This window comes from Cryptomeria japonica, chromosome 2 (assembly GCF_030272615.1).
Source record: "Cryptomeria japonica chromosome 2, Sugi_1.0, whole genome shotgun sequence".
In the NCBI taxonomy this organism is placed as follows: Eukaryota; Viridiplantae; Streptophyta; class Pinopsida; order Cupressales; family Cupressaceae; genus Cryptomeria; species Cryptomeria japonica.
In genome coordinates, this window is record NC_081406.1 from 507747927 (window position 1) to 507820015 (window position 72089).

A 72089-nucleotide genomic window follows, 5' to 3' on the forward strand; every position below is an offset into this window, starting at 1 on the left:
ATCAGATCTGCCGATGGATCAAAGATCTAGAGAGTAAATTTTTTTTATCAAAGCAGTCGACTGAAGCAGCTTCAGGAAAAACAGGTGGCCCTGTCAGCTTCACTGCCTATTCGAGCTCCCCGGATCTCCTCTTCTCCCCTACCTCCAACTTCTTCTTGTGAAGTTATTTCTTTTTGTTATTATTGTTGTCTGACTGGACTAACTTTTCTTAGAAAGGGGATACTGTAGACCGGGGGAACATATAATATTTGGTTTGGAAGCCAATGTCATCATGTTAATACTTGTCTGAATTAAGTAGTGGTGTGATGAGTTGAGGTTCAGTGGTTAGCAATTGTCATAATCCATGACTATAAATCTTGTAAGGGTCATCATTTTTCCACAGCCCGTGATAGTATTTGAGATTGCTTCTGGATATAACTTATAGCAATTTTTTTAGCATCATGATTTCAAATCACACTCTGATCCATCATCAGATAAGGAAAATTTTAGGTAGGTTGCAGCACTTGGCTCCTTAAAAAGATGGAGAAGTGAGAGATCGGAAACAGAAAATAAGCCAGGGAAGGCACACTAAATTTTGCGTCCTCCCTTTACTGAACAATTGTATAAGACACCACCTATATAATAAGTTCTGTTATGAGATATTCATTGTGTTCAATCTTACTTTTGTTATCATCTATATCGCTGCAATCTGGTTAGTAGCAAACAAAAGCCTATTGGTCAAGAATAACAATTTTATATAATAGAAAAAATCACTAAACCATGTTTCCATACACAACGGGAAATTAAATTCAATAAGCTAGGTTATTTCATAAAAGAATGAAGCATATATCATCGAATGATGTAAGAAATATTAATCATGCACTAAAAATAAATAGAGTAGAAAAAAAATCCCATAACTTCATGACAAAGGAGTAGAAAGAAAAATATTGTGAGACTAAAATGATTTCTTATTAAAAACAGAAAAAGACCTAACCGAACCTTATCAACTTTGAAGCAGCTCAAGTATGAATGATGATTACTCAATAAATTATGTAGTGAGTTTGGTCAGACCACACTTTGCTCATCAGCTACAGAACCGTTCAGGGAAAAAAGACCTCAAAGCTAATAATGAACAGAAACAGATTTGTGAAAAAGATTCCATCTAAAAAATTCTATATTGCAAATGTAAAATGCTAAGTTACCAGATTCTTCTACAAAATCCCTGGGTCCCAGTTCGATTCTCTCCAAATTCTGGTTTGCACAAAATTCTCTGAAATTTCTTCCAGGGTTCATATTTTGCCCTGTGGGTTCGCTGAGAAGGATCCGGGGAGAATTTTGCCGAATTTCAAGCGAATTTTTATTCCAGCGGCAGAACCCGGGCCGAATTTGGGTGATTTGACACATTTTTTAAATTTTTTTGAAGTTTTCTTTTTGCCTATTTTGGTCAACTCGACCCTCCAACCCTAAAATATGCTGAGATTGCTAGTGATCATGAGGCTGCTCTGCCAGTGGCACTGTTTGTGCTTCCAATTTGCCACAGGAGGAAGATGATGATATATTTGATGACTTTTGATGATATTTGATCAGTGATGGCTGATTGTTAATGTTGACATTATTATTTTTGAACTTAAACATCGATATGGTGGTGTATTTTGGCATTTTGCTATGTTATTTGCCATTTGGACTAAAACATTAATATATATGGTGGTGTATTTTACTATGTTACTTTACTATTAGTCTATCAGCATAGTTGACACTTGACAGTGGTGTATTATGAATTTATTTGCTGCTGCATATATGTATATATTTTTTATTTTTTATTTTTATATGTTTTTGTATGGACGAACCCAAAGCGAACCCGAACCCACCCAAAAAAAAATTGAACGAATTTGCGAACCCGAATCTCAAACTAGAATCTGAATCCGAACCGGGACTGGCAACTTAGGTAAAATGTGCTAAATCTTAGCCGTGGAAAATTGTTGCAGATTTCTGAAAATACAACATGCCAGATGAACTTGGAGAACAATTTCCCATTTACATTCGTAAGGTCCTTAGTTAGAAGGAAAGAACTATGAGACCCACCAATGAACCAGCACCCAACATTATATTTAAATCCTTCAATAAAAAAAGGAAAGGATTTAGAAAATCAATGAAAACCATGACCTGATCCACTTAATGAAGAGTACAAATTTCCTGATCTGCTTCATTAAGACTACAGATTCTTTGGAACAAAAAGAACATTGAAGAAGTTTTGTATTCATAGCCCTTCAAAGTAACGCAGATGATCATCAATTGTTTCAGCATTTCGTATCTTTTTTACTGATCCATCATCTTCAACCTGCAAAAGCATAAAAATCTCTAACAACAAATATTTGATACTGTTCAATCAAATCTCATGCCCAATATATCTATCAATAAATTAATTTACCCAATATTCAGCTGGACGCATTTTTAAGTTGTAAGTCGATGCCATGCTCATGCAATAAGCACCTGCATCATGGACCACCAGTCCTGCTCCCTGAAATTGCAGGTAAAATGCAACATGATGTTGTTCTTTTGAAAAAACATCATTTAATTATTGCTCCAACACCACAAATATAACCTATGAAGACTACCTCTAAGTCAAGTAAATAGTTTTTATCATGCAATACTGCCATGTGAAGGGACACTTCACTCTTGAACAATCAAGCGAAAGTGACCATATATGCCTTAATTATTAATTATTCAGATAATTATTAGATAAACACCTCAATTCCTGTGTATGTTTATGAACGTTATTGTCTTTCATTACCAACCTTGGATGGTGTTGGCAGTTCTCTGTCCTTGCCTAAAAAGTCTGCAGATTCGCAAACAGGTCCAACAATATCAAAAGTTGAAATTTCGGCATTTTGTGAAGGTGGAGAAATTAGCTCGATATGCTGTCACAGAGAAGCATACCAGTTAAAGATATAAACCATCCTCAAAACCACACTGCTTCAATTACAAAACATGTGGGTGAAAGTGCTTCCAAAAGATAATGATGCATTTAATATTTACACCTTTTACATTAGTCAAACTACCTAAACTGGAGATACCCATTTCACTTTAACTATGTTAAAATCAAAAATCCAAACTTTGTTCACCGGTAAGCTAGTCCACGACTCATGTACTAACTTGGTAAGCTCCATAAAGGCTGGGACGAATAAGCTCTGCCATGCTACCATCAACCACAATGAAATTTTTGTTACCATTTGTTTTGACTCCAATTACTCGATTGACAAGAGCACAGGAGTTTGCAACAAGAGATCTTCCAGGCTCAATGATGAGAGTAAGATTTCCAGATACCACTAACTCTCTTACCTATACAAAGAGCAAGTAGCATGAAAAGTTTTCTTTGAAAATATTTACACATAGAGTCTCCACATAACTGTGATATAGCTATGAATTAAAACTCACACAGCCAAGACGATTTAGAAGTTTGGACAATTCAAATGAAGGGCAACTTAGAGCCAATAATGGGAACCTTAAGAAGCTTACAGTATCAATAAGATCCATAGGGGTAGGAAGCACTGCACCAGTATGATAATAATCAATACCCAAACCTCCTCCAATATTTAGGTACTTAATCTCAAAACCTTGACTTCGTATTTCATCAATAAATTGAATCATTAGAATTGCAGCATCCCTAAATATGTCCACCTGGAAAACCAAATTAATCTTGAGGACAGAATAATGCGAGCTTCCTTACCAAACAATTAGATTGGAAAAGTATATAAACAAAGAGCTTTATGCAACTAAATAATTGACATTGAGACATAAAATACAAAGAAGAGAATTTCTTTGTATATATAAGGTTTTCAAAGCACTGAAAAATATCATCCCAACATAGCCAGAGCATCATGTAACAAGCCATTGCTTTAGACTTGGACTACATACAAATGAGATAACCCATGAAAATTGGAGTGACGATACTTGATTGGTCTATTTGATTTACAGAAAGTACTGTTGCAGAAGTCAACGATGTCGTTCTTAGTAAACATTAAGGTTTCAACTTATTTACTCTAACTAGAACTAGAACAGATTGTTTAATAATTTTGAGACAATTACCACCAGAAAATATTGACATCTCCTAATTTTTCAAAATACAAGAGGCAATTGTACAAAAGCTTCTAATTTAGAAAACTATTGTAATGCTTTCAATTCGAGTGTTCTCTTATTCTTGGCACTTACAATACTAAATATTCATACTCACAGTTAAATTCAGTCCTAAAGCATCATCCTAATTTGATTCTGAAAGCATTCTTCTCTATTAAATGTGTGTTAAAACAATATTTGGCACCGCATTTCTTTTATGGGGTCCCCCAATGTGACCCCACTGGTTCATAGCTCCACTCAAAAGCAATTACCAACCAAAAAAAAATTGGCCAAGATTGAAAGGCAATAAAAAGTAGAACATTCCATGAGATTTGAAATCAAGCATCAACAAATCTTGAATAGTGATTGCTCAAAAACTGTGGCTACAACCTGAACTTCTCAAGCCTTTATGGCTCCCCATAACATAGACATGAAAGACGAGCAACAAAGCTGCTTGAACCTAATTCCCATTCACTCATTGCTCATTTAAATTGACACACATAAATTTCAACGGAATAAATAAAAATCTTCCATCCCTTTGCTTCATCTCTTTTCTACACTTTTGCGCCTTCAAAATCTCACTAATGTTCAACAGATATACAACCAGACAACAAACTGAATGTAAACACATTCATAAAAATTATGTCTAAGAAAATCTTTAGTTCTGCATCACAAGTCAAAACAAATCACAACATTGAGACAAATATGAAACATTGAAATGTAATCTTAAATATGCAAAGGCTGATTTTGTTTGTCACAGATATATATCTCATCTATTTGATACAGAAAACCAGAATATCTAGATTTATAATTTAAAAAACATCTCTGTTAACTTTGGAATTGAGAGTGTGGCCCAATTACCCAGGAACAAAAAAATTGTACAGAAACATGTTTATCAGCCAACTACCTTTGTTATTGTTGATCCAAGATGGCAATGTGCACCAACCAAATTCAGCTCGTTTGAGTGTGCCTTCAAAGCATCCAAAAACCATTGTAGTTTTTCATTCCTGATGCCAAACTTTGAGTTTTTGTTTCCAGTCGCAACATAGGGATGAACCTACAATGCAAGAAGTATCCAGTTTAGCTTCCAATGCATAATCTATAACATACTTTGCTTAGAGAGATAATGGCTAACCTGAGGGTCCACATCTGGATTAATGCGAAGCAGTACTTGGGCCTTCTTCCCAGCAATCCTTGCTGCCTCTACGATATTCTCCAGATCAAATTCACTGTCTACATTCACTAAGGCTCCTTCCTGTACAGCATAAACAATGTCCTCCAAAAGCTTCCCATTTCCATTGAATACACACCTGATTGCACAAAAGCCAAAAGGATAACAGATTAAAACAGAAAAACTTTCAGAGTCTTCTCAGATTGACTGACCTATTAGTTCTTCTTGACATAGATCAAACTGCCAGCTAAGTACCAGACAATGACAACAAACAGTCACATCTATTAGCACATCAAAGCGTCAATATATATGAAAATTGCACCAGGACAGCCCATATTTTCAGAAAAGCTAAGAGAAAATCTAGCATTAAAATCAGAACTAAAAACAGAGACTGTAAACAATAGAGAAAACAATTGCAATGTCAAGTTACTCCAAGATGCAACATAAGATGGATTTAAGACTCTGAGGCAGAGAGCCAAGACATACTGTCCCCAAGTACTGTCAAGAAAGTAGTTTTTGCATAGAAAAAATGTTATTGCGTGCCAGTATATGCAAGCAGCAAAAATTATTAGGTGACATTTCAGGTACCATTGACAGATGTTACCTGGGTCCAGGGTATGCTGTCATTTCCCCTTTTTTTTCTTTATGCCTTTGTTTCACTAAAAAAAATGCATTAAAAGGGACACCTAATCATCACTAATGCAACCCACTTATATTATTTATCCTAAGGCGAAAACTGATCCTCTCTCAAAAACCCACAAGCACACAACAAAATTATTTCCTTTGCCAAAGCACAAAAAAAAAGACTGAGAAGCAAATTTCAGCAACAGACAAACAACATTTAGCTTGGATAAGAACATCAACAGTCAACAAAAACTACCAATATTCCAAATCGTAATTAAAATAGGGATCAAGTTTGAGCAATTAAACAATCCTCAATAACAATGAAAGATTGGACAGTTATCAATTGTCAGAATTAATTTTGTTAAATTTTTCAAAATTCCCACAGCAACCGCTTCCATCACAAGTATTAAATCTTACTTGTGAAGACTTTTTGTAAGTTGGCTGTTGTGAATTGATAAAAATGATCAAAGTTTCAATGCTAAACAGCAATCAAGTGAAAGCTTTGCTTAATCCCATTGAGGTCAACATTTGAGTGATTTAGAGATAATATCTGATTTCTAGTCTTGTCCTGTAAATTTGTTTCTAAACTTCATTTTCCTAACTCAGTCATAGCTTGGTGGTGTTTGTGAGTTACCATAATAAGTACATAAAAATATATATAGTTTCATACTTTTTTCTCCTTAGTGACACTTGCCATCCATGTGTCTTAGATTTTCTGCTTCTAGAGTTCTTTTCTACCGAGGTGCTATCATAGGTCACTCGTGGAAATTTATATAATTCCTTTCCTTGTTTCTCCTCTCTGTTGTGACAATTTCACACATCGCCCCATTCGAATGGGGACCCCCTCTTTTTTGCCTTAGTTTTTGCTTTCTCTTTGCTTGTTTTTCTCTCTGCTTTTAGGGTTTTGAGTGAGTGAGTGGTCTGCCTGGGCTGGCTGGATTAGGGCTAAACCTTGGAAGCTCGTTGTAGGGTTTCTTTCAAGCTAAGTCTAGTCTTGTTTAGGGAGGTTGTTAGTCGTCTACCTGAAGCCTCAAGATTGCCAGAATGAAGCATGCCTTTCAGGAGAGTCAAGATCGGTTAGGAACAGGGAGAATAGGTCGCAGGTCAGGTCTAGATAGAAAGAGAGTTTTTCTTGTCAGAGTCCTGCTTGTTTCCCTGTCTGAGTCAGTTGAGCAGAGTCAGTGAAAAAAAGGAGTAGGTTTGATCAAGTTTGATGGAGGATGAAGCAAATTAAGGTAAGACTTGGCTTGAAAGGGAAATTTCGCCCTGACCCTTCCAGAGGGTCCAGGGCGAAAATCATTGTAAAGCTCTTTTTCTCCTCATTTTTGACTAAGTGATACTTTCTAAGGCATGTTTGGAGGTGAATTGATATGTTTTGCCCGGAGATGGAATTAATGGATTTTTGAAGAACAAGATGATGCCTGAGAGAGGATTTTCGCTCCTGACCCTTCGAGAGGGTCCAGAGCGAATTTCATCCTAAAAACTCTTTCTTGCCTTAGATGGAATTGCAAACTTGTTCCTAGCTTGGAAAAGGACCTAACTTTGCCTTGTGAAGTAGTTTGAAACATGAAAAATGAGCAATTTGGCCTAGAATGGAGATTTCGCCCCTGACGCTTCCAGAGGGTCCAGGGCGAAAATCTTATTAGAGCTTATTTTTCACTAACTTTGGTTAAATTGTGATGTGCAGGGTCTCTTGGAATGAAGATTGGACACCATTTGATACCTTTGAAGATTTGGAAGCGTTGAGAAATGAAGAATTTTGGCCAAGAAGGGTAATTTCGCTCCTGACCCTTCCAGAGGGTCCAGGGCGAAAATTTTCAAATCCTTCTATTTTTCTTGCAAAAATCTAGTCAATCTTGGCATAGATGAAAGAGGAGTAGTGTCTTTTTCTTGAGAGGTGAAATCAACTTGAAATGATGATTGAATTGAGCCTAAATTGAGGAATTCGCTCTTGACCCTTCCAAAGGGTCCAGAGCGAAAATCTCTATAGGAGGCATTTCTTGCTTGGTTTGGTTGAATTGAAGTGTCAAAGGCATGATGAAAGGAAGAATGAGCATGTTGGAACCCTTGGGCATGTTTAGAAGTGATGAAAATGAAGGATTTTAGCCAAGAAGGTGAATTTCGCTCCTGACCCTTCCAAAGGGTCCAAAGCGAAATTCCTTGCAAGCCTATTCTTTTAACCTTATCCATTGGGTGAAGGATGTTGTTTAGTTACCTCTTGAGGTGATTTTGAGTTGGAAAAAGGAAGAATCAAGCCCAAATCATGATTTTCACTCCTGACCCTTTCAAAGGGTCCAGAGCGAAAATCCTCCTAGACCTCATTTCCTTCCCTACTTGACCAAATTGTGATGCCCAAAGCATGTTGAAAAGAGGAATGGACATGATCTTGCTTTGAGAAGTGTTTGATAGCATTGAGGGATGGAGGTTTTAGCCAAGAAAGGCAATTTCGCTCCTGACCCTTTGCATGTTGAAAAGAGGAATGGACATGATCTTGCTTTGAGAAGTGTTTGATAGCATTGAGGGATGGAGGTTTTAGCCAAGAAAGGCAATTTCGCTCCTGACCCTTCCAAAGGGTCCAGAGCGAAATTCCTTGTAAACCCATTTTCAACCTTTCTTGGACATGAAAACCTTGTTCCTAGGGCAATAAAAGATGAAATCCCACTAAGCAAAGAAGTTTTAAGGTGAAAAAATGAAGATTTTTGGTCAAGATTGCAAAAATCGCTCCTGACCCTTCCAGAGGGTCCAGAGCGAATTTCCTCAAAATCACCTTTTGCTATCAAATTTTGCTAAGCCAAGTATGGGATAAGGTCAAGCATGGAAAGAATTACCCCTAGGAGTGAAATGAGGTTGCAAGAAATTATCAAAAAGTGAAGGAATTGAGCCAAATGGTGAATTTCGCTCCTGACCCTTCCAAAGGGTCCAGAGCGAAATTCCTAAAAGCACCTATTTCCTTGCAAGGTCAAAGCAACTTTTTAGTTTTTATGGCTTGAATGGGTGTGAGGAAGAGTGTTTTGCATTTTGAAGCTAATTGAAATTGTCAAGAAGAAGCAATCAAGCCTAGAACATGATTTTCGCTCCTGACCCTTCCAGAGGGTCCAAAGCGAAAATCCTAAAACCTATCTTTTCTTCCAAAGATTGGACTAGACCAAGCTTAGACATGGGTTTGAGAAGACTTTTGAATTGCCTTGAAGTGGAATTGGATTGCTAAGGATGAAAATTTTGAATCCAAGAGGGAAATTCGCTCTTGACCCTTCCAAAGGGTCCAGAGCGAAATTTCCAAATTCTCTCTTTTTCTTGCAAATTTAAGACAAGATTTTGCTATTCATGACTTGGATGGGAGTGAGGCGTGATGTTCCATGCCTTGGAAATGATTCGAAGATGAATGGATGAAGGAATTGCCCTAAAACCTAAAAATTGCTCCTGACCCTTCCAAAGGGTCCAAAGCGAAAAATCCAAAACCAGTGCATTCCTTTCAAGTTTGTGCTAAGACAAGGCTAAACCAAGCTAGAAAAGGCCTTTGAGACCACTTGTGAGTAGGTGTTTGTTTCAAAATTTGATGACTCTAGGTCAAAGAAGGAAAATCGCTCCTGACCCTTCCAAAGGGTCCAGGGCGAAAATCCTTCAAACACCTATTTTGCCTTGCAATAACAAACCAAGAATGTGTGAAGTGAATGAAGAGAATCATTGCCTAACCTTGTGAGGTGGATTGGAGTTAAAATGATGGAGGAGTAAGCCTAAGCAAGAAAAATCGCTCCTGACCCTTCCAGAGGGTCCAGGGCGAAAAACACTAAAGACACCTTTTCCTCCAAAATTCAAGTGAAACTAAGCCTGAACTACAGTAAAAGATGCCATTTGGAATGCCTTGGTGAGGTTTTGGACTTACAAAAATGAGAATTTTGAGCTCAGGAGAGAATTTCGCTCCTGACCCTTCCAAAGGGTCCAGAGCGAAATTCCCAAAAGGTGGCATTTCCTTCAAAACATTGATGAGCTAAACCAGTGATGGAGATAAGTGAACTCTGGAGATTGCCTTGGAGGAGTTTAATGATCAAACTAAACTGAATTTTGGCCTAAAATGTAAAAATCGCTCTTGACCCTTCCAGAGGGTCCAAGGCGAAATTTACATTTTCACCTAATTACTCATGAGAAATGATAAAAAATTGAAATGCAAGACCTTGATTAGGCCAAAACAAACATAAGCTTGCCTTCCGGGAGATTTTGGAGTGAAGGGAATGAGGTATTCAAGTCTTAAATTGAAAAATCGCTCCTGACCCTTCCAGAGGGTCCAGGGTGAAATCATCAAAAAACCTATCATTCAACCTTGATTGATTAAGTCTAAGACAAATTGCAAAATTGTGAAGACAAAGTCATGGAAATTTGCAAAAATGTAGGTTGAGAAAATTTCAATTTGATCAAGTGAACAAGCCTGGATGGGTTCAAACAGGTCTTGAAGTGAACCTAGACCTTCATCACTATTGAATATTTCAAAGCCTAAGGAGAAAGGAAGCTCCATTAAGCCTCAATCAAACCTCCATATTCCCAAATTTTCACCAAATTTGCTAAAATTAAGACATTTGGGGAGGTTAAATTAAGTTTGCATAATTTGAGGCCTTTGTAATTGAATTGATTAATTTTCAAGCCTTAAAATAAATGTAAAAATCCACCCTTAAAGCTTTGAAATTAATTCAAAAAATGAAAAAATTAAGTTGAGCGCTCAATATTTGTTATTTTGCCTTTATTTGCCAAGTCGGCCATCCTTCAAAAAGGGGGTTTTATTTCATTTTATTTCCTTTTTGTCAAGTCGGCCTCAACAAGAATTAGGGTGAGCGCCCTATATAAGGAAGGAGTATTGTTTCAAAATTCAAATCATTCATTCATTCCTTCTTATGCGAATTTGAGGAGCACATTAGAGGAGCGAAATCTAGCAGATTGGAGGCGAATTTCTTACTAAATTGGAAGCTAAATTCCAGAATTTGCTAAGCCTTTGGAGGCTAGTGAAGGCGACGTTCTTTTGAAGGCTAATTGAGGTGTAGTTCATCCAAAGAAGGCCAGAAATTCAATTTTTTGTCCAGCAAAATCTGATCTTCTTTCTTCCATTTTCCAAGGTTCATAGTTAAGCATTCAAGGAGAAGGTATGAAGAATCCTTTTGAAGTTTCTATTCAAGACTTATTTTGATTTCATAGCAATCCTTTGAAAATCTAAGTCTTGTGCAATCTGATTTTCATTCATAATTTGAAAATTCATAATTCTTGAGTTATCATGTCATTTTCAAATTAATGTTTTGAACTATTCCCTTGAAAGGTCTTAAGTTCTATACTTTAAGGTATGATGCTTAAAGACTAATTTTAAATTTTTGTGTAGGCATCAAATGACGACCCCTAAAGCCGGAGGATCTACTAGCCGGCAGGCTCTCATCAAGGAAGATCAGAGAAGCGACAAATTGGAGACCAGGATCATGTCCAAGTGGAGTAATATCGGAGACACCAACTTAGGAAACTTCAATGTGAAGAAGTTTCGAGAGGTCCCCTACATTGGCAAGCCATCACCTATTGCAAGGAGGATAATCGAGAGTGGCATCATCAAGGCGGCAGGTTTCCCTCCCATAGTCAAGTGTCATGAGTTGATGATCGAGTGTGCCCGCTACTATGACTCACAATCAAGGACGATCGTAACTAAAGACGGGAACATCTTAGCCTACCTTTCAGAGGAAGCTATAAGCGAAGCTCTTCATCTTCCGAACCATAAAGACATGATCTACAAAAGCTTAGAAGGAGCAAGGTCGATCTATGAAGATGATCCTAAGTCTTGTTTGAACTTCATCAATAAGAATTGGTTGCTCAAAAGTTGGCCTCGCCTAAACAAGATTCCCAATACACCATATAGGATTGACTTCCAGGAGGAATACAGAGACTTGATAACTTTGCTCAATCGAGTTACAGGTGCTTCTCAAGCCGCCTTCTTCGAAAAGTGGATGTTCTTCTTCATACAAGTGATAGTCCAAGGAAAAGGAATGCTTCATTGGGCCAGAATCATTAGCAATTGTCTGGATGTGCAGTTGAGAAGGCTAAGACCCACCAAATCATTCCACATGAGCTCATATGTTATATATGCCTTGATCAGGAGTTTCGAATATGCAGGGTTACCTCACAAAGGAGTGATTGGAAGAGGACCTAGAGAGATAAGAGTTTGTGATTCTTATGTTCATCTGCATCATCTGCCTAGAAGTGACTACAAGTTAGTCAATGACACCTTCACGATGAACATTACTAGGATATTGCAAGGAGGAATTCACAATCGACTGTCTCTGGATGCACAAGAGCTTGTGAAGAAGTATGGCACATGGTTCATCCAGTTTCAAAAGTTCACATACATCAGAGTTCATAGGTGTCCTTCACCACCTTACATGTTGCCAAGATATCCAACAGACAAGATAGTACTACTTGAGGTGACTAGACAGTTGGCAGCTTATGCGAAGGCATCCAGACACAAGCATGGAAATGGGATTCCCGTGCCCATCATACTAGGGAACTCAGTTGAGGTGTGTCCTAATACTCAAGCCGTGGAAGATGCAGAGAAGGAATTATCTTTATACTCATTCACATCCTTTGCCTCGCAAGAGAATTTTGACCCTCATGGTTATATGGAGGAGACAGTCGGTAGGAAGTACAAGCATGAGTTTCAAGTGGAGGACTTTTGGATGAATCTCCCAGGTGATTTAGAGGTTAAAAGAAAGATGCATTCCAGGCTACCCTTAGATCTCATCAGGAAATGCAAAGTTTATAGGGTAGCCGATCAAGCCCAGGATAATGGTAGATACCTCCAGTCATCCTATGAGAAAGAGGACAAAGAAGTGAAGATAGATTGGAATGAACCCGAGGTTTTAGACTTGAGGGCTTTGATGGCTCCCGTTTTATCCTGCACTCGCAGATGGATGGATGTACAGCATCAAAAGTTGAAGGAGCAGAATGTATCAATGACATTTACTTTGGAGGCAAGACCAGAAGAAGGAGAAGCAAGTGTGAGTGAGAATACTTCTCATTCCAAAGGCTCAAAAAGGAAAGATGGACTTGAGAAGAAAGAACCTTCCAAGAAGAAGCAGAAAACAAACCCTGATCACCCACCAAGCACATCTTCTAGGCATGAAAAGGAGGCGAGTCAAGGGGAAGATCAGAGGCAAATAGTATATGAAGTTGATGAGTCTATGGAATCCATGGTACAGAATGATAAACAAGAGAAAGGACAGACACCTCAGCATTCATCAAGTCAATCTCCCCAAGTTGATGCTAATGAGCAACACGAAGAAAAGAATGATGATGAAGCAACATCTCCTTTCCGGGAAGATAGGCCACTACCTAAAGAAATACAAGTGAGGGAAACAAGATCTGCCATTCCTGATTGGCTGAAAGAGAGACTGACAAGGGTAGTTGTGGTTGAAGAGGAAGAAGATGTGTTTGACTTGGACAGCCTTATAGGAAATTCTCATGAGGTAATGGAGAAGAAGAAGGCCACAAAGATGTCTAAGGTGATTAGAGATGAGACAGGATCCAGAAAAGTGCAGGTAGCTACACCAGTGGTAGACAAATATGAGGATGAGATTCTTGCAGAAGAGTATGACTTAGAAACATTTGAGCTTAGTTCACTTACCTCTGAACAAGCGATGGAAGAAGCAACTGATTCATTTGAAGCACTTAAAGACAAACTCAAAGAAGAAATGGAAAAGAATAAGAAGCTTGAAAGGGAGGTCAGTGCTTGGAGGAACTATTTTAGTCACCTTAATCAGCCCTTGAGACGTCAGGATCCAGCAGTATCTCCTTTACAAGCACTCCCTCTTGAATCAGTAGGTGAGGCAGAAAGGGTGAAGAGCTTGGTTCAACTTATGAGTTCTTGGATTGATAAATCCCACACAGGAGCCGTTGAATTTGCAACAAGAATGATGAAGACAGTTCATCGAGCTATCCAGGTCCTTGAGATTATCCATAATCTAATGATAACTGTAGCTGCATTCACTCACACTAGAGATGTTATCATTCCTGTCTTACAAGTGATAAGACAAACACCAAGACGGATTCTGGCACAAGAAAAGATAATGGATGGAGGAACCCATAACCTCCTACAGTGGTTAGCTCTGCTCCAGATGAAAGAGGTCCTTTTTGAAGACATCAACACCAGATGCAGTCGAGTTGAAGGTATCATTCATCCAATTCAAGATAAGGTGTTTGAGGTGTTGTGTACCATTCTTGACAGGCAGATCGAGATTGAGACAGATGTGGGCATCCAAGAGTTGGAGGAGAGAGTCAAGGTCATCTTTTGCAAAGAGGAGAACATCATCACAGATAAGCAACGAGATCAGATGTACACTACTATGTTCCTGATTGAGAAGACCAAAGAACTTGAACCTGGATGGGAGTAAACTCCTCACTGCTTTTGATCAAGTCCTTCACTTGGAAGAACAAATGAAGAATCTTCCTGAGATTCCCATTGCTGAGATTGAGGGAATTGTGTCCAAATTCATTGAATATGCTAAGAAAGAGCATAGGAAAGGGAACAAAATTCTAGATGAAAAGTTGTTATAGGATGATGTGGCAGCTTAATTCCTATTGGTCCATGTCTCCTCGATATTTGTGCCAATTCTTTATTGGCTATGGATTAGTGATGTTTATCTAAATGGGGACTTTTTTGTAACAAACCCTAATTAGGGTTTAGGTGTCAAAATCTCAGCCGTCGATCTTCTTTTGATCCGGGCCATTCATTGTATTTGAGGATGCTATATATACCCTCACTCATTTCATTTTGAGGAGAGAGAAAAGTTAGAGAAGAGAGAGAGCTTAAAGAGAAGAAAGTTAGAAAGTTATTGTTGTAGCAAGATTGAGTAGTGAAGAAAGAATTTTGAACAATTGTTGTCCATTTGGCTATGAGATCAATAAAATATTGAAGTTATGGTGTTTTATTGTAATACTTGTGGTTATCTTCATGATTGTTTATCTTCTTGAAACACTCTCAGTCGAAATAGCATTTAGATTTTAAGTTTGAAAGACGAAGTGTTGTGCTTGATCTTTGATAAGATTCATATTCCAAACCACTAGCTTCTTACCGATTGTAAGGACGCCTTGTATGGTCAACTGGAAACCTTGAGATTGATTAAGAATTCAATCATTCTTGGAAGTATTGATATGTATCTCTATGATAGTATCTATATCCTTGATGATTTGAAAGAACTATTGAATCCCCTTAGAAGATCGCATCACTTCCAATAAAGTTGTAATTTCTTGGCGAAACTGAAATTGGTAGAATCTCATCAAGTCTAGTCTTCATTAAGTCATTCTTAGGATCAGTTCAAGTATTCCTTCTTTAAAACCCTTATCTTTTGACATTTTTTGAAAATCTGATAGTGTTAGGAAAATCCTGTTCCTGCCTTTGGAAAGAAAGTAACGTGGACAAGCTTTCCCTAAAAGTACGTAAGGCCCCTTGAAGAAACAGCATACACAACGACCACTGGTGCTTATCCACACGTAGAGATCCTACAACAAAGAACCTTGAAGTCATCCCGATTGATCCTTTTCGCGACATCTTCAACATTCGGAGATTTTATTCAAGAGAGGATAAGATACCTCTGGGTATTTTATTCTGTGTTTGGTCGTGTACAAAAAAACACATCAACAGAATTGGCGATTCTGTTGCTAGAAGGAGGGCCACTTTCTTATGCAAAGTTTGATTATCAAAAGGAACAGTACTATCCAGAAAATTCAAAAAAAAATATATTTTTTCAACATGAACATGTATCACGATGGTGTTGCCACATGAAGGATTGAATGAGGTAGTGCAACCTAATTTGGAAATAGGCAACATTCAAGAGGACATTGTTTCAGGATTGAACGACCTAGCGTGGAACTTAAAGGAAGTGAAGCTGAGTATAACAGAGTTAGAATCATTTTGGAACAAGAAACAGACAGAGCTGAAGAACGCCAAAGAGTCGCCACCAGAGAACTTCGCAATCAAAGGAACCTGCAATAATCTCCACAAGACAGATCTTCACGCTAGATCGTATTGGTTCTTTCTCGCCTGAAAAACAACAAAGAACCTTGAAGTCATCCCGATTGATCCTTTTCGCGACATCTTCAGCATACGGAGACTTTATTCAAGAGAGGATAAGATACCTCTAGGTATTTCATTCTGTGTTTGGTCGTGTACAAAAAAACACATCAACACTCTCATATAACTCCTATTTCTAAGATGCACATTTCTAAATTCTCTCACACTATATTTGTAAGTAAATATTTCCTCGGTGGGTTTGGGGTAAGTTTCTTGTATCATTTTTCTTACTTGTGAAAGATTTGTATGATATTTGTATCTTCATTAATGGAAAGAATCTTTGAGTGTGAACTCTTGTTAGAAAATTGTGTATGCAACAAGGGCTGCTCTAAATTCACATGTTGAAAAATAATTCATTTATTCTGCTGAATAAAATTGCTTGATTCACAAATACAAACAGAATTTCCCCTTGAATTACAAACTGAAATAAGAACAACAGTTCTTGCAGAGTTTTCACCAGAACAATAACTAATAATAAAAAAATTAAAATTAAAATAATCTCCTAAATAAAGTCACCACTGTTGCACTATGTCCAAAGGATGGATGGAAAGTGTTGATGTGTTTTTTATGCACATGCCAACACAGAATAAAATACCAAGGTATCTTATCCTCTCTTGAACAAAGTTTCCCTGAATGCTGAAGGTTTCGCCTAAGGATCAATCAAGGCAACTCCAAGGTTTTGGTATGTAGGGTCTCTACGTGTGGATAAGCTCAATTTGGTCTGATGTGATTATGCTGGAATCACAAGAGGACTTACGTTTGAATGCCTGAGCGTTTGATTTGTTGGAACTCAAGTCCTCTCTACTCACCGGGATAATAAAGAAATATCAAAAGATACAGGGTTTGGAGAATCTAATCTAAGACCTAGAATGCAAGAAGATAGATGAATGACTAGGTGGAGTCCTATTGGGTTGGGCCTCACCATCAGGTTGAACAACCCGACACCAACTCAGTGCAATCTTCTAAGGGATGCTTCGAATATATTCAAATCGTTACACCATCAGACACTGATCACCATTCAAGTTAATGCATGAACAATAGACGCATAACAATTCGAGATTAAACTCATTCAATGCCAGTTGACCACGCAGGGCGCACTTACAGTCAGCAAGAGGCTAGTGGTTTGGACTAGGCGGATTCCACGCAAGTGCATTCAGTAACTTCCTTCATTCAATCTAATTATTTACCATCTAAAATGAAGATTCAACAAGAAACCATGCATATTGCAAAGAAACAACACACTTCACCATAACTTCAATGAAAATGGAGTTCATTTACAATCAAGGCAACAATTTCTTGCCTTCTCTTCCTAATCTACTCTAACTTCTATTCTATTCACTATTAATCATTAGCTATTCTAACCTCTATGAACTAACTATTAACTATTAACTATTAACCCTTACAAATGAAGAGCCAAAGCTTTATATAGAGAGCTCTTTACATTTCAATGGCTTTGATTGATTTACAATCAATGGCTAGGATTACAAGATGGAAACCCTAATTAGGGTTTGTTACAACAAACTTCTCTTAGCCAATGAGAAAATTACATTTAATGCTTGCAAACCAATAGGAAACAGGGGTAGGTACATCGAAGGTTGTGCCATCACTGGCGAGTCAGGTACATTGAATCTGGACATGTTGATGTGGACCTATCTGACTGGAGGAATAATGACTAGGATGCCACCTTGTCTGGTACTTGCTCGTATCTTTTTTGATACTCAATTTGATGATGTTGAGAAGCTAACTTTGATTAACTCTTCTGAAACTATCTGCTCCTTCAACGTACCCTTGCACTAACTTTGGTTGATCATCTTCCGTCCTTGATGTACTTGATGAATGATGTACCTCTCCTTGACTCTCCTGTGTTTGATGAAGCCTCCTCTTGATTTTGCATAATGGTGATAGGAAGTCATGGTCAAGTCACCTTCTCTAGTAGCTCATCTTGCCTTGAAATTTTTATAAGATTTTCTTTTTGACATCCTGTGGTTTCTCCATGTGGTAGAATGAGGTCTTTGAGGATGGTTAACTCAATTGCTTGCAACTCCTTGAACACTTGAAGTCCTTCAACTTAGTAGCACCTTGAGTCCTCTCTCACGCATTAGAAGTGTCCTTGATGATGATGAAACTTGAAGAGGTCGCCCTTGTCCTGGCCTGATCTTCCTCCATCTTGATTTTGTTGATATGCAAAACAAACAAAAATTGTGTCAAACACTTATGATATATTCATCCTAACATGGTATTTCTCACTTCAAAACTTTAACAAGAAAGCATTAAGATTAATTTCACTCTGGATCCTTTCCAAGGACAGGACCTATAATGAGATTTTTGCTCAGGACCCTTTGGAAGGGTCAGGAGCGAATTTCTTCCTTTAGGTTGAATTTTTCCTTCTTTTCACTTCAATTTGCATTGATTTTCACCTTTCAATCCCTCTCTCATGAAGACATCACATACTTGACCCTCAAAATGGCCTAAAAGAAGGACTTCGCTTTGGACCTTGGGCAAGGTACAGGCCTCAAGAAAAAATTTGCTCTGGACCCTTTGGAAGGGTCAGGAGCGAAATTTGCATTTTACTTAATCTTCCTTCAGAGAACTTCATCTTGTTATCATTGTTTAAAATTTCGGGTGATTTCTCTTTTCAATCCTTTGAATTTTGGGCTTTCATGGCTTCTTTCTGCCTCTGAGGGTTATTTGTCTAAGGGTTTAGGGTTTTTGCAATTCACCTTTTCCATCTTGAAATCCCTGCGTTCTATTTTCTTGTTACTTTTTCCACTTAAGTGGAAGGGTTGGTTATCGTTAGAGAGGGGTCCCTTTTAAAGCCTTTGCCTTGGCGGGTCGTAACATTTTTGAATTAGTGCCTTTTTCTCAAGTCTTATTTCGTTTTATTAACGTGTCGGGTTTCGTAATGTTCATGCAAGTTTCGGTGGATCCAACAATAGGTGCTATTTCGCGATGAGAAGATGCGCGAAGTTAACCTTTCACGAAGCAGCGAAAGGATGGTGGGCCCAGCAGGTAAGCGGATCCTTTGGTTAAAGGTCGAACATCTTCGACATGATCTAGCGATTGGCGTTGTTTCGCAATGAAAAGCTGCCAGAAGTTTATCCTTTGCGAAGCAGCGAAAAGGCAGTGGGCCCGGCAGGAAGGGTGGCTTGTAAGGTAAAGAACGTGCATCTTGAAGAAGATCTGATGCCGCACGTTGTTTCGCAACCCGAAGTAAAACGAAGTTTACTCTTTGGGAAACAGCGAAACGGAGTTGGCTCTAACGTGGCGGTTTAGGTGGCGATACAATTCGAGGCACGATTGAGAAAGAAAGTGTTTTGTCAAGGGGACAAAGTGTTTTGTCAAGGGGACACGTGGCTCCAACTGGATTTCGGGATCGGTCCGTTTGAAAAGGTGGCGGTGTGGGTAAAATTCATGGTACGGTGAAACACATGGCAGTTCGGATGTGGCGACTGGCAGATTGCTCGGACAAATAAGTGATAGCCACGTGGAAGATACTTAAAGGAGGTTTGCAGATGGGTGGATTTGCGAAGAGGGCCCACTTTGAAGGCTCAAGAGACTAAAGGTCGATCAACTTGACGTTGATTGGATGCCTCGCGCTATTTCGCATGGTGTAGATGCGAGATCTTTACCTTTCGCGAAGCAGCGAGGAACCACTAGCGATGGCGGTCACGGTTGGTTGAAAAGACAAGCAATCACGGTGAGGGATAACGGTCGAGCAATTAGTTGATGATCCGACGGTCCGCGTTGTTTCGCAATGAAAAGCTGCGAGATGTTTACCTTTCGCGAAGCAACGAAAGAGTGGTGGGGCCCATTTTTAAAAGGGGATGACGCAGGTAAGGTAAAGAACATGCACATCTTGCATGATCCTACGGTTGTCGTTGTTTCGCGATGCAAATATGCGTGAAGTTTACTCTTCGCGAAGCAGCGAAAAGGCAAAACACTTAGAAAATTTTTGTGATCCTTTGGAGCCATTTTTTAATTCAATTATGAATTAATTGCTGAAGCATGTGGTTTAATTGTTTCTAATCCATGCTCAGTTGTCGTAATACTTCACATCAGTTGAGACTTCGGCATCAATTCGAAGAATCTTGCAAAGGAACCAGTGCACAGAGCGAAGTTTTTCAAGCGACAAGTAAGTTTCTCCAAATTTCTTAACAGTTATAGTTGAATTGGTATCACCGGGTGTTTGATTTCTTGAGAACTTTGTCTAAGATTTAGCTGAAATAATTGTAATTCTGAGATGGCACCAAGAAGAGATTTCACGGGGAAAGTTAATTACCGGGAGATGCCAGTTCAGTTGTGGAGCACAATTTTGTCTTGGGACAGAGAAGATGCAAGTTACCTAAAGTTCGATAGATGTTTTGCATCTAGGCTTGGGATCCTTTTGTGCCCACAGAACCCTAGAATTCCTAAAGCTCTCCTTGAATTCCTTAGGCCTAAGGAATTTGCTAGAGATGTAAAGATTGTGCATAATTGGGGTGACATATATCTGTACCCTGTCTCCACTGTGTTCAGAGTGTTCGGTTTCAGAGGAACTCCATATTTGCTCCCCTATCAAGTCCCATTGAAGATAGGAATTGCAAAGGTCCTAAGGCAAATTGGAGGTTTGCAAGAAGCAGAATTAACAAATAGGGAGAAAGGAACAATTTTCCCAACTGTCACCATAGCACATCAGTTTGTAATCACCAAGGGTGGTTGGACACATTTTGATGATTTCTTTCGGCCATACAGGTTGTCTACTGCAGTGGCAAGATTTGCTGACCCTGAAGATTTCTTTAATGGTATGTTTAAGAAGAGAGCCGTATGCAGAGGTAAGGCACACCAATTCCATTTCCCTGAGGATTTAATAAGGAACGAGTTCAATCTTGCTGAGCAAGAAGTTAGGAAAGAAAAATGGCTAGCTTTCAAGAAGATTTTGGATTTCATTCATTATTTTGACAGTAGTTATGATCCCCTGGTTAGTTTTAATCCTTTTTAGGAAAAGATTAAATTTTTGATAGATTACTTTGAGGATCTAATGCAAACCCTGAAGGAAAAGAAAGAGGTTGTGATGAAAGCCAATCCTGAAAAGGCCAAATTGGCTTCAGCAAACCCTTCCTTATCCAAGGTGATCTCCCCAGGAAAATACACAGTGCAGAAAAGGTCAAAGTAAAATGTACTAGTGCCAATAAGGGAAGAGCCTTCTACTTCAAAAGGTAAAAGGGCATTAGAAGATATAGTTGAGATTCAAGATTCTCCTAAAAGGCAAAGGGCAGGAAAAGAGGTACAAACAAATGAGCCTTTCTACTCTCCATCTCAATCCCCAATCCATGTAGGGGATGAACATGTAGTAGCAGGAACAACTGCTGCAATTAGGAAGCCTTGGGGAAATTGCCCTTACTTATGAGGAGTTGCAAGAAGGAATGCCTGAGGAGCCGGCAAGTGCCCAAATGGACCTAACTGCAGAGGACTTCATAGGAAAAGAACTGGACCCTGTCATTAAGCAGGCCAGTGAAGAATTTTTGGCAGATGATAGCTTCATCAAAACAAGGTCCTTCTTGCAGTTTGTCTGGAGGAGAAATATAGGCCAGTTCAAGGCAAGATGTGAGAAAAGAAAAAATGAGAATCCTCACAAAGATGCATCTACAGTTGAAGCAGACATAAAGCAAGAAATGTTGATAGAATTTGGGAACATCACCCCAAAACAAGGGAGGAAAATGATTGCAGAAACAGGAGTTTTGATTCTCCTTGAATGGGATATAGCAGATGCGTTAGTACTTGAGGCCGTGAGGAAGGAGACAAAACCTCTGGAGGGAATAACTTACAGCAATGATCATGTTGCTTTAGTTATGTGGTCACTAAAGAGGGAAGAGAATAAAAAGAGGAAAGACACCTCAAAATCAAGCTATCTCGGAGGCATGATTGCGAAGAGGGTAAAAGACACAGGGGTAGTGGAGGCTGCTGGCGCAATCTTGGAATCAGCAAAATTCAACATGGCCGTGGCTGAGAAAGAGGCAAAAGAAAAGGCAGATCTCCAGGTCAAGCTGGAGGCAATCCCAAAAGCCTATAATGGAGCCCAAGCTGAAATAGCTCAAAGGGATAGTGTGATTGCCAAATTGAAGAATCAAATAGCAAGGCAGTATCATCAAGGTGAGTCTTCTACCTTGATGATTGCCTCTTCTCCAGCCAAACCTCCCTCTGCCAGTCCCATCATTGAGCTTCCCTTGTCCCCTGTAAACCCCGGTTTCCAATCCACTGAATCTATTCAAGATGAAATGGAGAAATTGAAGCAGGCTCAAGCTGTATTTGCTAATAAATATGAGGAAAAGATTAGGGGCACAATTTTGAAGTTTGCTGACACGGTAGGAGCTTCTATTGTATACATATATATGAAAAGAGTTGTAAGCATGTTGACTGATTTGAAGGAAGACAAGGCTACTCTGGAGCCAATTTTAAATAAGTGGATGGCAAGGGAAGCAGATTTGGAACTTATGTGTTCATCCTATGAAGAGGCAGAGGCTGATGCCAATATTAAATCCACATGTGAGTTGGTTAAAGGTATGTCTAGGTTAGCAGAAGGAAGAGCTGGTTTAGAGAGAAAGGCCAACCTGTAGAGAAAAGAATATGCTAACCAAAAGTTTGAACTATTTCCTGGAGGTTTTGTTAGTTCAAGTCAGTTGAAAGATGAAAAAGTATGGCTTGATGAGCTAGGACATAAATTGTCTCAACGGATAAATGAAGTCATCAATTCAGATGACACATCTTTATTTATTCGAACAATTGAAGAAATTGAAAAGATGAAGTCACACTATGGTTTTTTGGAGGCTGAAGTCAAGCAGTTAAGAAGCACCTGGAAAAGATTGAATAAATTGAAGAAGAAAATTATTAGTTACTCTTGGCCCAATGATGACGTGTTTCAGGGATGGAGAGACAAATATGTGGTGCAAGAAGCAGAGGATCAAGAATAATCAACTGATGTTGCAGCGTTGTAACAACCTTCAGGAAGTTAGGGATGAAGGTTATTTGTAACTTCTTTCAAAAGGGAATTATGGTAGTAACAAACTGTTCTTAGGAAAGTCCGAAGCTTGTTTGCATCCATATCATTATAAATGGATACCAGGACTATTGAAAGAATCATCACAAGAATTTGTAAAGAAATTCTGCCGAAATATATCTAAGGTTTTCTAGTTCTTTCAGAAATCACCTTAAGTTATGTAAGATTTTCAATATGAATATTAATATATAGATCAAAGCATTCTGAGCCTAAATCTTTGTTGTCTTCTGGTGTGCATTCATTGATTTACTGGTTTCTTTTAAATAATCTAGGGTTATTTGATTGAATAGGGTTTGCAAGGCAATCTTCCAGACATGTTTTAAGTTTTTCTCTCAAGGAGGGGAATTAAATATACGTGAGACCTTTCTGTTAGTAAACCAATTGTTTTCTGCTTGAATTTGATGACTGGGTTTAGAATAAAGAAAAGGCTTATATATATGTCAGGCATATATTAGGTTGATAAAGCCGAAGCAATGAAATGTATGTGAATGCTCACATTTGGAATTCTTGTTTAGTTTGGGCGACTCTGTAGCCTAGAATAGGCACTGATATCATTTATGGAGTTCTTCTATCTTCCTTGGGGTCAAGACTAAAAATGAATACATGTTTTCTCTTTAGTTTTCAGTATTATTGAGGTGATGAGGTTCACAGGTTTCTAACACTGGTTTACTGTGGATCTTATATTAAAATTGTGAAAGTATTCACGAAAGGTATACCCACCTAAGCTTATGACAAGCTTGAAGTGTAGAAGGTTTTGTATAAACCTTGTTATATGTTATTCTGGATTTTGATTTTCTTGTCATTCTCTCCACATGCAACAGAGACTTTAAATTTTATTACAGAGGGGATAGGGAAATCAAAATCTTGGTCTCAAACATGGAGCAAAATAGAGGTTTAAGGAATTTCGCTTTGGACCCTTTGGAAGGGTCAAGAGCGAAATTTGCATGCTTGGCTCAAATTCATCACTGCCTTCACCTCAATTCACTTCTTAAGGCAAGAATATATTGATCCCCCCTCAACCATGTCCTAGGAACAAAAACTTTGATTTGAACAAGGAGGAAATATGTGTTTTTAGGAGAATTCGCTCTGAACCCTTTGGAAGGGTCAGGAGCGAAATTCTTCCTAGGCCCAATTTCTTCATCCATTCATCCTTTCTTTGTCTTGAATTTAACTTACTACACCTCCTCCCATCCTCATCAAGTCAATTTGCTATCAAAACAAGGTTCATTTAGTACATTAGGCAAAAATGGAGAGTCTTTCTAGAAATTTCGCTTTGGACCCTTTGAGAGGGTCAAGAGCTTAGACAAATTTCACTTTGGACCCTTTGCAAGGGTCAGGAGTGAAATTTGCATTTTGACACCATTCATCTTCTTTTCAAATTTCCTTCCATCATCCTCAAGTGAATTCGCCCTCAATTTAGCCTAAAACAAGATCTTTTGGGTGCATTAGATGAAATAAGGAGTCCTCCTACGGATTTCGCTCTGGACCCTTTGGAAGGGTCAGGAGCTTAAAAAAACTTCGCTCTGGACCCTTTGGAAGGGTCAGGAGCAAAATTTGCACTCTTGGTCAACTCCCTAACTCATCCAAGGTCCAATGGCATTCTTCTAGGTTCCAAATCACTTTAAGTTGTTAATCTAGCCTTAATCACACAATAGGAACTAAGGGTTCGATCCAAACAAGGAGCAAATAGGTGTTTTAAGAAAATTCGTTCTTGTCCCTTTGGAAGGGTCAGGAGCGAAATTGGTGTTTTTGCCCAAATTCTCCATTTCCTCATGTTCCTAGTGTTTTTATCTTCTTCAAAGACGCCATGGGAGCAAGGTTTGTGATGCAAATTAGGACCAAGAAAGGAGATATAAGGAAATTCGATCTGGACCCTTTGGAAGGGTCAGGAGCGATTTGAGGAATTAGTCTTAGGTATCATCCAAACACTCAAACCTCTCCCTCGTTCATGTTGTTCTCACCTCAAGACATGCTAACAAACCACTTTAAGGAAGTACCTAGCTCAAAATGTTGGATTACAAGTACATCTTAACAATTTCGCTTAGGTACCTTTGGAAGGACAGGACCTATCTTTTTGCACAAATTCTCCTCATTTCCTTCAACTTTGTTCTTAGACTTGGCCTTTGGGTCCTTCCTTCATCTTAATCAAGTCCATTAGCCTTCAAGGTGATGTCAACTCAATGATTTTGATGACAAATTAGGCCTTTCTAAGGATTTCGCTCTGGACCCTTTAGTAGGGTCAAGAGCGAAATTGTGTTTTAGGCTCAATTTTTTGACCTTTTCTCCAAACTTCCATGTCTACGTTTGTCCAAGGCATCTCCAAGGGTGAACTCAAGCTTATTTCCCCCAAACCCATGCCTTAGGATGAAGGTTTTGTTCAAAATAGGAATCAAAAGGGAGCTAAGGAAGATTTCACTTTGGACCCTTTGAGAGGGTCAGGAGCGAAATTTGCTTTTTGGCTCAAATTCCTCATCACTTGCTTGACTAAATGCCCTATGTCTTAAAGGCAAGGCCACCCTTGGATTTTCACTTAGACTCATGGCAAGGTACAAAGATCCCTCTATTCCCAATCAAGACTTGACAAGCTCCCAGGCCTAACCAAGAGGAAACTTTTAAGAGAGACCATGACCTGGACCACCTACTGACCAATTTGAACCTAAGCATACCATCCTATCCTAATGAGCCCCCTGGCGACCCTTCAATGCAAAGACTAATAGCCAAGAACCTAAAAGACCAAGAAAACTAACCCCAGAAAGCAAAAAAGTAGGGGTCCCCATTTGCAATGGGGCGATGAGTGAATACGTCACAACAGAAAAGAACAGCAAGGCATTGCCAAATTTCCCATTTCTTTCATGAGGACAGCGTTTCTAAAATCAATTAATGTCTTCAGGAAAACTTAGACCACCAAATACATGTGTATTTTGTAAGTTCCAGCCAACATGTTTGTGGCAAATGTGGGCAGTGGTGCAAGTAGGAATCAACAATGTAGCAAAATATGTTGCTACAAGAACACTATAATGGATAGACATCCTAGCATTTTTGTACTCCTTGCTTGGCCCATTGCACTGTCTAACCTGGAACATATTTGAAAATTGGAATGAGTCAAAGCAATTAGTAAGTAGGGCATAATAACTGCAAATACATCTACAATTATACTTGAATCCTCTCTTAAGTGACAAACTTCACAAAGGAGCAGGTCCAACCTGGCATAACCCATTTTGCCACTACATTCATCACATTGCTTTAAAAAAGGGATTTTGTAAGTAATAAGCCGAGTAGACCTACCAAGAGATCAAAGGTTTCTTCAAAAAGGGTCTCCCTTGGAATATTACTAGAGATTAAATTTGCTCTCCAAGAGATGTGTGCTCTGGAGACTCTTGTAAAAACATATCCCAATTTTGATTTTTCTACAACACACCAACTTGAAAGGAATTTTTATCTTTGTTATCTCTTTCCCACTTATTGTCTTCTTGCATGGGGATAAGATGCACATCTTGCTAAACCTATTTGCCACAACAAATAAATAGTCCTCACATTCTTCCATGTTGGTAACTCAACCACAAAATCCATGGACACCCTTCCCCATGGTCTAATAGACGCCAAAAGAGGTGTATACATTCCTCCTTTTCACATCTCGGATTCACAAGTGCAGCAGCAGCACTTGCATTGTCTAATAAATTTTGCTACTTCTACTTGCATCGAAGGCAAAAATATACATACTTTTGCAAATGAGCCACAATTTTGCCAGGACCAAATGAACCACCACTTTGGAGGTATATGCATCCCATAAGTAGAAGATGTGCCTTTGGCACACATAGTTTGCCCGGCCTACAAAGTAACCCTTACTTGAGGTAGAAGTCCTCACCTTCTTTTCCATCTCCTTTCTCTCAAAATTGTTTGTACTCGTCCCAAAAACTCTAGTCTTTCCCATACCCCTCTTCATAGACTTCTGCAGCAAATGGCTCCAACTGCATGACCATAGCTAAAGCTGATATGAGCTTTGCAATGGATGGTCTAAATAACATGCAGGCCACTACATTTAAAGTTTCCTTCTTACATTTGATCACCAAACCAAACTGTTGGAAGAAATCTACCCATTTGTAATGTCCTTCCTTCTGCAACTTATTTTGAGCCTACAAATACTATAAAGATTTGTGGTCCATGTGAACAACTTTTCCCTTGCCAACTACATAGTGTCTCCATTTCTTGAATGCCTAGACTAAAGCATATAGCTCCTTCTACCTCACTGCTTAAGTAAAGACCTTTGAATGGTAGCATCCCTGTCTCCAATAGAATACTCACAAGCATTTGTCTCAACCTCAAAGGGCAGCTACAAATTAGGTGGGGTTAGCGCTAGAGCATTGCAAATGTTATCCCTCAATGTTTCAATAGCCTTATCATGTACATCATTCCAACAAAATTAGTTACCTAATGCTGCAATTGAATGTAGAGGGGCAGCTATGGAAGAGAAAGTTGGAAAGAACTTATGCATATATTGTGTAACATAAAAATTATTTCACAACTTGTGTAATGCAGTAAACTTGCCATAATGTGGGAAGCAAGTTGTTCCCTTTTCTATCCTTGTCCACATTGCCATATCAGTTTCAAAAGAAAACAAGTAAACCATAGGTATCACTTGTCTTTTCTTACCTTTGCACAATATGTTTGATTGGGTTATATTGATGAAGAGAAGAGGTAGAGTGGAGATCTATACATTCTTAATGTTGTTGTTTGTAACTAGTTCAAAAATTAATTATAAAGCAAAAATCAAATTGCCCAAGGCAACATTTGATTTTTGCTAACTAGGGTTGGGCCCGCCCTTACTTGTTTCCACACCCAAAGGTAGCGTGGGCATTCAAACTAACACTGGCGCCAAATTCAATATAGGGCCGACCCTATATAATATAAGGTGGAAGCATTCAAATATATATACATTGGCGTGGAAATCAAATTTGAAGTTGGCACCAATTACTTATTGGGCCGACCCAATAAGTCAGCAAGCACCATATATATATGGTGTCATTTGTAGTGCATAATATAAGTTTTTCAAGCAAGCAATTCAGCTCCAAAAGATTGATGCGAACTCTACCTTTGCCCTATGGTGCGAAATTCTCCAGTCGTACAATGCGAACCTTCTCAGCTATTATGTGCAATCAGTATATGAAGAATCTAAGCCAACTTGGTGTGAACTATCCCTGCTGTTAGGAGCAATCCGTGCCTGAAGAATCTGATCCATTGTATGTGAAGAACTGATGCTATATAGACTAAAGGCGAATCCCATTCATGGGCATAATCCTAGATGCAAATACCTCCATTAAAGAGTGCAGACTTCATCATCAAAAGGTGCAGACCTGTGTACTTCATATTGATATTGAAGACAGGTTATCAAAGCTCTGAGACATCATATCAGACCTGGAGCATATCTAAAGAAGAAGGATGTTTTGGTGCAGTCTTGGTCAAGCTTGTGTGCTGACCTAGTAATCAGATTAGAACAAACAGATTGCTGTTTATTCATCATCATTAGCATTAAAGGGATAAGTATTGTAATCTATCCAATTGGTGACAATCAGATCTGAGGATCATTCTTTGCTGGGTTTTTCCTCCAAGAGGGAGGTTTCCCAAGGTAACTCGTGTTTTGTGTTATATTGTTTATGCATTTCATTTAGACTATGTTTGTTTAATTGTTCAGCTAACCTTCATGTTAATATCAAAGATACAATTCTGATTTTTGTTCTTACTGTTAATCTGAGACCTAAAATCCAACATGGTATCAGAGCTAAGGTCATACTAACATTCAGATTTCAGTAAAGTTTTTTTTGTTTTTCAGATTCAGATGATAGCAGGGTTGAAGAGAGACTTGATGGGGCACTCAACTTTGCCTCTCGAAAGGTTCGTACTATTTTCACCCTTAAGGAGAATATTTTACTAAAGGTTGGGAATCAAGTTGAAGAGTAAGGGAATTGGCAAGTCCACATCATGGGTATGCAGGATTCAAGAGATGCCTTCAAGAAAGGCTCACTTCTCTTGAACATTTGCTTTGATGTACTTTGCTATTATGACCCTAGTTGGGGTCCTATCTAAAGATAAGGTCATTCTAACTTATTTTCTTTCACATTAAGAGTATTATTGAGGGTTTGCATATGTAATTTTCCTTGTGATAAGTATTCTTGTCCAAACCCTAGATTGATATATTTTTCATGATCCTTAACCCCTGATGTGATATGATCGAATATTGACAATGGTTAAAGTCTTTTAAATGATAGACTTATTTTGCTTCTAGATATGCAACATCTATTATTGGACCTAGGTGTTGCTGGACATAAATTGCAAATCTTCTCTTGTTCCATTATTGTTGTCTTGTGCTCCTAATGTCATAGAAAGGCTTCTTTCGATTGGCCTTGATCATTTCTTCACCTTGGCAAGGTATGTCAATTATTGTTGAATAGTACTTCTCTAGACAATGATTTATCTATACATGAGAGCAACATATCATTGTTAATTAGTTATGATGATGTGTTGATAGTTGAAGTTAGTCTATGTGCAGTAAAATAACATATGCAGTAAAAGATGAATGATTCAATACAATAGTGGTTTCTTCTTCTTTATTCATATGCTTGTGATTTTGAGATGCCTCAGGTTGAGGTAAGCATTTCACTTGATAGTTTTGGGCCTCTTCCATCCTAGCTGAATATAATTAGGTTCTTGCCCGGCTAAGTATGAAGACCTTGTTCTACTTGATATTATATGTACATGATCAACCATATTGTGATTAATCTATAAGACTCTTTTAGGTTTGGCTATTCGGATATTGACTAAGTTATATATTAGCCTCATCCATCTCTCAGGGTCAAAGGTGAAGGTTATTTAATTAAAAAAAAAAAATTCCTTGGTAAGGTTGATTCTGACAGTTTATGACTCGAGTTGTAATTGATCTCTTCTAAGTTCAAGTTATATTCTTTAGGAAAATTAAAATTCCACTCGTGATATCAATACAATCAGGATGAAACTCATAACTACATTTTTGTAGTAATATTAGTATCTCTTAATCCATGAATCTTTGTATGTGTTTGATACTTCACAGGTTGCTATGCCTCTTTGCTAAGATAAAGGTGGCCTCTCAGTCTTCAGAGGTTCTTAGGGTTAAGAATGTTGGAGGATTGCCAATCAATGAAAGAGATAAGCTTTCTTTGTGTTTGATGATTTCTCTTCAAGATAGTTCTTGCTTCAAAGTTTCAGAGAGAGCTTGAAAAAGGTATGAAAGCCTATACAAACCTTCAACTCATTTACTTACTAAAGAAGATGTCCAAAGGTACGCCATAGGTCCTTTCACAGAATGTGAAAATAAGAGAAAAGCAAATTAGCATCTTCAGTTTTATATGATGTCTGATTCTTTTGTTAATTCTCATATTTGGTTAAGGATTAAGAGGGAGTCCTAGGATTCCCACAATCCTCAATGAATACCTGGTATAAAAGAATTAACAATCATTTATTAAGCATAGGGTTTTGTAATATATTGTGAATTCTTATTTCTGATGTGGATGAATTAAGAATCTAAAATCTAATGCTTTACTTTCTAGGGTTAGAAGTATGTCCAGGATCTAACCAAGTATTCTAAGTCAAGTATACTATTGATATTTGATGGATTGTAAACATTTATGTAAACTAACTTAGAGAAGTTGAGGATGTCTGCAGCTAAGTCTGATTTACAGATCCATCTGAAGACAAGCAGTTGATTGGTGGGTTCTTCAGCTAATTCATGATCAAGGTTGTGTATGTTGTTCTTGCCAAGCATACCCTGAAGTATTTTTTGTTAAGCACAGATGATTGTGAGTTGAAGCTGTTATCACCTAGAGTATTGGACAAGAAGTGACACAAATAGGAAAGACACTTCAAACACCTTGTTCCAGCTTGGAAACTCTATGACCTATTAGGACTACAGTAAACAGTCCTCAGTTGTACTGAGTATTGCCGAAGCTGAATTCATTGGAGCATGAACTGTATCAAGGAAACTGTGTGGCTTTTCAAATTCTTGTTGAATTGTTTCTTATAATTATTTATTATCAAAGTTGTATAGTGATACCTGACAATTCAGTGTCTTATGACAGGTCAATCCTGTGTTGCAGATGTTCTCACCAAGTCTTTTGAAGCTTGAATACTTCATAAGATAGACTTGGAGCTATGGAGAACACTACCTTGGTTGAGAAGAAGTCTCAACCTCAGTGATGCATTGTGTTGCATCAACCACCCTTTGTGGGCTATGTAAGGTGGATCCAATCTATGCTTGTGTGCTAGATGGAATCTCATCCTATGCTTGTGTGTTGGATGAAAGATGTGCTAGATCCACTCTATGCTTGTGTGCTAGATGGAATCTCATCCTATGCTTGTGTGCTGGATGAAAGATGTGCTAGATCCACTCTATGCGTGTGTGGCAGATGAAACTTCATCCTATGCTTGTGTGCTGGATGGAAGGTGTGCTAGATGGAAGATTATGTTTATTCCCTTCTTTGCTTGTGTGCAAGATTATGAATTTCTAATGTTATACTCTTCTCTGGGAGAAGATTGAGGTAAAGGTATTACATTCTTCTCTAGGTGAAGATTAAAGGAGAATACTGTGTGCAAGATGTAAATAAAGAAGATTAAAATGGAAGTTCTCCTTCATCCTTAGCAGACAATTAATGGCAATGCAAGATGAATACTATGGGTTATTATTCGTGATGTTATTTCTGGCTACTTGTTGTAATCCTCTCTAAAAGAGTGTTGACTAAGTTCAGAATACAAGATATAGATTGCATGTATTACTTAGGGCCGGGCCCTAATCATGTAACTTGGTTGTAAGATTATTTTTCTCCCTAGTTAAGAGGGAGTGTTGTTTGTAACTAGTTCGAAAATTAATTATAAAGCAAAAATCAAATTGCCCAAGGCAACATTTGATTTTTGCTAAATAGGGTTGGGCCCGCCCTTACTTGTATCCACACCCAAAGGTAGCGTGGGCATTCAAACTAACACTAGAGCCAAATTCAATATAGGGCCGACCCTATATAATATAAGGTGGAAGCATTCAAATATAGATACATTAGCGTGGAAATCAAATTTGAAGTTGGCGCCAATTACTTATTGGGCCGACCCAATAAGTCAGCAAGCACCATATATATATGGTGTCATTTGGAGTGCATAATATAAGTTTTTCAAGCAAGCAATTCAGCTCCAAAAGATTGATGCGAACTCTACCTTTGCCCTATGGTGCGAAATTCTCCAGTCATACAGTGCGAACCTTCTCAGCTATTATGTGCAATCAGTATATGAAGAATCTGAGCCAACTTGGTGTGAACTATCCCTGCTGTTAGGAGCAATCCGTGCCTGAAGAATCTGATCCATTGTATGTGAAGAACTGATGCTATATAGACTAAAGGCGAATCCCATTCATGGGCATAATCCTAGATGCAAATACCTCCATTAAAGAGTGCAGACTTCATCATCAAAAGGTGCAGACCTGTGTACTTCATATTGATATTGAAGACAGGTTATCAAAGCTCTGAGACATCATATCAGACCTGGAGCAGATCTAAAGAAGAAGGCTGTTTTGGTGCAGTCTTGGTCAAGCTTGTGTGCTGACCTAGTAATCAGATTAGAACAAACAGATTGCTGTTTGTTCATCATCATTAGCATTAAAGGGATAAGTATTGTAATCTATCCAATTGGTGACAATCAGATCTGAAGATCATTCTTTGCTGGGTTTTTCCTCCAAGAGGGAGGTTTCCCAGGGTAACTCGTGTTTTGTGTTATATTGTTTATGCATTTCATTTAGACTATGTTTGTTTAATTGTTCAGCTAACCTTCATGTTAATATAAGTTGTCAAAGATACAATTCTGATTTTTGTTCTTACTGTTAATCTGAGACCTAAAATCCAACAAATGTTGTAATACTTATTCTATTGAAATTTACATAGCATGTCATGGCATTGTATGGCATCAGATATGGATTCTCTCTCTTGTACCACAATGTTGCACGGTTCAAAAATTAAAAGAATCTAGAAGATCAAAGTTATATTATCACACTCGTAATATCTACTGAGAGTTAGCAACATTTATTCTATTGGAATTTACATGGCATGTCATAGCAGCATTGCATAGCATCAGACATGGAGTCTCTCTCTCTCTTGTTCCACAATGTTGCACTATCTGAAAATTTAACGAATCTAGAGAAACAAAGTTTTCTCTTCTCACACTTATAATCTCTACTAACAATTTGCAACCAAGAACCTTTCCTTCTTCAATGAATTATCATTTCTTCTCAATATTATGTCCATTATGGATTTTAAAAATTGTGAACATAATACACAAGGGTATTCAGTTTTGAACCCAGATAAGAGAAGGATGAGAAAGAAACAAGCAAAATGAGAGATAATTTTGAGAAGAATTCTAACTATTACCTTTGCAGCTGCAATCGTTCATGGTAATAAAGATTTTAATCCCTCAAGAATTGGATCACTGACTTTTAAGATGATCTTCAATTTTCTATGCTCAAGTCTATTTGACGCCGTGGGAAGATTTTCCAAGCATTTCATCAGATTAAATCCTTTGATGAAACTTTATTAATTTTAGGACTGAATAGCTGCAAGCACAAGTTCCAACTTCCAAATCATTGTACTACGGCTGGGACTTGTATTCTTGGTAGAATGTTGAGAATCAAGATACATGAAATATAACCACAATAACTTTCCTAAATGATGAATTACTTATAATTTGACTCTATCATCTTAGAAATTGTGGTCAAAGTGAAACATAAAACAAGAAACATAGCAACACTGCTCTTCCTAAGTTGCACAAACAAGAAATACACACACCCACGCACACAGAGACATTCAGATAGGCACGTATACATACACACATGCACACACACATTCAGACAGATACACATGCACACCCACCCACATACAAACACGCACGTGCACACCACACACCCATACATACTTGCACACCTACCGACCCCACTCTAAACATACAAACGCACTTACATGCATGCTTGTCCAACCCAAACACACATAGAGTCGGCCCCTGCACCCCCTGCACATGCACACACAAGCCCAAGTGCACCTACACACGCACATACAAGCCCAAGTGCACCTACACACGCACATACAAGCCCAAGTGCACCTACGCATGCGCACAAGCACCCACATCCATGGACGACATACTTCCATGCCTGCCCTACTCCATGCACACACACATATGCATACTTACACCTACGCCTGTTCCACCCACTCTACTGTTGAGGATGTGAAGTCCAAGTCATGACTATTCCTTTCTTCTTCTCCCTATCTCTTCATATTCTAAGAGTTAAACATTTGTATATAGGAATGAGTGCAGATCATGTGTGATGTATCTGATAACTGTGAATTAAGACATTGCCCTACTTGAGAGTGGACATAACCTTTATGATGAACCACTATAAATCTTGTCTTTCATGTCTTGATCATGTTTATGTTTTTCATATCTGATTCTGTCTTTATTTTATTTGCTCTTATTGAATTAACAATTGGTATCAGAGCTTGGTAAGAGCCAAGCAGAGCAGATATGGAAGATGATTGGGTGCTGCATCCTGGAGCTAGGTGTTTTTATGTAGTAATGAATCGCGTTGAAGTGGGAGTTGTTCATCCAACTTTAGATTCACCTATGTGTGAAATTTTGGCTGCTCGAAAGAGGCTTTTGGATCGTTTAGATGATGTCGCTGATTCAATTATTGATGAATTCCTTAGAATGTTGGAATTTGACAATGACATGGACCAGATACCAAAAATGAAAGGTGTTGTGGCTGCCAAGGTTGAAAGAGACGCAAACTTAACAGCATGTGTTTTGGAAAATGACGGAAAAGACATCCGGTGATCCACCTATGTGCATCGTGTACATCGGTGGGTTGAAGAAAGAGGGAAGATCCAAAGGGATCATGAGCAATTACGAGGAAGGTCAAAATCCAAACCTAGAGATGGTGGTTGCTAGTATTGTGGCAAGCAAAGCCACATCAAAAAGAATTGTTGGAATTATAAGAAAACAATAGATCAGCCAAATGAAGAAAAGGATTAAACTGAAGAAGAGGATGTTGGATTTGTTTCTTTCTCTACTCTTGATGCAGCTGTGGCATGTATTGGAAGAGGCTTCCAAGGAATATTACCTGGCGGTAGTGAAGAGAGCAACCCCATTGAGAAAAAGCCCAGAGTGGTTGTGGATGGGCAGTTGAAGAGTCGCAAGGAGTTGGAGGTCTGTGATGTAAGCCTCCACAATGGCGGCCTCAATTTCGTGCCCCTCCACAACAAGGACAGCAGTTTTTCGTCAAAGGCCATGAGGATGTGGATTTGCCAACAAATTGCCCAGTTTCTCTTGGGAGCAGATATCTTGTGAAAATGTATGATGATAGCTGTGGCGGTCTGCGAAGCCCATGTATGGACGTGCGGTTGCTTATGCTGGAGACCAAACGCTGAACCAGTGAAGATGAGTTTTTTAAAGGCTCTAGAGGTGGAGAGATCGAAGATTATGAAGAGCAAGAAATGCTCAATGACTTTTTTCAGAAACAGAAGTGTGTTGTAATTGTTTGGGTCTGTCGTCAGTTAAGAGTGATCACACAGTGGATAGGTTTTCAGGTAATAATGGGGTAATTGTTCTTGCTGCTACAAATCAACCAAATGTTTTAGATTCAGCAATTCTACATCCAGCGAATTTTGATCGGCAAATATCCAAGAAAATTGACAATGTACCTGCCCATGCTGTTGCAGCTTCTAAGAAAGGTGACGGTAGAGATAAACATGTATTAAGGCAGCCACCCAGAAATAACAGGAATGCAATAACAACGCTGCTATTCTGGCTGGCCAGGGTGGAAGGGCAGCAATTTCTGCCAAAGGAATTGGTGACTCAATTGATAGCTTTGCGGCTGGGGAGATTTTGAGTCAACATGTAAAGCCAAGAAAGGTTGAGAACAAAGATGCACGGCAAGAACTCAATGGCGATTCTACAAAACCTTGGGGATATGGCGGCCTTGATATTCTAAGTAACGACATCGTGCAGGCGGTCATGGATGGAGGGGACATGCTTCAGTGGTGTAAGCTTCAGGTCTTGGAGATGGAGAAAATGATCCCTTGTTTTGAATTTAATGTTGCAATACAAGACTTATTGCAAGGGAAAGATGTTATTTCTAGAATTGGCATTGTAAATAGCCAGGCACTGAAGGTCACTGTGGGTTTGGAAGACGAGATATGGGTTTTAAGTCAGATTGGCAAGATGGAAGTTGAAGCAATCAGACAAGTCAGGCACAAAAAACTTGTTCGTCTAAATGGGTATTGTGTTGAAGGTACACACAGAAAGATCAGGTTCTTCAAGTATGATGAAGGGGGTGTTATTGACAAAGAGGATAGCTCGAATGAAGACGTGGTCAAGGCTATTCACATGGACGACCGAATTCCAAAGACATGTGATAAGATTGTGAAGAGGGTGTCTTCTAGAGCATTTGACATACAAAGGCAGTTAAAACAGCGCATGGAATCTAGTAGCTATGACAATTTGGAGGCAAATCCAAGGAGGGAGGACTCAAAGCATGTTTATGTGCTTGCTCAAGGGGAGAATCATTTATGGACAATGAAAACTCAGAGAGCTCGTAGTGAGGTGGAGACATGCAGGGCAAGAGCGGATGCTGCCTCTATAACGGCTGAGCAGAGCTGCGCTCTTTTGGAACAAAAATATCACTTGCTTTCTGGACAGTTTACGCAGTTGGAGAACAAGAAAGAAGCGAAGATGTTGTCTGGACCAGTGGTGAATGCATATCCTCTATCGAAGGAGCCCGAGATGGAGAAAGATACTTCTGTTGCTGACAGGCTCGCCAGAATGAAAATCAATTACATGAAAGAAGGCATGCGGACGAGTGTTGAAGCTATCCTTCTGGTGTAGAAGCACAAACATCCTCATATACTGCTGCTGCAAATTGGAAACACTCTCTGTAAGCTTCCTGGAGAACGAATGAAGCCTGGTGATAATGAAATTGAAGGGTTGAAGCGGAAACTGTCAAGTACACTTGCTGCAAATTCAAGCGCCCTCAGCCAGACTGGCAGATTGGGAAGTGTGTTGTTATATGGTGGAGACCTAATTTTGAGACACTGATGTATCCTTATTGTCTGCCACATATAACAAAACCTGGTTATACTGGAATTGACTGCTCCACTGCTAACTGTAGCAAGCAGTGCGGCCTGCATGATGGTGTTTGTGATAATGTTTTTGTTTGGCACTCTGTTACTGTATATGAATGGGCTGATCGAACTGTTGATCTAATGAAAGAGGAAGGTGTCAATGTCTTTATAATGCAACGGCTCATTGCTATTGATGGAAAAGTCACAACTGATAAGTGCTACCCTGCGAGACATACGGATGTTGTGTATGTGTTCAAGGGTTCTTCTGTGGATGGAATATACTTTGAATCTGGAGAGAGTGGTGTTCCTGACTGTAAATTAATGGGTGAGTTTGTGCCTGGTAAAATAGTAAGAGAAGATGTTCAGCTGTTGATTTTATTGAGTCTGATAGAATTTGGAGAAGACTCATACGAAGTGTTGCTGAACAGTCTTTGGTGAAGTTAAAATCTTCTCTGGGGCTGTTACAATGTGACGTTCAAAGATGAAATACAGGGGGTATCATTGTTCGTGGTTGTATGGGTTGGATTTCTTATATTCAAAAAGTTAAACATTTGTATATAAGAATGAGTACAGATCATGTGTGATGTATCTGATAACTGTGAATTAAGATATTGCGCTGCTTGAGAGTGAACGTAGCCTCTATGGTGAACCACTATAAATCTTGTGTTTTATCTCTTGATCTTGTTTATTTTTTTCATATCTGATTCTATCTTCCTTTTATTTGCTCTTATTTAATTAACATCTGCACGCACACACATGGAGACATAAATACAGACACACATACATACCCCACAGAAATACATCGACACACAAGACACATACATACACCCACAGAGAAACATACACACGCAGAGACACATACACAGAGAAACACATACATACATATTAACTTCAAATTGTCTGTCTGCAAATTCTCTTTGACTATATTAATTATATTTGTGATAAACCAGAAACATTCCTTTTTCTAAATCAAAATCAAAAGCAGAGCCGGCATTGGAGTAAATGCATAGAACAGCCAACCTAGAAGGGTCAAAGCCTGCATGAAGGGCCAATCTTAGCTCATTTCCGCTGACAACAACTGCTCCAGAGCCAAGCTTCCTCAAGTGCTGTAAGATCTTCAAGTTATTATTAGCTTTAATTGCATAGCCAATGATGGAATCCAAGCCCTGCAAAGCAATCTCATAAGCCTCGTAATTTCTAGAGATCTGAGGTTTACTGTAAAGATAGAAGGGCCTGCGCTCCATCCTATCGAGCACGTCCTGCAATCTCACGTCCTCGCAGTACATAAAGCCGTCCCTCCTTTTCGTGAAGCAGTGCTTAAGACTAGATGATGATGATACGGTTTCAGTCGCCGCTGCGAGGCATTGCTTAAGGCTACCTTTTAACATGTTTCCCGCATGACGTCGCGGTATCGTAACGATGGAGCCGAACAATGCTTTAGAATTTCCCAGGGGTTTTGCAAGGGTTTTGACGGAATAGAAGACATTACTACTTGTACCTTTAAGATTGCAAGATGGTGGAGCTGCCATTGTGGCCGCCATTGCTGTGACTGAGTCTGCTCTGCACCTTACTACGTCGCTATTTCGTCACGCAAAATATGTAGCCACTTTAGGGTTTAAAGATTGAACTCACACTGTTTTGTTTTTAGACTTTTAAAAGCTGTGACAAAATAAACTTTCCAAAACCTCCATTGAACTCACACTGTTTTGTTTTTAGACTTTTAAAAGCTGTGACAAAATAAATTTCCATAACCCCTATCCTGGAATTTGACAGGCTAAATGGCCGTTTTTTGCACTTTTAAATCGTATTTGACAGCTTAAAAAACTAGTAGAATTAATACATTTACATGCTATTTTTCTCTAAATTCGTATAAATGACACTTCAAATTATAAATAAATCATAAAAAAAATAATAGATAATATATATCATAGAATATTATAATTTATAATATTTTTATATATTAGTTTAGAATGTTTAGGATGTAACTGTTTCTAATTTTATAATATTTTAATATTATTTTTAAAAATAGTTTTATTTTTTCATATGAATTTAGAAACTTGTTATAATTGAAAGGATAGAATATAATTGATAAAGTATTTTAATATGACTTTTTACAATATATTATATTTTTTATATATGAATTTAGAAATTTAGTCAATTTAATTTTTTAAATATATTTAATAAGATTGTTATAGAAACTTGTCATAATATATATAATTTTAAATTTTAATGTTTATTATAACTAAATTGGTAATTATTAATTGATTATCATTTAATGTTAATATGTAATATATATTATTGTATTAATTTAGAAACTTATTTAGTAAATTTAAGATTTTTGCATATATTACTAATTTATCATTATTTTCATATATATTAGTAATTAGTGTATTAATTGAGAAACTTATTTAGTAAATTTAAGATTTTTGCATATATTACTAATTTATCATTATTTTCATATATATTAGTAATTAGTGTATTAATTGAGAAACTTATTTAGTAAATTTAAGATTTTTGCATATATTACTAATTTATCATTATTTTCATATATATTAGTAATTAGAGTATTAATTGAGAAACTTATTTAGTAAATTTAAGATTTTTGCATATATTACTAATTTATCATTATTTTCTGATGAAGACAATGATTTTCATTTCTTCCGAAGAAAGATGTGCATTGCATTTTGGTGTGGCTTCAAATGAAAGGCATTGAAATGACAGATAACATTTTTTTTTAAATGTCAAATGAAAGGCATTGAAATGACTAAACCGTCATCAAAAATTCATATGGCAGGTAGGGGTGACCATCAAATTCCAGGCCTGCTACCTACCACCCCTGCACATCAAAACAAAATTCTTAAACGCCTATAGGGACTGAGTTTGAATCTTCACAATATAAATTATTATATTTATATAAAAGATGTCAACAAATATCATTATAAAGGCAGGAATTTTATTATTATTATAATTTTATTTTAAAAATAACATAATATTTTAAAATATTTTAAACTATTAAAATTTTAAAATATTTAACATTTGGAAAAATGAACAAATCAATATATTTACTATAAAAATCAATTAAAAAGAGTACAAATAATGAACAAAAAATATTAGTACAAATATTTATTTCTATAATCTAAGAAGTTAAGGACACCAAACTGTCACGGTTTTACAAGTTTATCCATCTTTATACAATATATATGCAATCTATAAGATCCAATAATTGTTGGAGATGTAAGAGCCATATTGAATTGATCAATTGATAAGATATTGGATCAATTATGCATATCCATTGAGATTATTTGAAATCTTTGGAAACATTTTTAAGAAGAAAGATATACATGCAATTTTTTTTTTTTTCAAATGATATAAAACCTAGAGTTTTACAATTGAATCTAATAAAACCTTTATTTCAAATGAATAATTGAACTTCTATGTTCTCATGGCAATTCACTTAACCCTATGTTCATCATTATAAGTTGTTTCTTTCATTTTAAGTTTAAATATGTATATTTGAAAGGGGCTTTTTGTATAATGTCTTCAAACTTGACATCATCTTGTTCTTCATACTTCAATATGCTTAATTCTTTTGTCACAACACCCATAATTTCTTCTCTCACTTCTTCAAAAGTAGTAACCCAAGTCAAAGCAATATGGTCTTGTACTTGACATTAAAGCTTATATCTATAATCACATTTGAGGATAGTCTTATCGCATCTTTCACAATACCAATTGTCATTTTTATTTGTTCACCTCTTTTTTTGCATTGTGTAACTTCAATTTTTTAGGGGCAAGCAATGTAAGTAAAATTGTCCACTTTTATGAAGATAAGGTAGAATGATCATAATCCAATCAAGTTTAGTAGATCTACCAATTCTTTCATTCTTAATCTGTGCCACAATTTTCAACATTCTATCTTGTGTAATGGATGAGATTTTGTTTGTTATAGAATAAGAAGCAAGATCCTTCCCTTTCGTATCAAACCAGGATCTCAATTGATGATTAACTTTGAAAGATTCAAATTTATACAAATTTAGGTTGTGGTGATTATTTCCACAAACTTTTCCATTGAAAATCACTAATTTGTTTAGCCTTTACAGCAAGAATGGGAAAGTTTCTAAATTGCATAGTTCTTAGAGTTGTTCGCCTTCCTTATCATAGAAACCACCCCAAATTGTTGAGTCAACTCTATATAACTTGACATATCTTGCAATTGAAGAGTTCTTTTCAAAGTCTATGTGGCATTCTTTTTTAATATTATATTTGATGGATTGGTTGATAAAATGCACCATTGATATCAACTATAGAATTGGTTTCCATGTACTCAACTTCACTTATTGGTCCAAAATTGAAATGCTACTTCGATATCAAACTACCCTCATCCAAACACAACTCAACTATAGAATTATTTTATAAGAAAAATTCTCAATCGTTCTTTAAATGGTTGAAATCATTGTGTGCAGGTTTGAGGCTCCCTTTTGAGGTTGTAAACACTCTCCCAATTTTTATGCGATCATAGAATTGATCAACAATGGTATTAAAACATGTTACTCTTATTTCACCACCAATCAAAGTCAACTAGTTCAAAATAAATAAATAAATAAATTCCATGTCCTTTTGTTTTGTTAAAATGGCAAAGTTGACCCTTTGTAGCAACTCAAATCTTTACTGCTTATCTACCCTAGTAATGATTCAATGCTACAATGTGGGTGATTCTCATAGTAGCTCCATTTCCTACAACAATTTGGTGACCATATGGATTAGGAGGAGGATTCATGTTCGAGTCATCGTAACATAGACAAAATATCAGTCCATATATTACCATTAAGGAAAAGAAATAACCATAGAAAAAGGTAAAATAAGTTTGAAAGTAGCTTTCAACGTATAATTTAATGCAAAAAGAAGGTTTACATTCTTTGGATAAGGAATATTGATTGGTCGGAATTTTATCAAACTTCTTCAATTATATTTATGAGTGTTCATACTTGTGATATCCTAGATTGTAATAGAAAGGCATAGCCTAGAACTATTTGGAGAGAGTAATTTTTCAACTAGCTAATTAGTGCTTATCACCATTCATTGTGTATCATGTAGTTTTTAGAGAATCGCTGACATAACTACGACCTATGATGAGTAAGCAAGTGCCTACCACTAAACCACATCATTTTAATATAATTTTTTTTAAACTTATCTCTAATGAATGGAAACATATTTGTTCTAGATTTAACATGAAAGAGGTGATCTTAGACTCCCCCATTAGGCTTGATGTTTAAATAACCCCTCCTTTTGGGTATTAACAGCACTAACAATTATAGTGTCATGTCTTTGTGATCTTCTCTAATTTGTGGTTGTCATTTGTTTTTCTCTTAAAGTTTACAAGATATTTAAAACAATGACATGTATATTATTGAAATTGCATTCCCCAATGGTGACATCTTCATTGTGACACTCTTCAACTCCCAATCGTCGTTTCATGTTTCTTTTAATTTACATATTTAATATTGTGATATATGTACATTAAAGAGATTTCATTTCTCTGCATGATATAAAAAAATTATTAAAAAAATAAATTAAAAATCCTCTATTGTGTTCCTTAATAACCAATTTTCAAACATTAATGACCAAATTCTTGATTAATTACAACTATAACTATACATAACAAAGCAAATAAGTACAACCCATGTTCAAAAGAGGTTGATAGAATTTTATCATGTGCCCTAAGTCAAACATCTTGAAAACCCTAACTAATTTGAGATTCATTTGCCAAAATTTAAAACCATATGTTTTGACATGGTTAAATGGTTTCAGTTAGTCAATTAGCATGCTTCCTCGTTAATAGACCCTTTGTTTAACCCATGGAATATCTCTTATAGAGTAGATAATCAAATAGATTTGACTTATAATCTATCCATTTTTTTATCATATTAAAAAACAATTATCATAAGTCAATCATAAAAGAAATCCACAATTTCACATTTTAAAAATTAACACGAGTATTGGCAATCCCCCCTCCACACAAGACCTAAAAAAGAGTGAAACATGATTTAAAAGTGGTGTTGTATGTACCTTTGAAGGCATGGTGGAGTTTAATGTCATCCTTGTTGGAAAATAAAATGATATGGCAAAAATCATTATGGAGTGTTACAACTATGGAAGGACACAAACACCTTTGCTACTTCGAATAGGTCAGGATTTTCAACACATAAAAGATACGTATGGTTGAATAGTACATGCTTAATGCAAAGATGATATTCTTAATACCTTTGTTATGGTGTCAATTTCCTCAGTATGCTAAGATCCAATTTTCTTCCACTGAAATGTGATAAAACAATAACACTAGCACCAATTCAGGTGTAATGGTTATGCCGATAGTGAGGCATACTTTGAGTTGCATATTAGAGGGTTGAAGAGTCGCAAGAAATGAATATTAGCATTGTTAGAAGTAAATGTTTACAATAAGTGATTTGAGCTTGGCATATAAAATAAAATTGAGTATGAATGGATGTATGGTTCGAAACCCAAATTTCCATCATGCATAAGTCTTATTGCATTCATACCTAATGGTCTAGTCATTCTTTAGGGAGCTTGAATAGTCATACAAAAACTAAATTGGGTGTAAGTTACTTGTTGGTCAAGATTGATGATAATTTGTACTAATTTCTTTGAATGCTAGATAATTGATGATGTCTAATATATAATCATTTTAAAACTTTCTATTAAACTCTTCTAAACTCAAAATTATTTTTTATTTAACATAGTAATTACATTGCTATACTAATTTATTTGAAAACAATTCTTCTTAATATTTTTGATAGATTATAAATTATATTTTACATTTAAACTCTTATCATAAATATTTTTAATTAATATTAGAAAGTTGACCTAAAGTGAAATCATACCATTTTTAACAAGAATACAATAATGTAGACCCAAATAAATAAATAATCTTTACTATCCATAATTAAGAAAATGTTTTTTGTGTACTCATAAATGTCATTTTTTTATCCTATAATTTTTAAACGATTTTAACTTAGAACAAGTTAACAAACATTGATTTTTATATGTACTTCATTTTGGGGATTTTTGGCAAGTCAACGAATTTCATGAATTGCAGTTAAACCATACACACAACTCCACTTTAGGGATTTCTTCCTAATATTTCGTACGGTACATAATTTGGTAGTTTGTGGACTATTTTGAATGGAAACAACAAATTACATTGCATTGTTTTTTTTAAATCAACATGAAATCACAAATTCCCCAAAGAGAACTAGATTGTGAAGAAATTGGTGATACAAATCTAAGGTTTGCTAGGATGGACAATTGAGATCAAAGGATTAAAGATCCCGAACAAAATTATTGTGCAAAGAAGATCATCTTTTAATGAGTTGGATAAAGCAATTACGATTTGTCACATTGAAATACCTAGAATTTGTAGGGGAATGCATGTAGAATTCTAATGAGACCACAATGAATATTGAAATAGATGACATAGTATGTGTTGACTTGACAAAAAGAACAATCCAAAAAGCATTTAAGATTTTAAATCGGCTAAGGAATAATAGAAGGAAACTTGTTAACAAGAAAAGGCTTGTACACCAACGTAATGGTGGAAATACTCAGCCTATATTGATTTATGATCTACAAACAATGAATATATGAAATCATAACTTCATTTTTTAAATTAACGTTTAACATAATTTTCAAGTGTGAAACAAAGAGTACAGAATTGGACGCCAATAATAGTGAAGACATTTACACCTACTGCTATATATATTTTAATAAAATCATTTATTGAACTTTCTAAATCGATCTACCAAAATTGTAATTCCCACGTAATTTTGACATGAAAGGGTACAAAAACCCTTTTTTTACATACAACTATTTATAAGAATTTTTTAATGGCGTTTTACCGCTATGTATTTAATCTTGATATTTAAGTAGGGTAGTTGGTGGAACCATTATGCAATGTCCGAAAAAGTGAAGTGAACCCCTCGAACATATCTTGCAATGAAGTTGGACCAATAAGTGCTTATGTATCTAATTAAGGAACTTCAATGACAAGTCATTTAGTTGGTCATCTCTAGGTAGGTGATATCATGGTATGAAGGAGAGGTATTTCGTTAGATGGCTCTACACAAGGTTAACATATTCAATCTCCTTTGATATTAATTGAATAGGTGGTTTACGTATAGTCTAATTACCTAGAACTAAACCATCATCTTCGAAAAACCTCAAGATTGAGACATTAAATTTCAACAAAACAATTCAAAAGAAATTTAACTTGATCAAGGATTACCCAAGTTCAATTAAACCTTTATCTCTAACCTATGAATCTGTGACTCGACTATTTAAGACTCCAAGAACAAATTAATTTAATATCCTTCTTCCCACGGTTTTTTTTTTTAATATTTAATCTCAATCTCAAATATTTAATCAATTCTTTATATATTGCATACCATTAGTATACCTTCCTATTTGTTTATTTATTTAAATGCTCAATTATTTATTTACTATCTGTTTACTTACTTCCTATTTATCTATTTTTAATCATTTTTTTTAATTTAGTAAAAGAAATTTTATCAATAAAAAAGAAGAAGAATAAAGGGAACCATTTAAGGTCTAGCAATGAATCTAGAAACAAGGCAAGAATAGATGGATATAGTGTAATTCTTACTATTATTATAGTAAGAGGGAAAAATTATTCCTTAAGGGATTATATGATTATAAAGTAAGGCTTCTTTTGTTTTATCTTATTTTAAGGGCATGTGTACCTTAGGTCTAATGCCACCATTTCACTTATAAAAACAAGAGATCCATTTGCATCAAGTTCCTATCACAATGTTTTTTTAAAGTTGCAAAATCTGCACAAGGTTTGAGAGAGCTTTTGAAAACTCTTGAGCTCTGTTGTTAGGAGGCTGGGATGCAAGTGAACACCAACAAGCCCAAATTCATGATCTTTTCTTTGAAAAAGAAGAATAAGCGAATCAAGTTTATCTTCGAGGGAAACCCCTCGAAGGTAGTGGTGGAATAGAAATACCTAGGAATTGATTTTTACAATATGTTCAGTTGGGAGACATGTAGATCAAAGAGGATCCAAGGGGGATGGAGAGCTTTATACCTTCTTCAAAATAGATGTAAGAAAGTAGAGTTGTGGGATTGGAGGACTAAGAAAACCCTTTCCAGTTTGTTAGTGGTGTCAATTATCCTTTATAGGTGTGAAGTTTGGGGGAATAGTACATCAAACCACAAATGGCAACAAATAGAAAGAATTCAAAAATATCTAATCACTAGCAACCTTAATGTCAAACCAAAGATACCTTATGAGATTATTTTAATTGGGTTGGTATATTCTCAATTGAGGCTTCAACAATCATTTGGTTGTTATGGTACTTCAAAAAGTTTGAGAGTATGGATAAGCATCGTTGGTCCAAAATTATTATTGAAGAGGAGCTAAGTCATAGGAAAAAGACCCAGAAGAAATAAAATAGCACGTGGATGAACACGTGGGCCATATATTTGCATGACCATCAAGGAGATAAAAAAGTGGATGTTAAAAAAATTTAGGAATGTCGTGTGGACAAAATAACTAGGTAGAAATAAAAGCATACTATATTGAAGAATTGAACCCTACTTGGGAGCATGATGAAAAAGTTTATATGAAATCTACAATCAATGGAAAGGCCAAAATTTTAATTGCATGGTTAAGGAGCGAATCTCATCATTTGAGATGTGAAACTAGTAGATGGATGGTTCCCAAAGAAGACTGGGAAGAAACGACATGCATTTTTTGTAGCAAGATGGTAGTGGAACTGAATAACAAGGAGTGTGCAACATATGAGGATATTCACAGTCAGTTTGACAATGAATTAAAGGTGGACAATTCAAATGAGCTTTTTGAAGAGACGAGACTTCACAAATCAATGAGTTTCTTACTCAGGATTCATAATAGAAGAACCAACAAGGAAAAGAACTTGAAAATGGGTAAATTTGGTGCATCAAGTGGTCCCTTAGACCACTAGGTCTCGTGGATGTCATTAAAATTCCTTTATTTATTCATTTAGTAAAAACATTATTTTGACATCTTTAAATAATAATTTGTAAGTCTTTTGTCATATTTTTCCATGATAAAATGTTGATTAATAATACAATATATGAAAGTAAACATGTTTAGATTCTTAATGTATGAGGTTATGCTATGATACAATGCAAAATTTTATGAAATGAACCACATGATTTTATTGGTGTGCAAGTATAGGGTGTCTCGTGAACATGAACTAAACCATATATGTGTACACACACACACACACACATATAAATGTATGCACATGTGCATGTGTGTGTGTGTGTGTGTGCATACATACATGTGTGTGTGTGTGTGTGTGTGTGTCCAAAATTAATTAAATTAATATTTAATTAATTTATCCCTTCTTTCATAATTAATTTCATTAATTATGTTAGCCTTTATTCTTCTCAAAATTAACTAATTTAATCCCTTGGCCGTATAATTAATTTATCAAATGATTATATAAATCATCATTCTTCTAAAATCAATTCAATTCCCAACCTTGGCCAATGTCTTCAATATTTTTCTCTAATCCTGTTTAGTTAATTAATTTCAATTAATTAACTAATGTCTTGATTCCTACAAACCACCCCCTTAATTCCCATCACCTAGCCTAATTAATCCTATCCTAATCATGATCACCATTTTTCTCAATTGTATATTCTTCCACTCATTCTCTCTCCTTGTGCCACATTCTTCTAACTTGCACATTTGCATCCTAATCCTCCATTATCCCACCTAATCATCACCCTTAATCACTTGCACATCCTTAATCATTAGGGATGGGTCAACTCTTTTCCATAAATGGCTTTCCCGTCCCATCCTCTAAACCTTAAATGCCACCAACTTTGGTGCTTCCAAGGAATGTTAAATCCTTGTGCATACCCATGCCTCCTCTTCCCAAAGAGTTTTAATTCCTTCGTCCATTTATTCTCCCCACATTCTACTATATTGGAATTTTTAATTCCTCTTATCCCTTCCCAAAGAATTTTATATTCCTTCTTTTCTTCCCAAGGTACTTGGGGAACTCTTCCCCGTGTACTTGAGAAGTGTGGAGACAGGAAATGCTTTATGGCAAATCCCTTTATCTCCAACTTCGTCCTCTCATTTTTCGCCCACATTCTTTCAATCCTAGCCCTCCATTCAAGATCAATCTTGACCCTCCATTTTGGCCCCCTCTGATCTATAAATTAGAGTCTCCAGTCCTCACAAATCATCCACCTTTTGAGCAAGTTTTTGTTGTCCATTTGAGCTCCAAATCCATTCATAGCACCTTCATAATGCTAAATTCATATATCATCTAATCCATTTCCCCCACCATCCAAATGCAATCCCAATCAATCTTGTTGTGTAGTAGAGAGTAATCCACAATCCACCATCTCAAAGAGAAAATCAAGTGGAGCATTTGGGCGCATATCCACTTCAAGCTCAATTGGAGGAAGAAGAGAAGGCAAGGTATAAAGTTGTTTTTTTAACTTTTAATGATTGTTTGTGTTCCATTGTTTTGGCTTATGCAACTAACCTTTGTCTTTAGTTCTTCCCCTTTTCATTTTGGCATGCCCGATGGGACCCCAAGTCCCTAAAATCTAATGTTTTTGCAAGTTTTTGTAGAAAATTTCCACGGGCCTTAGATTGACATCTCTCCTTGTATCGCTCAGTCCTTCGATGTTTGCGCTCCCCGATCGACCTCTCTAATTCAAAATTTTCCCACCTAGCTGCGTTTTTTAAAGGAACTGTGGATTTTTGTCTCTATCTACAAATTATAGTCTACGTCTCTAGTTTGATGTCTCCACCACTTTAAACCGTCATTTACGTTTAAATTAGTCTTCTTTCATTTTGGTAGGAAAACTTAAAAAATAATTTTAAAAAAAAATTATATATTGCTAAAAATACCCAAAAATGGGGGGTTTACTTTTTTGTTTTTTTCATCCCTACAAGCAAAAGATTCCTTCATTTCCATTAATATTTTTGTAACCTTCAAATTTTGGGCTAACGGATTTTTTTGCATAAGTCACTTCAGTGTTGCGTAGATGTTGCAATGTCAGTGCTAACAAATCGACATCTCTGCCTTTCTGTTTTCTCGTACTTTCTTTTTTTAATTTATTTTTGAACTAATTGTTTATGTGTAGAACCCAAATCGACACCTACGTATATGCTTTGACATCTGCACCTACACTTTGGCATCTACACTATGGGTATTGTCATTTTCAGTTTTTCACTAATTTCTCTTATTCTTGTAGCATTATCGATTGTCAAAGACCACCAATTGAACCTACTAACTATTGTTGCAAGACGATTGTCTAAGGAAACACCTTTTGAACTAGTTTAGATGTGTTTTTTGTCTTAGATTAGAAAATATTTGATTTGGGGCTTAAAAAGAATCATTGTCTTTTGTGTCTTATGCACTTGCATGTGTGTAGGGTGGACCTACCATTACATCAATTATCCTCTCCCCTCGCCTTTGTGGACATTGGGTGAAAGAGAATGGTGATTAATGAAGCCCAAAATTTCTTTTTTGAGTAGAGAATCACCTCTTAGGGGGCCCATCACCTCAAGGGAGTGTTTCAAAATTAAGGCACATTGGGGATATCATCTCTCCTAGCAGATTTTTTCTAACTGCTATACAAATACGTTGGTCAAACAACCAAAGTGTTGAGTAAATTTGGTTATGTGGAGGCCTTCTCTACACCGATAAGCTTAATTAGAGTCTTAAGTGGCTTTGCTTTGTAGATTTGTTGTTGAACTAGGATCCCTCAAAACATTACTAGACACCTTGTTTTAGTAGCCAAAATCTTATTTGCTTGTTGGTGTAGGAGGTCGAACCTCTAAAGTCGCCCCCACATCATACTACTCGAAGTAGAGATAGATGTTCCCTAGTTCATAAGATCTCTAGATCTTTGGGATATGAGATTTTGGTATGCCCAAGAAGTGAGTGTCGAGTAAGGGGAAGCTAGTGCTACCGGATCTCTATCTATCCATTTTGTTTAAGTATACGGAGATATCCAAGTGGGAATTCAACAAGTACAATCCACTTTCCCACCTAGGTTGTATGTTTTTCGCGTGTCTTCTTTTGTGTAAACCAGTAAATTTTATCACATTGGGCTAATCTAGGCCCTCATTTTTTATGCTTGTCTCAAGTGTCACCTTGGCCAACATGTATTCATGATGTAGAATGTCTTATTATGAATTTTATCATGATTTACATCATCTTTTTTGTCAAATACTAGGTTACACTTTTTGGTATGTCTTGATTTTTCCTGAAATCATACATTTTTTAGAAAATATAATGATTTAAGCTTTAAGTGGTCCCATTTGAAGTAATTAATTGAGGAGAGCATTGGGTGAATATTTTGTCACTAGCGTACCAATGACAAAATATATAATTCACACACATCTATGTTGAGAAATTAATCTCTCCTCTCAGCAAGGGGAGGTTCCCTTTGAAATTTCTTCTCTAGTTACAAGAAACTTAAATCTGTGGGTAATTTTCATGCATATAACTCTCTTTTTTCAGAGTTTATGTATTCTCCATCCACTTTGTTACAATTCTCTATCACTTTTGATACTCAAATAAATGAACAAACTAATCCAACAAATTACACCAAAACATACAACCAAGAAGCACAAAGTCTTTTTTGAATGTAATTCTAACTAAGCTAATTATTACAAATGATAGGAAATTTAACTTGAATCTCAAAGTCTTCAAGTGTAATTTCCCAATCCTTAAAACTACAAGTAATAGCAACAATACAAAGCCTACCACTAATCACTTAACATTAGAAAATTTCCCAAATATATTGTTAGCTCAAAGTCTGCTCAACACACTTGGAAATCTCTTTCAATAACATAGATAAATTTGCCACAAAATTCTAATATATATAAGAACCATTGTGAGAACTAAACATAGGAGTAATTCCAATCACAACCACAATCTTCTACTCACTCAAAGTTGAGGTCTAATGGAATACTTTCTTATATTACTTTGAATCCAATTTTACATCTAAAAAGCTCAAAGTCTTAGTTGGCACAAAATTTTGACAGAGTTTTGCTAAGCATATCCAATATTAAGATTTACAAATGAGGCTCCTCAATATATACGAGAGAAAAGGAGAAAAAGGTGGGCACAATTGACTAATTCAACTACACGGTCCCACTTGACTACAACTACAAGATAAAGGGAACATGCAGCTGCGAGAAAACTTACAACATCTAAAAATGCAACTACATTAAAAATGTGTCTACATGAAAAACTAAGTGTCAAAAAGGGGACACTTTATTCATCTTTCTCCTCCTCATTGGATTTAAATCCTTCAAATTTAGCCAAAGATGGATTTCATCTCAGCTTCATCTTTTTGTATACAGGTTTGCTCGATGATCTGTATGAATGGGAGAGGCCTTCAATTTGCTTGTGGATGACTTGGACATTTGCAAAGATGTTGCAGAGAACATTTTTGTTAGGCCCATAATTAGCATTCATCATTAGAAGAACAAGGTGGAGATCCGGAATCAAATAGGATTGAGCGAAAAAATTGATTGAAAAAGGCTCATGAAGGGAAAAAACATCAAAACTGGCAAGTCGGGGTTTAAAATCTAACCTACTAGTCGCAAAGGCAAAATACTGGCATGTCGGGTTTTAAACCCCTACATGTTAGTATAAAGGAAAAATAAATCACTGACAGGTCGGGGTTTAAAACCCAACGTGTCAGTGATGGTTGAACTGACTTGCATGTCGGGTTTTAAACCCCAACATGCTAGTTGGAAGAATTGGAAAAGGCTTGACATGTTGGAGTTTGAAACCCGACATGTTAGTTTAAACAAAATTCACTGGCAGGTCGGGTTTCAAACCCCGACGTGTCAGTTGCAAGTGTAAAGATAAAAGCTCGCATGTAAAACCCGACATGCGACTCGAGGAAACTTCATCCTCACATGTCGGGTTTCAAACCCCAACATGTGAGTTGTGGGAACGAGCATTGGCTGACTTGCATGTCGAGGTTCAAAACCCGACATGTCAACAAAACCAAACTGCACATCGGACTTTAAAGTCCGACTTGCTAGTCAGGCAAACTGGCATATCAGACTTTAAAGTCCAATGTGCTGACTAAGGCAAACTGACACGTCGGGGTTTAAAACCCAACCTGTTAGTTAAAACAAAGCAAACTAAAAACTCAAAAATAACTAAGCAGAAAAATGTAAAACACAAAATGATTAATCGACAAGGTCGATTAGCCTCTTGGAGCCCGTGAGGCACAAAACGAACAAGTTTCGTAGGGTTGCCTCATGATTTAGGTCGCACCGAAATCGAGGACAACAAAGAGTTAGATCAAAATTTCTTGGATAGAATCTCTCTAGTTCTAAATCATACCTGCAATGGATTCTCTTTCGCACCTATCAAAATGATGGTAAAAACCACTTTTACATTAGCTTTTGGGGGGTCAAATTAAATGAATTCATTTATTTTTTTAAGTATTGAGTCCTTATTACAAGCTTTCCAAATAGTATAATTTTTAATATATTTATGTTTTATTTATTATGAATGTAGGTTTTTCATTGAACATTAAGGATTGTGTTTCACACATATGGAAAATTTGAAAAATACAAAAAAAATTTGTAAAAAATATCTTTTCCCTAGGTATTGATATCCTCATTTCAACACAAAAAGAAGAAGTTAATTCAAATAAATACAAAAAAAGTTATGCATTACAGAATACACCTTTGTCCAAATTATAATTACCCTGTCTTTCAAAAATTAACTAAAAATATATATATGTAACTGTATATGGTGAAAAGTGATGATAATAAACTATTGTAAAACCATAAAGATCCAACCACAAACAATTTAGGTTCTACAATGAAACATTCACCAATACCAATAGAGATACCTAAGATCGTGTAAATCAACAAAATAAAGCAATATTACCATTCACATGTCAAGTAGGGTTTCAATCTCCATTGTCTCTTATCTCCATTGATCTTGTTTGATATATTTGCTCTCAGATTTTATGTGTGCACAAGAGCTCAACAAAGAAGAGATTATGGTTGATAGCTTGATCGCAAGAAGGCTTGATTGTGTCATTAGGCAATTAGATGATTAGGGTTAATAATGAAGGAGAGTGCCCTCTTATATAGAAGACACTCTAGGAAATGGAAGGATAAGATTAAGAGGTGTAAAGATAAATGGTCGGCTAGGATTAAAGGGTAGGTAGAGGAAATAATTAAATGATAAAGGGAATAGGTAAGAGAAGAATTAAGAGATGAATGACATGTGCTAAGGGTAGAAAAGGCTAATGAATTAATTAAATAAATAAAGATTTATTTAATTTAATAGAGGAAGTGGGATCAATTAAATAAATAAAATATTTATTTAATTTAGAAAAAGGACAATTTAAATAAATAAAAGTATTTATTTAAATGAGGAAAATCTTAGAAGAGGATTAATGAATGAATTAAATAAATAAGAATTTATTTACTTAATATAAGACTTAGAATAAAATAAATATTTATTTAATTAGATAGGACAATTTTAGGTGTCTACAGTAACAAAAAATTATGAAAAAAATATCCATTTACTAGATATTGGTGTGACAATTCTATATTTCAGAAATTAGAATTTCCTTCTTGCTATAATTTTTTTTATGCATTACCAAATAAATGTCACTTCTAAAAAATGTTGATTACTATATATTGAGTTATTAAAAGTTACATAACAATATGGACAATTAATTTATAATTGTTTTAAAAATATATATATTTAGAATCTATATGAAAAAAACTCAAAAATTAGTAGTTTACTTCATCTTCAAAATCTTAATCGTTTAGCTGCTAAAGGTTTTAGAAAGTAAAGATCTGATGCAAAATACTAGTTTTAGTGTCAAGTTTGACAAAAAAGTGTAACTCAGTAGTATGGGATCACCCTACATTAACTAACAACAATTAACATCTGCTACAAATTACATTAACTCCCAATCTTCAGAATCCAAACACACAAATAAATAATTTTAGCTTCTCTAGAAACTACCCAAACTTCTCACAAATGTTCACAATAGAGAAAACAAATGAAATAACACTCCAAAAAAAGAAAAGGGCATCAATGTATAATTTTGTTAATATTAAAACGAATATGAAGCTAAACTTCTAAACTATGCACTCCAAAATCCTACAAAACACATGCAAATTGCTAGGGGAAACACTACAAATGGAAAGCATTTAGCGCTAATAGAACCTTTAGATATTCTCTTGGAGACCCTCTGGACCACTGCCTTCAAGCCTCAATCTCCTTGGTTTATCATCCTTTGAAGAAATAATAATATCATTTGGTTAGAAATGTTATGATTAAATGAATGCAAAAAAATTTCAAAATATTCCCTAAATCACAACAATAATTAAAGGCTAGAATGGGTGCTAAGAATCCTATGCCCAAGTTACAATATTACCACTTCATGCTTGGAAATTGCTAATTTGACTTTTCCCTTCACTTTCTACAGTTCTAATGGAAAATTTCCATTTACCAACAAATTTATGTTGAATTGAAGATTGAGCTCTAATACCATGTTGAATTTTGTAAGACAAGTTTGCAAAATCAAACAACAAACTAGAACACTTTCCAAAAATGAGAGTAGCGAGAAAAATGTGTCATATTCCTCAAAAGCAAAGATTATAGGAATAAATTGCAATGCATAATGTCATGCTTATATGGAGAGAACAAGGATTCCCTAAGCTAAATTAAGGAGAACTAAAGTGCACGCATGAAGAGCTAAAAACAACTCAACTCTAGTTAAACTAGATGCACAAAAACTAAACTAATGCAAAATTAAAGTAGCTAGAAGCATAAATACTATGTTGAAGTAAAAATTGAACTCTTATACCATGTTGAATTTTTTAACACAAGCCTAGAAGATCGAACAACAAACTAAAACACCTTCCACAAATAAGAGTAGCAAGAAAAATTCTACACTATCGCAGCCCAAGTATGCTCTTGATCTACTTGCACGCTTTCATATGGCTGATTGTAAGCCTGCACTGACTCCCTTTCTTTCAGGAGTCAAGCTTGAGGCTCAGTTTTCTTCTCTACCAGTTGATGCCATTTTGTATCGTCAGCTTGTGGGTAGTCTCATCTACTTAACCCATACACGCCCTGATATTTCATTTGCCGTTGGCATGGTTTCCTGCTTCATGCAGGAACCACATGAACCAATTGAAGATTATTGCAGACATCATTTGAAGATTCAAGGAAGGTTTGAAGAAGGAAAATCAAAGCTTAACCGATACTGAATCCAGCATATGAAGATGCTATTTTGAGTAGTACATTATCATTGGATTTAACCATCCAATTGTAGTCAGTGTGACTCCCATTTTGTGATTGAGCAGTGAGCTCTAGGCAGTTGGCCTTTCTGCATGTGCAGACTCCATATTGTACAAGAAATGATACTTGTCAAAAACAAATTTATGACAAGTTGTACAAGAAATGATACTTGTTAAAAATAATAAAAGTTTATGACAACAAGGAATGATACTTGTCAAAAACAGATTTAAAGTCCTGCAAGAATTGTTTCATCGACAAAGACCAAGACTCAAGTAGGGAGGTGGATACTTCTTGCTATGTCTGCATCTAGGAGACCTGTTAGAAGAAAATAAAACACACCTGATGGTTCCAAAGAAAGGATCATTCTTGCCTACTAATGGAGGTTTTTCACTGCCGGTGTTCTGTATGCCGATGTAGAGTTTGCCGATGCTGGTGCTGGTATATTTGTCTTGCCGGTATCATATGAGCAAGGTTGCCATCAATGAAAAAACCTTAAATCACCTACAATTTCTCATTGGAGTGTGCATTTGCCAACAAAACAGTCTTTTCAAAATCAAACACTGAGTGCAGGGAACTTGAAGCCAACTTGGAAAAAGAAGCAAAGGAAAGAATTTTGATGAAGAACTCCAAATCTAGCAAGAACCTTCAAGAAAATCAAATCCAAGCCAAAGCAAAGTCATTCAATCAAAACCTTCAAAAACTCCCAAAAATTCCAACCCCCGTGAATGCACAGGAAGCCAAATTTATTCAAAAATTAAACTAAAAACCTTTATCAAAACTGACCAATCAAAATATTCCCAAAAACAATATATTATACCAACCCTTTCATAGTTAGAGGAAGGTATTAAATAAATATATATTATTTACCTACCTCCCCCATTCGACCAATTAAATAAAAGGGAAGGTAGATTATTATTATTTCAAAATAACCAAAGAGGGGTAGATAAACAAGTAATTAAATAATAATTTATACACCAATACATAGAAAAAAATATTAATTAATTAAATAACAACAATTAAATATTACAAGATTAAATTACAATGATGTGCTTGTATAGAGATCACAAGGACTCCCTAAGATAAATTTAGGAGAGCTAAAGTGCTAGCATGAGGAGCTAAAAATATCAACTCTAGCTAAACTAGATGCACAACTAAAGCAACTAGAAGCATAAAAGCACAACTAAGTAAACTTAAGCAAAAAATCATAACTATTTGTAAAAAGCAACTAATAGCTAAAATTCTCTAACACACCCCCCCCTTAAGTGAAACTTAGGGTGAGTAAAAAAACTCTAAATGCATGAATGCAAGAATGGGTCCTGATAACAAAACGCTTGATTAGGTACCCATGTGCAAACCAATGCATTGCAATCTCTCACAAATGGAAAAGGGAGAAAAATATAGTGTGAGAAAATTCCTTTAAAAAGAGAGAGAAAAAGGAATGAAGGACTAAGAAGCCTCCAAACCAATGTCCCCAAAAAAGGAACATTAAGAACATCCTATTAAGCACAAAGAAGTTGTAGACAACTGTCAAATGACGATTTCTATAGTGTCGAATGAAGAACCTCCTTTAAAACCAAGATGATAATCAAGATCAAGAAGAAAAAAAATTGCATGAGCAACCCCAACGAGACTACTCAAACAGAAAGATGGCAAATAAAGGAAAAAATTTGGTACTTGAAGATACATATGGCACATGAATTTGGATGAGTGACTCCAACAACACTACTCAACCATGCAAGAGTAAACTATTAGTCTAAAATATAGGTGCTAATAGTTTGAAAAACGTTGGTCAATAAAATATAAGTTGCCTCCACACAATTGGAATGCAAGAGTGTCTAATGCCAAAGAGAAACCAAGGAAGCATTAACATTGTAGCGTCATAAAGTATACACCTTTATCAGTGTGTCCAATTTCACACTCTCCTAGCACTCATTTTAGTACTTCCCATTCCTCTATGCATTATAGGACCTTTATTGTAATTAATTGATATATAATTCTATTCCACTTTATTACATCATCACACTATTATTTGGGCCCTTGATTTCAAGTGTGCCCTTTATCCTTTATTATCCTTAATCCTACCCCGAATTCAACTTCCAATACATATTTTGCATATCTATACATCATGTTTTGAGCCATCGAGCTAGAATTTGTATTAGATCCCCATTATCTTGCATCCCTAAAAATTTAGTATAAAGTTGTCGAGACTAGGGCAATCACACCCACTTGGTCCCGCACTTTTTTTTGCACTTTTTTCCTCAAATTTTTAGAGGATAATAAGGCCGTCCTATCCTATTTAAATCTAGCTTCATGTCAAAATATACTAAATCTAAATTGGCCTAAAGGTGATTTTAATTATGAAATCCCTCTATAAGGCATCCTCAATTTATTTCATAATCTAGAACATCTATTTTATTGCATCTCATCACTCCAATTCAAGAGAAATTCTTCTTCTTCAAGAGAAAATTTGATTCAAAGAGAAAAAAACTAGATTAAGGCATCTTCCATTTATATTTTATCTATGACTTCATAATGGATTTTATGTGATTTATCATGTTATTGCATCAACACATGGAGAACTTATCTAAAGAGCATTGCATCACCTATTGAAGGTATAATCACTTACATTCAAGTTTAGATCTAGCCTTGCCCTCAAAAGGAGACCTTTCCAATTCAATTTCCATTTTAATTAGGGTTAATTCCAAAACTGGGATTTGACCTAGGCAAACCCCCATCCACAACACCCTTTCTTTCCTCTCATGTGCAGCTACAGGTACCACGTGGAGCCAAGAAGATTAGAAAGCGACCAAGATCCAAAAGTGAAGCACCCAGCCAAATTTCATCAGAAAGTACCTAGACCAGAGCACTTGGGGCACCATGCTCCTGCCAAAATAGGTCCAAATTTGATTGAGAGTGTTTACAATGTCTCAAAGACCCAGTTTCAAACCCGTGTTCAAAAATTCAACTGTTTGGACAAGGATATGCACCGAGCACCATCATTACACCAACTTCAACTCAATTATTAGGCAAAGGTGTACTTTTGGATTTCCTTTTTATTCCCATATATGTTCTGAAGTTTCCATTTTAGTGTTAGGTAGTGTAATCAGTCCAAGTTGCTAGTTCATGTGCATGTACGTTCTTACCCTAGATTTTCCATTCAATTTACATCTTTTTTAATTACATCTCAACTCAAACAAAAGGGATAGAATGCAATTAGTATCCAATCTTGTTCTTAATATAATTAAGGTTGGATCTATTAAGTTCACTTTCCTTTTAATGTGATGTATCTGAAAGTTAAGTTATTCCTAGTTTACAAAGCCTAATTTTTCCCACCTTACAGGCACCAATAGTAGAAACCCTGCATAATGCTAACAAGGGAGAGGCATAAATTGTCCACTAAAATTGTGTGACTAAGTATTGCATGCAGGAGAATTTGAATGTGCACAAGAAAGTACCCACAGATGAAAAAGGTTATGCAATCAACACATATGCATATGGAACAAGAATCTACAAGATTTGATATTGTCATGGAGGAACACACACTAGACAAAGGTGTGATGGAAAAATAAAAGGCAAAACACAACCTCCCATGACACTTTATAAAATAGTGCATGTATAAATAAGGTGCAATAGAATGTGCAAAATCCCCACAAAACCATACACAAAAGTAGCACTTTATATTAATGCATCTACAAACAAAGAAGTGGATGAAAACGATGCTCAAAATGTCCAAATAGGGCAAAGTGTTGAAAATACATCTAGAACAGCCATAAAGTAAAAACACAAAAGACTAAATAAAAACTACCTAAGGAAAACTCTGGAAAAATTAGTAGTAGATCTGGATAGAGGGATCTGAAATCTTTCAGAGGATATATGGAAGTCAAAAAATGGAGTTTGTTTACCCAAGTTATGGCCCTAGAAGCACAAAAAAGAGAGCTTGTTTCAATAGCTTGCTACAATCATCAAAAGAAAAATTAGATCAAACCACTTGTAGATTCGAATAGCCCTTTGAACCAGCTTTCCAACGATATGCAAAAGTTGAAAAATGGATGCCATATGAGCAAGTTATGGTAAACACCCAACTGCACATCAAAATGGGCTTGGAGGCTTAAAGGAGTCTCCAAAAATAAAAAAATTCTAAGAATAGAAAATTTTTGAAAATAGATTTTTTTGAAATTATCAATTTTCTAAAAATGGAATCTTTCAAAAATAGAAAGTTGCTAAAAATAGATAGTTTCCAAAAATAGAAAGTTTATGAAAATAGAAACTTTCCAAAAATTGAACTTTTTTTTGTTACGCTTTTTTTTTTCTCCAAAAGCTAATAAAAATTATTCACTTCCAAATCCACACAAGAAGGCAAATTTGTTGAACTTGCAATGCTTTTGAGAAAATAAACTCTCAAAACTTGAGAAGGGGTTAGTTGAATCTATGCTCTGATACCATGTTGAATTAAAGATTGAACTCTGATATCCTATTGAATTTTGCAACATAAGCCAACAAGATCAAACAACAAACTAAAACACCTTCCACAAACGAGAGTAGAAAGAAAAATATGTCATATTCTTCAAAAGCAAATATTATAGAATTAAATTACAATACATAATGATGTGTTTATATGCTAGATCTAGAGAACTAAAGTGCAAGCATGAGGAGCTCAAAAAAGCTCAACTCGATGCACAAAAGCTAAACTAGATGTACAACTAAAACAACTAGAAGCATAAAAGCACAACTAATTGAACTTAAGAAAAAAAGCAAAAAAAATATAACTAGTTGTAAAAAGGCAACCAATAGCTAAAATGCTCTAACAATGTCAAACATGCAATTAAGTTTAAAATGTTGCTAAAACAAGCCTTTACTTGAGTATAAAATAAAAATAATCTCTGATGATAAATCTCTATTTTTTATTTGATTAAATCACCCAAAATAGATATTATTTTTCGGTTACTAATTTTGGAAAGTTAGGCTTACGAAAAATAGAAAGTGCTAATTTTAGAAGGGGGTGTAGTGTCATAAATTGTACACCCTTGCTAGGGTGGTACAATTTCACACTTAGGTTAGCACATGCCTTAGTGTGTCTTGCATCTTGCATTTCTAATTCCCCTTTAAGCTTTTAATTAATTAATTTAAATCTAAGGTCATGTTTCATCACTTTACATATCATAAAGTTGGGCCCTTTACCCTAAGCATTCCCCTTTTCATCTTATTTCTCTAATGAATCATTTAGTTATAAACCCTAATTATGTCTTACTTTGACCATTTAGGCTTGATTTCGTATACTAAGACATCTCGAAATCAGCAATAACTTTGGGATGCGCTCTAATATCATCATATCTAACAGCCCTGAAAATTTGGTGAAAAGTTGGTCGGACCGTGGTGTGAATGCACATGGTCCACGACTTTTTCCTCAAAATTTTGGGAGCACAATCCTATGATATAATAATGCTTAACCCCAAAATATCAGCGGGAAATTTAAATCCTAGGTCGGCCTAAACATGAAATTAAGATCTAGGGTTTCATACTTAAGAGCTCTCTTTCTTCATTTGAAGGGGTCTTCTTCTAAGAACCTAAGAGTATGTTTTTTGGAGCATTAGAGCCTTCTTTGCAGCAAAAGAGTAGATCTTTGAAGCCTTCAACAACATTCAACATTCATCCTTCAAACATTCATCAAGCATCATTTTATCAATTGGGGGCTTTTGAAGATGTAGAAGAACAATAGGAGATCATCGACTGATGATTGGCTTGTACCTCTCCCTTGGGGTTAGGTATGGTTTCATGTTGTTTTCATGTCTTTGCATAAGCTTCATTTTGATTCATATTTAGATCACTTTGCATCATGGATTTAGAGCATTTACTTTGTTAATTATAAGCAATTAGGGTTTACTCTTTAGGGTTGCTCTAGGTTGTTTACTTTCATTCTTAGGATCTTGCACACACATTTTCAGTACATTATCGGCTATTCCTGGAGGTGGAAATCACCAAAATGGGGATTTGACTAAGGCAAAACCCTATATAGCCACCCCAAACCTTCTTTTTTAGCTTTAGGTACAGGTTCAGATCCGAGCATCGTTGGAAGTTTCAAGATCGGAAGAGCACATGGGGATAGTTATGGGTTGCAGATCTTGGTAGAAACCCCAAGGACAGGAGCATGGCACCTTGGTCCTGCCTAGGATAGTGGCGTGGCGCCATGGTCCCGCCCTCTGTCAGCAAGACTTGGCAGAACAACACTTTACAGGTCTCAGAATCCCTCCTATCAGTTTCAGCTCCAGAATTGCAGAATCAAGACAGTGGCATGGAACCCTGGTCCCGAACATTTCTGCCTAGACTTCAAACATTTTTCCTTCTGATCTATACTTTTCAGCAGTGTATCAATTGTTCTTTGATCTGCATTCTCAGATTAGGGTTTGCTTGCTTACTTGCTTTCTAGGTTAGATTGCATTGTGCATCATTCATCTCTCTCATTTACAACAAAGGAGTAGAAAACCTAAGAGATAATACATGACTCTCTCTTTCTCATAAGAAGTATTCAATGTGCGTTACCTCCCTAGGCTCTTTCGTATTCTATGAGTGTGTATGAGAGTGGGATTAGGGTTTCCATACTTAGTCTCACTTTTTCCCCTACACATCTTTGGTGAACCCGATGTGAATCCAATTTCATTTGCATTGCATTGTTATATCTAGATCTATTTTATTTCATTTTCTTTCAAAACATTAAAAAAAAATAGAAAAAGTGAAAAGAAAAAAAAGAAAAGAAAAGAGATAGGTTTCTTTCATTTTCCTTGCATTGTGTGTTTAAGTTTCATGCAAATTTCATTTCAAAATGTCATATTTATATTTGCGATAAATTCATGCTTTTGATGTTTTATGCAATTTTATTGATTATGAGTTTAGTAAGGATGAATTAGATGAAGCTTTAGATGAGTTTTTGAACCCTAAGCCTTCTAAACCCTCATTTTGCCAAAAATTAATCAACCTTGTTACTATGCCATTTTGTGGTGATGAGAAAGATAAGTTAAATGATTCCTCTCATGGGTACATTCCTATAAACTCCTCCACTAGATCTAGCAACATAATTGATTCCCATGATTCCCTCTACGATGTCATGTCTCCTTTTGAGTCCAAAGACAAGCCTTTCAATCACTATGATCATGTTGTATTGGACGATGCCCTTGATGACTTTATGTCTTTGCCTAAACTTTCAAACAAGAATAATGCATCTAAACGGTTGATCAATGTGAATGAACATATAAAACCACTTTTTGTTGTCCAGGGTGCTTGTCCTTATCCAACTTCACCTCCTCCTAATCAACCTCTTTTCACAGTTCAACGTGGATATAGTCATGATTCCTTTAGCACTCCAAACAAACCTATCATTATGGTTCAAAGAAGGAATCCCACTAAGAGTCCTTATAGCTATGCTAGACAACTAACTAAGGAGAGTTATAATGCATTTGTTCCGACTCCTCTATCTGATCCTCAACTCATTTTGCCTCAAGCACCTCACATTTCACAAACACTTGGTAAGGAATATGATCTTGTCGAACAACTTAAAGCTACTCCTGCTAAGATATACCTTTAGGATTTACTTCAAACTTCCTCAACTCGTCATGGAATGCTACAAGAAGCCTTGAAAACATTGAATGTCCCACCCACAGTGACATCCAATACTATGGCTTCTTTGATTCACTCGATTACATCATCTAAGGCTCAGATTGTGTTTACACAAGATGAGTTGCTCTCTAGTGAAATTCAACAACAATACGATCCCTTGATTATTGTGGTAATCATAAATGATAGTGTGATAAGGCGAACATTAGTGGACAATGGTTCTGGCCTTCATGTTTGTAGCATTAACTTGTTGCATAAGATCAATGTTGATACATCTCTTATTAAGCTTGATTTTCTCACTATCTGTGGCTTTGATAATGTTGCTAAATCTTTATTAGGTATCATCCCCTTGCCTATTAAGGTAGGGCCTATTACTTTACCCACACCTATCCATGTCATGTCTGGAGAGTTGACATACAACTTGTTGCTAGGGAGACCTTGGATTCATAGCATGCAATTTGTTCCCTCTACATTGCATAGGCAAATCAAGTTCATTCACAACAATACAACGTACACCTTGTTAGGTGACACAAGATTTTGGGCTTATTTACAAACATCGAGTTCTAAATCCTCTTCAATAAATTCTTCCCCAACTATCTTAGATAATTCCTCTAAACCTTCTACTCAGATTAGTGTGACCAGTTCATCAAACCTATCTCCTATATCTAAATCAATCCCCAATACTTCGTCAAGTGGACCTAAGGTTCTTGAGGAAGAGTCTTCTCAGCCCGATTCTACGATTGAGAGCACTTTCTAGCCTGAAAATATTCTTACAGAATATGATTGGGGATCCCTTGATTTCAATCATACTTTCGTAGGGGAATACAAGATTCCCCCAAGAGAACCTAAGGTGGAAAAGAAGAAAGAAGAAGAAGAACCTAAAAAGCAATCTACTTTGTCTGAGCCATTGAGTAATAACTTTGTGGTGGCTTCTCAGATTTCATCTCCCTTAGTTTCTGGTCTACGAGATTTTGATCCTTCACTTTTTGAAAATCCTCCTTCTTCTTTGGAAATGACTAACCTTTATGGTCCTGGTTTTCACATTATGGCTAGGTGTGGATATAATGGAAATGGATGTGGTGCTCAAGAACAAGGAATTAGGGTTCCCTTGGAAAACAACTTTTGTGATATGACATTCGGGCTTGGTTATGATCCTTTCAAGTGTACTAAAGCCTCTAAGAGACCATCTATTAGTGTTAATGTCATTTCTGCTTCTCTCTCACTAAAATATCTAGAATATATTGATTGTGACTCTTCTTGTATCTTTTCTTTGAATGTTTTTTCTACCGATGATTCCTTAGCTGAATTCTTGGGAGCTTATGACAACCTTCCTCACTATCACCATAACCACAATTTTCCCTATTGTCTAAATACATAAGCTTACTTTGGGGGAAAAAGAAATAATGATGAGATAGTTAAAGAATTTCCTTAATTGAAAGATGCTCCTCAACAAAGCAATCTCCTAATAAATGACACCATTGATATCAAGATGGATCCTTGTGTTGAAGATAAGATCATCAAGATAGGGAAATGTCTTGACGAAGAAGAACAAAAACAATATGCTAAGTTGTTACATGAATTCTCAGAGATCTTTGCTTGGATATATTCTAACATGCCTGGCATAGATCCTAAGATTGTCACTCATAACATTGTCCTAATTCCTGATGCTAAACCTGTGAAGCAAAAGATTCAAAAGATTCACCCAAAAGTGGCATTACTTTTTAAAGTTGAAATTGAAAAATTGTTGGATGCTGGATTCATCCGTCCTATCGATTATTCCCCATGGATTTCAAACATTGTGGTTATGGCTAAAGCTAAAAATAAGATTAAGATGTGTATGGATTTTTTGTGATCTAAACAAGGCCTCTTTCAAAGATGACTTTCCTCTCCCAAATATTGATATGATAGTGGATTCGGTAGCAGGGTATGCTTTACTATGTTTTATGGATGGTTTCTCAGGATATAATCAAATCTTCGTCAATCTCCAAGATCAATATAAAATTGCTTTCACCACTCCTTGAGGTACGTTTTGTTGGATTGTGATGCCTTTTGGATTGAAAAACATAGGTGCAACCTATCAACGTGCTATGACTCTCATCTTCCATGACTATATGCATAAGACCTTAGAAGATTACGTTGATGACATCTTAGCCAAATTTGTTCTTTGTACAGATCATGTTAGGATCCTTCTTCAAATATTTGAGAGAATTCATAAGTATAACATGCATTTGAATTCTTGAAAATGTGTTTTTGGTGTGGATAGTGGAAAACTATTAGGATTCATAGTTTCACATCGTGGCATTGAGGGGGATACAAAGAAGATAGATGCTATTGTCAACATGCCATCTCCTAAGAATCTTTCTCAACTAAAACATTTGCAAGGAAAGATCCAAGCTATTCGTAGGTTCGTCTCTCAACTGGGGGATCGTATCTTTCCCTTCACACAATTTCTTAAAAATAATATCACTTTCCAATGGAATGAGGATTGTCGTCAAGCATTTGAAGACCTAAAAAACTTATTTGGCCAATCCTCCCATTCTTCAACCTGTTGATCCTACTAGGCATTTCCTTCTATACATTGTTGCTTCCCCTCGAGCTCTTGGGGCCTTATTGGCACAATGTGATAAGGATGGTAGAGAATGCCCGATTTATTACATAAGCCACACTCTACTTGATTACGAAGTTCGATATTCTGTAATAGAAAGACGATGTCTTTCTTTAGTTTTTGCAACTCAAAAGTTGAGGCATTATCTCTTCAATGTTGAGATCCATGTTATCATTAAATTTGATCCTCTTAAACATCATTTCTCCAAAACTGACCTTTCTGGATGCTTAGCTAAGTGGGTTATGATGTTGACCGAGTTTGACCTTAAGTTTGTCTCACAAAAGGCAATAAAGGGTCAAGCATTGACTGACCACTTAGTTGATGCTCCTTCGCCCTTCTCCCTACCTAATCCAAAGTCTTCCCGATGAATGCATTCTTTCCATTGAGGTTGATGAGACTTGGGAACTATACTTTGATGGCTCCAAGTGTCATATAGGATCAGGGGCAAGGGTGGTCTTAATTTCTCCTAAAAAGAAGCCTATTCCTTTATCATATCATCTCAATTTATTATGTACTAACAACATTGCTGAATATGAAGCTCTTATAGCAGGAATTAAAGAAGCCTTGGCATTGAGTGTGAAATATCTACATATTTATGGAGATTCTCAACTAATCATAAGACAAGTGATAGGAGTCTATCAAGCTAAGCAAGACAAATTATCATAATATAGAGATCTAGCTCTATCCATGTTGCAAAAATTTGATTCTTATGCCATGTAGCTCGTTCCTCGAAAAGATAATCGACATGTTGATGCGATGGCATGCGTTGCCTCTCTTGTGTCTCTAGAGGACCCCTTGGTAGATCTTCAATTCACTATTCACAACCTCACTACCCTGACTATTGTTGATAATCCTAGTGATGTGGCATATTGTTGCATTATAGATTCTAACGAATGGTAGTTGCATATCGTGAGATATTTGAGTGATGGTACCTTTCCTGACTCTGCGAATAAAAATACTAGGGCTAGGATTCACAAATTGTCTGCTAGATGCATTATCATTTCTAATGTCCCTTATAAGAGGGGTTATAATGTTCTTCTTCTTCGATGCTTAAACAAGGTCAAAATCCCTATTGCTCTAGAGGAAGCACATTCAGGTGCTTGTGGGGGTAGATCTTTAGTTTAGAGATTGCTCCAAATGGGATACTATTGGCAAACCATGGAAAAGGATTCCTTTGCATTTGTTAAACGATGTCATTAGTGTCAACAATATAGCAATTTGATCCATGCCCCTACCCAAGAACTTCGATCTCAGGTATCATCTTGGCCCTTTTCTACATGGCGTTTGGATCTTGTTGGTAAAATATCTCCTCCTTCATCTCAAGGACATACTTTCATCATAACTTCCACTGATTACTTTACGAAGTGGGTGGAAGCCATTCCTCTTCGATCCACTACCACTAAAGTAATTTATCAATTCATTTTGAAAAACATTATTTCTCGATTTGGGATACCTTCCGCCTTAGTTTCAGATAATGGAACATCATTCAAAAATAAGGATGTGAATAAGTTTATTGAGAAATATCATATTCAACATAAAATTTCTACACCATATTATCCTCAATCAAATGGTCAAGCTGTGTCTTCTAATATGATAATTGAACAAATTCTTCAAAAGACTGTAAACAAGCATGGTAAGGATTGACATACTCAATTAACCTATGCTATGTGAGCTTATCGCATGAGTGTACATGTTGCTACGGGTTGTACTCCTTATAATCTTGTTTATGGTGTTGATGCCATTACGCCTCTGGAGTTAGAAATTCCTTCTTTGAGAGTTTCTCTTAGGGGCATAGTGGATGATGATTCCTATAGAAAGCATAGACTTAAACAACTTGAGATGCTTGATGAATGGTGTATAAATGCCCTCGAGCATATTCAAGCATATCATAAAACTTTGCAACGAAGCTACAATGATAAGGTTATTCAACGTTCCTTCTCAGTAGGAGATTTAGTCCTTTACGAGAATCAGCGCAATGTGAATGCCTTACATGAGGAGAAAGGAAAATTCAGTCCTAATTGGATTGGACCATACATTGTTGTTGAGGTCTATGGATCAGGTGCTTACAGGATAGAAGATGTGGAAGGTACGCCTCTCAAGGAACCCATAAATGCTATGCATCTTCGTAGATAGTATGCCTACTTCTCTCTTTCTAATTTCTTCTCTCTCTCTCTCTCTATATATATATATATCGTTCTTCAAAATTGGGTAATATGTTAGCATGTCTTCATCAAAGTATGTAAGATTATATGAGGTTATATTGTTTGGTCTACATTACTTCATTCTTGACAAGCAAATTTCATTATTGTATTGTTTGTCTTGGATTCTTTTTATGTAAATTGTAATGGATTTACATTTCATATGTGCCAGCATGTTATACAATTTCTTAGGTGTTAAGTAGAATTATATCATGTTGTGTTTAATTAGAGTTAATTAAATCACATTAGTTACATAGTTCTCACGCTTAATACATTCTTTTTTACATCATCAAAGTAGAATTTAATTAAATCACACATGTATCAATTTAATCATGAAGCATTGAGAAATCAATCACATGGAAATTAAAATCAGATATACATGCTCATTACTCAATATGTTACATCTAATCTAAGCAATTCATATATTGTTTAAGCATTAAAATAACATATCCATGAGTATCATCATATACACATCAATACATCAAGATCATCTACTATCCCTAGGACTAGTAGCTGGAGGATGGTGGCTAGATGCCCCCTCCTGATCTGGCCGTGGGAGTGGCCCCATGGGGGTGTATCATGATACAAACCATGAGTGACTCCGTGAGGAGCTCCTGCTATCCCTCTCCATCATGATCCCTCGGTATGTGGTTGCCTCTATCTGTGATGTTGCTAGGTCATGCTTTGCCTATCATAATCTCTCTTGTAGGACCTCCACCTTCGTCTGAATAGGGGAGAAAAGGTCCTCGTGTCATCTTGCATTCCTCTGGGATCTATGCGCTATCTATGAGGAATGTGCGCAGTCACAATAAGGTCTGTCACTACATTCTGAATCAGAGAATGCCACTCCTGGACGGTAGCTGCAAGATAGAGAGAAATTTTTCATCAATAACATTCTATATCATCAAATCAAAAAACAAGTAAGATACATAAGTAAATCAATAACTAGACAACTTACCTAGATCTCCCTCTTGCCAGTAGGGATCATGGACAACGACAACCTGAGATTGGGACCTGCTAGGCTCTTCACGCTCATACTGTCTCTGTATAGTAGGTGTGGGCCGATGGGGACCAAGATCAGGAACCCTTATGAGGTCCCTCTCTGCCTGCAGTGGGAGATTTGGTGGATCTAGGGCTATGGTATCCTCCCCGGAGTGATGAGGAACTACATCTGACTCCTCCTCCTCCTCCTCCTCCTCCTCCTCCTCCTCCTTGTCATCCTCCTCATCCGCCTCCTCCTCATACTCCTCCCCATCCTCCTCCTCCTCCTCTCCATCCTCCTCATCATCTCCATCCTGATCTCCCCCTCCGATATTAGGATCATCTCCATCTTCACCTACCTCCTATTCCTATGTCGTCAGCTTGATCATCTAAGCCCTCCTCAGATGTATTAGATCCCTCTTTGTCGCCTGATTGTCTCCATGGTTTTGGGTTCCCACCAGGGAAGACTACTAGGAAGATGGCTCCAAGGTATGTCCTCCCCCACCATGTGATGTACCATCGACGCACGCCTGAATCATCTCTATAATCTGTTGCTATGTCTTGATCTAACCCATCTGAATTTGTGATGTCGATCTCATCACTGGTAGGCCTAGTAATGGCTCCTAGCCTCGACATCACGCATGAGTGGAAGATGTATACAGGCACATCAGTAGGAACACACTGCTCAAACCTGAACTGTCATCGAACTTTGTCGAAGTAGAAGGGAATGAATATGTGGTTGTTTTGCTCCTCTAGTAGACAGTTCATCTACATGCTAAACATCTCCCTATGTATCCTTGCCCACATGTACATCTTGAGGTAGCGTCTCCATAAGACCCCGCTCGCTGTCAATCTATCCAAGCTCAACCTCCAATATAGGAGATCGTCGAATCGCCACTCACGGGTAAGAGGATAAGCATATACCCTAGGCTGCTCTAGGACTAGCTCTATGGGGCTCCACCAGGCCTGGTGCAGATAACATGCTCAAACATCCACACCTGTAGTAGCGTGCATGTCATCAGGCTGCATTCCTATCTGAACACATACTCCCCAAGGTCGTGATAGAGATGTGCAAGCATACTCCAACCCCAAGAGTATACTCTCATGTGTCTCTCCATAGCTCGTATGGTGTAGATGATTCCTCCATGCATATGTGTGTCGCACCCATTAGAGCACACAACTAATGCAAAGGTCGCAATCATGAGTCGCTTGACTAATGGAACCTTGCCAGTAGGGTGTAGGAGCCAGCTGACCATGATGCAGCCCCTTGTCTCACTATGTATCACTCTCCACACAACATATACCTAGTCTCTCCTGTAATCCTCCTCTATCTGGTCAGATCGGTATCTCGTAGTCTCTCCTCTAATGGGAAGGCATAGAATTCAGTATACATCCTCAAGGGTGATCGTCATCTCCCCCATAGGTAGTGAGAATGTCAAGGTGTCTGCATCCCACCTCTCCATCAATGCCATCAACATCGCAAAATGGAATCGGATGGTCGACATGGTCATCACATCCCACAAGCCTACTATGTGTAGCGAATCCCTCTCTCCCACTGCCAGCCTTGGGATTTGCTCCTGAAGGCTCCGAAAGGTGAGACCAGCGGTATGCTCATGGATGTATGATAGTGTTTGCAAAACGTAAAGCAATCTATCATCAGTAATCGATCAATCATCTATTATCATCTAATCAATGCAATCATTCTATCAGTTCTAGCATTAATCGCCTGATCCTGTGTTGCCCTTGGTTGCCCCGAACAGGGAGTAGGGTGCCCTACTGGGACCATGGTGCACAGAAGGGAGCATGGCACCCAGAGGTGACCACGGCACCCTAGGAGGACCAAGGTGCCCTAGGACCCCTAGGTGTCCAAAGGGAGGGCTCGGGCCCAGACTAGGTGATGACATCATCACTTCTAAAAACTATGGAAACATGAAAAAGTCAAATGGAGTCAACAAATGGTCAACTCACCTTGTCGAGCAATCGACCAACGAGTATGGATTGGTGCAGGATCTCTATCCTTGTAGGTCGCTCAGGTCGGCGTCAAGGCATGATGGCTTGTACGTGGGCTCCTCTACAATGAATAGTGCTAAAAAGCTAGAAAGTGACAAATAAAGGTGTCACTTTCATATTTATGTATTATGCACTTTTTCACTTTATGTTTTTAAGTTAAAACCCTAATTTCTGTAGTTTTTCTCCAATCTATCATATCTTGAGCTAGGAAGCTCCGATTCTCGCACCATTAGTGGCATTGGAATCATGAGTTTTCCCTCTTGCTCCGCATTAGTTCCATAACATGTTTGGATAAGTAATCAAGCCTTGTTATGAACTTGCTTCATCAAAATATTTATTACAATTCGCTATGGAAAACATGATACCCTATTTCACCTCACTAATAAGCAAGTCAAAACAAGGGGGCATATAGCTACCCGTGAATTTCATCACCTTACTTAGTAAGCATTAGGTGATTTTGTGATCTAACATGTGGTTTTGTAGGGTGTGGTTCCTAACTGTGTATTGTTGATACCATTGGGAGCTTCGTTCGACAACTATGGATATAACCTTTTTCAAATGATGTTTACTTTTATGTACTTTATCTTGCATATGCACGTAGTGTCATATGACCGCTAAAGTGGGGGATAAATGTAGTGTCATAAATTGTACACCCTTGCTAGGGTGGTACAATTTCACACTTAGGTTAGCACCCGCCTTAGTGTGTCTTGCATCTTGCATTTCTAATTCCCCTTTAAACATTTAATTAATTAATTTAAATAAATCTAAGGTCATGTTTCATCACTTTACATATCATAAAGTTGGGCCCTTTACCCTAAGCGTTCCCTTTTCATCTTATTCCTCCAATGAATCATTTAATCATAAACCCCAATTATGTCTTATTTTAACCGTTTAGGCCCGATTTTGCATATCAAAACATCTTGAAATCAACTGTAACTTTGGGATGCGCTCTAATATCATCATATCTAATGACCTTTAAAATTTGGTGAAAATTTGGTCGAATCGTGGCGGGAATGCACATGGTCAGCGACTTTTTCCCCAAAATTTCGAGAGCACAATCCTATGATATAATTATGCTTAACCCCAAAATATCAGCGGTAAATTCAAATCCTAGGTCGGCCTAAACATGAAATTAAGATCTAGGGTTTCA

At 36.7% G+C, this 72089-nt stretch overlaps 1 protein-coding gene across 1 annotated transcript; it reads right to left on the bottom strand.

The window, feature by feature from the left end:
- Positions 1-1920: 1920 nt before the first annotated feature.
- Positions 1921-38873, bottom strand: LOC131069535 (diaminopimelate decarboxylase 1, chloroplastic). The gene is made up of 8 exons (XM_058005022.2): positions 38196-38873; positions 5228-5402; positions 5000-5149; positions 3496-3657; positions 3133-3318; positions 2775-2897; positions 2408-2497; positions 1921-2317 (listed from the first exon to the last, which is right to left on the bottom strand). Exons 1-8 carry the CDS (start codon positions 38714-38716, stop codon positions 2237-2239), a joined length of 1488 nt encoding a protein of 495 aa, XP_057861005.2. The 5' UTR covers positions 38717-38873; the 3' UTR covers positions 1921-2236.
- Positions 38874-72089: the final 33216 nt, after the last annotated feature.

Coding starts and splice junctions, on each gene's coding strand:
- LOC131069535 (XM_058005022.2), bottom strand. CDS start 38,716: ATGGCGGCCACAATGGCAGCTCCACCATCTTGCAATCTTAAAGGTACA. Junction 3,658..4,999: donor TTGGATCAACAATAACAAAG/GTAGTTGGCTGA, acceptor TTGGTTTTCCAG/GTGGACATATTTAGGGATGC. Junction 2,498..2,774: donor AACTGCCAACACCATCCAAG/GTTGGTAATGAA, acceptor CTGCAATTTCAG/GGAGCAGGACTGGTGGTCCA.